At 40.1% G+C, this 71,227-nt stretch overlaps 1 protein-coding gene across 2 annotated transcripts; it reads right to left on the reverse strand.

Moving 5' to 3' along the window:
• Window positions 1–31,454: 31,454 nt before the first annotated feature.
• Window positions 31,455–53,318, reverse strand: Plekhf2 (pleckstrin homology and FYVE domain containing 2). 2 transcript variants are annotated; one of them, XM_047526989.1, is made up of 3 exons: window positions 53,034–53,318; window positions 46,295–46,370; window positions 31,455–34,674 (listed from the first exon to the last, which is right to left on the reverse strand). In XM_047526989.1, exon 3 carries the CDS (start codon window positions 34,658–34,660, stop codon window positions 33,911–33,913), a length of 750 nt encoding a protein of 249 aa, XP_047382945.1. In that variant the 5' UTR covers window positions 34,661–34,674; window positions 46,295–46,370; window positions 53,034–53,318; the 3' UTR covers window positions 31,455–33,910. The 2 variants fall into 2 exon arrangements, with proteins under 2 accessions (XP_047382945.1, XP_047382936.1); XM_047526980.1 differs by lacking the exon at window positions 46,295–46,370 and having other exon boundaries at window positions 53,034–53,316.
• Window positions 53,319–71,227: the final 17,909 nt, after the last annotated feature.

Here is a 71,227-nt window from a genome sequence, read left to right on the forward strand (position 1 = left end):
TGAAAACACTCTTCACATCAAAGTTGAGCCTTCACAGGAAGCCCAGGCTCCAGCCTGTGTGACGCGCACCTGGCTCTGCCTACCTAAACTGGGCATCGACATTGGGCCCTACAGTGCACTTGAGCTGACACCAATTGAAAGGCAGCTTGAAAGGTGCCAGGAGGACCCAGGGGCTTGGTTTACAGGCTGTAGTTTGTTCAGGCTGCCATAGCCAAATATCATAGTCTGAGTAGCTTATAAACAGCGGAGATTCGTTGCTCACAGTTCTTGAGGTTGGAAGTCCAAGATCAAGGCACTGGCAGAGTCCAAGTGCAGTGAGGACTGCTCTCTGGGTCGTAGAGTCCTTCACAGATGGCACCTGCTTGCTGGGTCTTCTCATGGTGGAAAGGTAGGTGAGGGGTTGCTGGAACCTTTTTTTTTTTTTTTTTTTTTTTTTAACCTTGTGAATGCTTTGGTTTTCCTTCTTTCCTTTATTTGTTTATTGTACTAGAGGTTAAACCCAGGGGCACTTTACCACTGAGCTACATCCTCAGCCCTTTTTTAAATTTTTTTATTCTGAGACAGGATCTTGCTAAATTGCCCAGACTAGCCTCAAATTTGTGATCCTCCTGCCTCAGCCTCCCAAGTCTCTGGGATTACAGGTATGCACCATACCCAGCTTGCTGGAACCTCTTTTATAAGGGCATGGACCCTGTTCATGAGGGTTCTGCTCCCAGGATTGCATTACCTCCTAAAGGCCCACTCTCCTCCTACCATCACATCCAGGCTAGGGTCTCGACATATGAATTTGGAGGAAGTGCAGACTTTCAGACCATAGCACTTACCCCAGATGTGGTTGGCTGTGACCAGCTACATTTAGAGGGACATAAGGCCCCCTCCTGATTAAGAGAGCATGGGCACAGACAGGGGGCAGAGCAGCCGTTAAAAGCCCTGTGAGGTACCAGGAAGGCAGCTGCAGAGTTAGTGTTAGCATGAATCCTGGCTGCCCAACCTACAAGCTTGGAGACGCTGGGGGAGTTGCCTAATCTCTGGGCACCCATTTCCGTGCACTGATAAAACTCTCCGATAGGTTGAAAGTTTAATGAAGTGATGTTTACAAACCACCTGGGACCTAGTTGCACCTCAAGAATGTCATTTCCCTTCTTTCTGCTTCTAAGATTTCCACTTCAGTATTCAAGGTACCTATTCTTAGTGTCTATGTGTCCTTGGGTATAGAAACAGGAATGGTCACCATTTGGTCCCTACATCACACTGATGCAAACCCACGTGGAGCTAAAGACGGGCACGATTAAATTAATCACTAGCCCTTCCCAGGTGTAACACAATTCCTCTGGTCTCCTCTCTTGGGTGTGCCTGTCATTTGGTTTTCTGCAGGGACAGGTTTTCAGCTTATAAAGATCAGGTGGTTTTGATGTGAGCCTGTGAGGTCATCTCACCCCCTCCACCCTCCACAGGCACAGGCACGCACTTCCTGGAGGCCGAGGAGAGGGTGCAGGAGCCGGAGCCTGCTGTCCCCTGGACATCTGTACCAAGCATGGTGTCACAGACATCTTTCACCAGGTTCAGAAGAACAGCCGTCCCTTCTCTTCTTAGCGCTGCGTGCTAGACCACACTCCTCTAGTTCATCTTTTCATTACGTCTCACGGCAACCCAGTGAGGTTGGCAGTGCATGATACCGAGCTGGTGCACAGAGCGGTACCAGAGAGTGTCTGCGCCAGGCTCCATCCAGGTATGAGCCCAGGGGGGGCCCATCCCTCTCGGGTGAGCGCTACTCAGCCGTCACCTGACCTGAGGCAAGTTTGTAAAAACGTCAAGCTTGGTACCTCTCCCCTCTGGAAGGTGACCAAGAGCTCAGCTGGGTGCCTTATTCGCTACCTAAACACCCCAAAAAGCAGGAGAAGAGTCCACCACACCAATCTGCTCATCTGACTCAGGCTATAAGTCACGATGTTACCCACTTCATCGGGACAGAGTCCACAGACACAGGCCTTCTTTGGCTTCAGCAGGCTGACAAGACGAGAAGGAATTGGGAGTCGGCTCGCAGGTTCCTCTCTCTGCCCAGGGCGTACACCCCAGGGACTATCTGAGTGTGTGGGCCAGGGCTCCATCTGCCCTCTGCTTTAGAATCTCCAAAGGTCCCACAGGGGCAGGTTGGAGGGATAGAAAGCAAAGGACACAAATGTCCTGTTCTACCACTCTCTGGCTTACAACTACTAGATTTAGCAAATTTAGCCGATCCCAAAGGAACCTCCACAGGGCAGGCTGAACGGCTCCTGCCTTCAGGACAAAATGCTGGCTCCTGACAGGTGTGAGCAGAGCTAGAGGGGCACAGGGACCGCCTTGCAAGCCTGGAGGTGCTGATCCTGGATTCTCTCCTGACCTGGATGTGACCCAGCTCTTTCTCTACCTTTCCCTGGAGGTCCAGGAAGCTCCTGAAAAAGATCAAATGTTCTCCTGGTATTTCTGGTCTAAAAGGAGGCCGGGAACCAGAGTGGCCGCCATGACACCAACAGCTCACACTTGAACAGCCTGACCCATTGAGGGCATTTCATAACATAGGACCATTGCACCTGCCTACAAAGCACACAATTAACACCTTTGTACCAGGTGGTTGAGGGCAGATACTAAAGGGTGGAATGCCTGAATGATACACCAATCACAACCTCAGGGATAATAACAATCACTGTACTGGCAACAGTAACAATACATTATAGGTGCCATGCACTATGATAATTCCTCATCACTTTTTGTAATCCCCAGCACCACCAAAACCCAATAATTTTATTATTACTGATGGTCATCATTTATTGCGCATCACTTACCAGGCCTATAGCGGCACTTTGTAATGATCTCATTTAAAACAAACCATAGTCGTATCGGGTGAGTACCATTATCTGGATTTCAAATGAGCATCAGAGAAGTTAAGAAGTGTGCCAAGATCACACAGCCAAGAGAAATCAAAGCTAGGTCTGTCTTATTCTGAGTCCTGTATACTTTCTGCTGCTCCATTCTGCCTCCGGTGGGATCCCAAAGAGGCTCATGGAGCTCCTACGGAGAGTTTGGTCCTGTAGAAAGAAGGAAGGCAGAACACAGCAAATCAGCTCTCCCACACTTCTCCACCAAGACAAAGGAATCTGTATCAAAATACCCCTTAATCTCTCTCAGGGCTAATCCATCCAGAAGTAAACTTTAAAATAAGCCGGGGTCCCATAAGGCCACTACTGTATAAATCCCCATGGGGCGTGCCCCCGTCTTCCCCATAATTTCTGGCCACTTCCTTATAGAAGCCAGGCTTAGGGCTTAGGGTCTGGAGCCCACCTTCCTACCGAGGCCACTCTGCAGCTCCCTGTCTTAATGAGAAATGCAGGATCCTCCAACTCAGAACAGCTAATGAGTTAATTAATTAAAATTGAAATAAATGAAAACTCTTCCATGTAATTGTTAAAGTATAGTAAAAAATTAAGCAACAAAATATAAGAAAATATTTAAAAGTTTTATATTATATCTGGACAGGGAAAGACTATATAAACATAAAGGCAACAGAAGAAATCACAAAGGAAATGATCGCTTAATTCATACTAAAATTCTCAGATGGCAAACATAACAGTAGTTGAAAGTTTGCACACGTGTGCCATTGTCTCCTTAGGATAGAGTCAGGACACTGCATGGACACCCTCAAACCACATCCAAAGCACAGCAGAGACTAGGGATTCCTTCCTCTGTGGTCTCCCATTTTTTAGGGTTTGACATAAGTAACTCCATTTTGATTCTGACACCTTTCACAACTATTTATATCTTTTGATGATTTTTTAATTGAAAATTTTAGCTTTGCTAAATTAATCTATAAATTTCCTTTAAATGTATTATTAGATATATTAACTCAGTATCATACATATTTACAACATTTTTTTAGTTCATTGTTTATATTCCAAGTTTCTTCATTACTTTTGATAAGCAAAAGGACTTTTTAAAATTATTTTTTGTATTTAAATCTATACAATTTTCCTTGGCTGTTTCTTTTGGTATCATGTCTTCTGAATTTCAAGACTAAAAATATTCACTTGCATTTTAGTATTTATGGTTTCATTTAAGGATGAGGTAAGGATCCAGCTTATAGTGAACAGTTGATCCAGAGATCTGAAATATCACCCTTTTTGTACCTATGTGCTAAATTCTGATATTGCTCACATACTCACTCAGGTGTCCCTGAATTATCTTGTTCTGCTGACCTGTCCGTTCCTGTACTAGGTTCACACATATTTAATTGCTGTAACTTCATTTTTAAATGCAGTGGGGCCAGTACCTCCTTTCTACTTGACTTTTTCAGAATTGTCCCAGCTATTGTCTTTTGGAATCCCATAGGATTTTGATCAATGTGAGAACTGACCTCTTTTTAACACTGGCTCTTCCCATTCAATAACAAGTTTGTCTCTCCATGTATTCAAGTCCTCTTCAAGTCCTCTTCCTCTCGGGACAGTTTCAAAAAGATTTTATTTCATTTTTGGTTTTGGTTTTGGTAATATATAGTGCTAGTCACTTTATTTTACTGATGCTATTGTGACAGACTATTCTTTCCTTCATATTTTCTGACTGGTTATGGTTGATACATAAGAAACTCTTAAATTTTATATATTTATTTTGTACCTTTACACTTTATTCTATTGAACTCTATTCTTTCCAAAAGTTCCTATTTTTGTGATTCCCTTGGTAAGCAATCATATCATCTTTGAATGAAGATGATTTTGTCTCCTTCTCTCCAATATTTAGACATCTGTTTACTAACATGCTCATTGTATGGACTAGCACTTTCAGATGACAGAAATAATGGTGATGCTTATCTTTTTTCAGACTTCTTTGTGACTATGTCTAATTAAATATAATGCAGTTAGTTTGAGCTTTTTAAGTCACACTTATAGATTTTTATGACTTCAGTATCAAAATGATCATGAAGTTTTCATATAAGGTTTATTATATGAAAAGACTTCTAATATTTTTTTGCCTCTGCATTCCCAGAGTGAATTTCACCTGGTGTTATGGTTTGGATGTGAGGTGTCCCCCAAAAGCTCACATGTGAAACAATGCAGGAAGGTTCACAGGAGAAATGATTGGGTTGTAAGAGTCTTAACCCAATCAGTGATTTAATCCCTAATGGAATTAATTGAAGTGGTAGGGTGTGGCTGGAGGGGGTGGGATTTGAGGCGTGGCTATGGGGTATATATTTTGTATCTGGAGAGTGGAGTCTCTCTCTGTCTCTGCTTTCTGATGACATGAGCTGCTTCCCTCTGCCACACTCTTCTGCCGGGATGTTCAGCCTCACCTTGAGCCCAAGAAGTGAAGCCAGCCTTCTATGGACTAAGATCTCTGAAACTGTGAGCCCTCAAATAAACTTTTCCTCCTCTACAATTATTCTGGTCAGATCTTTTAGTCACAGCAGCGAAAAAGCTGACCAAAACACCTGGTCATGGTACATTCTTTAAAGTATATTTCCAAATTTTATTATCAATATTTAATTTGAATTTTTCATCAATGTTTATAAATAGGATCGAGATACAGGCCTGGCATGTGTACTCTGCATGCTTTCTTTTCCATCTGATGCAATTCAAGTATGTGCTGTGTGTTTGGTTTTAGGAAAATGATTGTGCTATAATGCATACAGCAGACCCCCTTATCCACTGCTTTGCTTTTCAAGTTTTCAGTTGCCTATGGTCAGTGAGAAGGGTGATGTTATGGTTGGGATCTGGAATGTTCCTCAAAGTTTTGTGCATTGAAAGCTTGGTCTCCAATGTGGCAATGTTCAGAGGGGAGACTCTCAGGAAGTAATTGAATCATGAAGGCTCTGATCTCATCAATGCTTTAATCCATTGATAGAGTGATAGTTTGATGGCATTATTGGGAGATGCTGGAAACTATAGGCGGTGGGGCCTAGTTGGAAGACGAAGGCCAGTGGAGGCATGCCCTGAAAGAGCATATTGTCCCTGATCCCTTCCCTCCGTGTCTCTCCTGTCTCTCTCTCTCTCTCTCCCTCTCTCAGCTTCCTGACAGCTCTCCTCTACCATGCCCTTCCACCATGATGCTCTGCCTCACCATGGGCCCAGAATGAATGGAGCCAGTCAACCATGAACTGAAACCTCTGAAACTGTGAGCCAAAATAAATCTTCCCTTTTCTACTTTTTTTTTCAGTTATTTTGTCATCAAAAGTAACACAGGTGAGTACAGGACATAAGGTATTTTGAGAGAGCCCACATCCACATAACTTTTTTTACAGTACACTGTTACAGTTCTTCCATTTTATTGTTACTTTTGTTAATCTCTTACTGTGCCTAACTTAGAAATTAAATTTTATCATAGGTATGTGTGTGTAGGAAAGAAATATATATCTAGGGGTTAATACTCGCCACAATTTCAGGCATCTGTTGGGGGTTTTAGAACATATCCCCTGTAGATAAAGGGGGACTAGTATATTCACATTTACCTTTATATATAGGGCAAAAACCCAAAGGACAAATCAGAAGCACTGCTAATCTGAGTGATGGGATTCCTAGGTGTTTTTCCTTTTTTTTTTTTAAATAATAGCCAAATGTTATTTTTATATCAAAGTGTTTTGAATACATGCATTAAAGGAGAACTTGACAGATATTCAGTGGCCGTTGTCACTGGGAAGGGGAAGTGAGACATGAGCTGTACTTTCTTTATCTTCTTGTGAATCTTTTCCACCATCAGCACTTCCCCCTTTCTGTCTCTGCTCCTGCCCTGCTGACCTAAAACTAAAAATACACATGTTTACATAGAATATAATTACTTTTCTCAGTGCTTTAAACTCAAGACTTCTCAAATCACAATAAGCCAGTATAAACAGATGCAAACTATTCTCAGGATACAATGAACAGGAAATGCTGGGGCTACTAGGTGGGGGCAAGATGGTGAAGACAGTCCACTCTGAACATTGTGTTTTGGAAACGAGAGCCAGGTATAAGCCATGCCTCTGCTAACAGGAAAGCTGACAATTTTGGGGGGGAACCTCAGGAAAACTAGGTCTCACTTTTACAGAAAGTTACCATTTTAGATTGAGTGGGACAAGAAAGATTTTAAACAGCCTGTAGCTGCACATAAGGCACCTGGGGCCTCACACAATGCACCAGGATGTGGATATTGGCATCCTTCTTCCAGAGTTTCCTGGAGCTGCACCCATTTGACTAACTTTCTTAAGATGTAAAAGGAAAAAAAAACCTGATGCTGCAAGACATATATATGCATATATATATATATATAATTGCATATGTGTATATGTACATATATAATATATTACATATTATATATATATATATATATATAATACATAGGCATATTTCCTGTCTCTTCTCAGCCTTTTGACTAAGATCATCTACACTGGCATATTTCCTTTATCCAAATGACCCTGTTAGCCTCTCAACCAAAGGCAAGGAGGGCTCTTGGACAGGGAGGGCTCTTGGACTCCTGAAGATGTTTTATCAGCCCTGCTATGGGGCTGCATCAATAGTTTAAAAAAAAAAAAAAGAAAGAAAGAAAGAAAAGCTAATCACTCAGCAAAGGAATCCATTTTTCCTTCATCACTAAAGAATATCAAAGCTTGTCACCTCCTTGCTGTTGGGTCAGTTGCAAAAGTTATAACACAATTTTTTATTTCCAAGGAATTTAGTCTAAGGGAGAAATATTTTTTAAAACAATTGCACTGAGATGAGGACCCACAGAAAATTTGCAAAGGGCTGAGTGCAAGCTCAGAGGAAGGGCCCCTGTCCAGTAGCTTCCAGAGGAGCTGGAGCTCAGGCTGAAGAGACACAACAAGGTGATCAGGCCAGAAAGACCCAATAAGGGGGCCAGGACGCCACCCTTTAAGACATTGTATTTCCTTGATTCAAAGACAGTGGATTGAAAGATCCACCATGAACTCAGTTCTTTAGCTCAACCTTGAGAATGAAGGTCTCCTTACATTGGCATTTTAGGTACCTCATTCCCCTGACCTTGTTTAAATTACATGTTCTTTTAAAAGACTTTACATTCTTAAAGCAGTTTTAGATTCTCAGCAAAATTGGGAGCGGTACAGAGCTTTCCCACATACCCCTGGCCTCCACGCATGCCTGTTATCATCCCTTCCAATCCACCAGAGTGGTGCATTTGTTGCCACTGATAAGTCTACAGTGACACATCATTGTCACTCAAGGTCCTCAGTATACATTCACTCTTGGTATACAGCCTATGGGTTTGGACAAATTTATAATGACATGAATCTACCATTACAGCATCAAACAGAGTAGTCTCACTGCCCTAAAACTCCTCAGTGCTTGGCTGTCCACAGCATATATTTATAGAAGCACTCATACGTCACTTTCTTCCTTGGTATCATAACATTTGAGTATAAGCTTGATTCGCATTCAACATCTGAAGATCCTTGGGAATAATATTTGGCCATCCTCACACAGCTCTGCTAAGACCCTGCAGTGACTCGCTGTTTTCCACAACCAGGACTTGTGAGCCTGAGAAAAATCCTAGGTGTTCCTACCCTTTCTGGTTCCCCTTAAAGTTTCTTTTTCCCTGCTGGGATTCCACATTATAGAAATGAAACGATTTCTGAACGTCAAACAGAAGTTTTGGCAAATTATCCAAGCCTTCCAAATTTTGAAAATTCTGGGATCTATCTTGATAAATTTGGGCATTTCTATTACAATTAATTCCACCTGGTGCCATGTCAAAGCTATCTTCCAAACTTTCATTTTTGGATACCACCCCATTCATTGTGTGACCTTTTTGAAGATATTAAGTAATAATCAAGATTCTAAATTTAAGTTAAAATTTGTCATCTAAGCCAACAATGAGACATTGCCAGGCCAAGTTCTCATATATTCAGAGGCCCAGACCCTCCTGACACACATAACTGATGGCAGGTTTCTGTCAACAGGCCTAAAAGACACAGCCAGGGCTTGATAAACTAGAACAGAAAGGCTGCTCATGAGCCTATAAGCCAAGAATGGTTTTCACATTTTTTTAAATGATTGAACAAAATTTGAAAGAATAATAGTTCATGACATGGAAATTTTATGAAACTCAATTTTCAGGATCTACAAATAAAGTTTTATTTGGACATACATGATAAAGTCTAATTTTAGAAATAGTAAAAGGTGAAGAGTTATAATCTCTTTGAATGGAACTCATAAGAGAATTCAAAATATCCACTCTGTCCGCCCATGGTTAGACGGAAGGGGCCTGGAGAGATGAAATGCAGCTACAGAAGGACAAAAGTCAGGAGGACCTGTGCTGATGTCTTCCTTGTATTTTTAAGTGTGTTTGTAAGAGACAGAAGAGAAAAGGTTAAGTCTACTCAGTTTACACCCAAAAGACTATAGGAGGTTAAATTACTCATGTAAATTCTTACCTTCCCATTTACAGATGAAGGAACAGAGACCTTAAGAAGGTTGAGTACCTCATGCAAATTCACATGACTCATAACAGGCTGAACCAAGTCTTCAGTCTGGGTCAGTATGACTCTAAGCCCATGTTCCTACTGCTAGGTTCCTACCCTCCTGGTTCACAGGTTGATTAACACAGTGCTTCAGCCAGGAATCTCCAGAGAAACAGAATACCAATGGAGTGTATATTATTTCTAAGAAGGAATTTATTAGATTGACTTCCACAATCAGAGGCCACGTAGTCCCACAATAGCCGCGTGCAGGGGACACCAGTAGCTGCTCAGTCCAATAAGCTGGAAGCCTCAGAACATGAGGGACCCATGAGAGTAAAGACCTGGAGACTCCATGGAGAGTCACTGGTGCAAGTCTATGTTCAAAGGAAAAAAGAATTTGGAGACTGATGTTGCAGGTGATAACAGCAGCAAAAAACATAACTACTTAGAAAAATCTAGAATCCCCTGGGGCCAGCTTCCCTCTTCTTCCATCCCTTGTTTTATCCGGACCCTCAGTCCATTGGATGATGCCGCCTATATTCAGGGCAGATATCCTCCCTCAGTTCACTGACCCACATGCCAATTGTCTCAGGAAACACCTTCATACACACATGCACACACCCGTAAGTGTGCTTTACTAGTTTCCTAGGCATCTCTCAATCCAGTCACATTGGCAACCAAGATCAACCATTGCACACAGAAACAGAGAACCTAAGGTCCCCAAGTAAGTGTTGGAGTCAGGAGACTTACCATTCCTAGTCAAAGCTGTTTATACATGATGATGCTCCTCTATGAAAATCTATGTCACTGGGTATACTACTGGGATGTAGTCAGTGGTAGAGTGTTTGATTAGCATGCATGAGGTCGTGCATTCAATACCTGGTACCACACACATGCAAAAAAAGGTACATAAACCTATTTTTATCAACAGTTTTAAAATTTTTTTCCCTGGGAAAGTTGGATATATCAAATATCCTCCACCACTGAACTTGGGTGAGTCAAAGGAAAAGTATAGGACACAGAATTTTTAACCCCAATCGTATCTCCCTCTTCCATGTGATAAAAGAAAAACTGAGACAGAGTGAGACTCAGTGTCTTGTCTGGGGTTATAAATGTGTTAAGAATATCTTCAAATGGCCCAAATAAGTCAAAGGGAAATAGCAGAGACACTAGGGTGCCCCAGAGTTTACACACTGGAGAAACATGGGCCATCACTGTGGCCAGTAAGCCCCAAAGTCTGACACCAAAACAAAGCAGGGTTGTGCCCCGGTTTCTCCCCAGAGGATGATGGTTTGCTTTCCCATCCCCTCCAGCTGGCTGGTGGCAGGTGGCAGGCTGAGTCACATGGAGGGGCTCAGCTGTCTGGGGTTACCACTTCCTCCTCCCCACAACCGAGGCTCTCTGCCAAGTGGATGTGTCTGTAAATGTCTCCACCTACGACTTGCAAAAACCCTAGGTTGTATGTTTGGAATGACTGGCCAAAACTGGAGAGAGCATCTCTTCACTCTGGAAAAAGATTGTGGGGGTGTCCTGGGGAGACAATGGCACTGATATGAAACATGCTAAGTCAGGACGAAAGAGAGGAAGCAATTCAACAGTGACAGATCTTGTGATAATTGCAACTGCACAATAAAATAAGTTCCCACTCACATGGTGTCTCACGCCTCCAGCGAAGGCTGTGACTCCTTTGCAAAGGCAAGTTGGCTTTAGCCACTGAAAGAGAATATCTGACCCCTCGCAGGGCTTTGCACCTGGGAGCCAGGGACGTGGATGGACCATTTGTCTGTGGCATGGGGACTCATCTGCAATCATTTGATCTGTTCCTCTTTCTCTCTCAGCAGGGACCAGAGCAGGATTTTAGAGAGGTCACTAAGGCAGCCCATGGCTGGGGAAGACACAACAGGAGGAATGGGTTCCAGTCAAATTCCTTCCAGTTTTTCTCTTCCACCTCTGAGTGTTGAATACATCAATAGCAAGGCCCAGCAGCAAGCCTAAAATTGTATTTGGTTAAAGAAAGTGGGACTAAGGCATTGCAGAAAATATATCTTGAGTTTCTAGAAAAAGAATAAGCAGCTTTAGCTTCTTTCAGGCAGTAAAACTTACTGGAGGGGAGCCCCCCATACACAGCCCTGCCTCCCTTTAATGACCAGGTGCTGTGGTGGGGCTTGGCTATGTTAGGGACAAGATGCACTCAACCCCCAGCTACATACAGTCATAACTAGTGGAGCTGATAATAAATTCTAATGCCCAGACAATTAAATCAGAATCTCAGGGGTAAGGCCTGGGCGTTGGCTAGTTTTAGAAAAACTCCCTTTTCCCACCCACACCCAGGGCTGAGAACTACTGGCCTAAAAGTTAAAGGAGGAACTTGCCACAAACTGGAATGCCCATAGCAGCCGTTATAACACGCAGGCACAAAATACGTATCAGCATCCCTGAGCTACAGGCCCTGACCGATGAAATAATGTTCCAGGGGTACAGAGGCTTCATGTAGCCTCCTCTCCATCTGCTCCTTACGCTGCTCCCGTGGTCAATGTGCAGAGCTATTTGCTTTTTGGTGACTGCACTTCCATGTTTCTTTAAGGGCAGTCCTACTGGGACTGTCCATCAAGGTCCCTGCATCCTGATTTAGGGACGGGAAAACTAAGCCACTCCAACCCTCCCTCCTGAGAACCTGACTAGCAGAGATTAACAGAGGAGCAGAAAGTGGCTAGAGGTGAATTACACTGGCATCAGCCCAAGAATGACCCAGAATCTTGGAGCTGCCCTGATGTTCGGCCTCTTCTTCAAGTCAGTGAACTGCCCAAGATCCAAAAGGCCCCTCTTTAATTAGCCAAAATTGGCTTCTATGGTTTGCAATCAGAGAACTCTAACTGATGCCTTTATTGATCCAAGGAGGTTGTTTTGCTCTGGTTAACAACCCCAAACCACAATGGCTTAAAATACAAAGGCTGGCTTCTTGTTTATACTTCATGCCATCACAGTCCCCTGGGGCCCAGCTCTGTGTCATCTCCTCATGAGGCCCCAGTCTGATCACCAGTCACTGTGGCAGGAGGAGAGGAGAACCTGGGGGGTCTCACGATGCCCATTAGATGCTCTGTCCCAGGTGGTACACATCCATGCTCTCAACTCACTGGCCAGGACCAACCAGTTTTCCCATGACTCTGTCCAGCTGTTCAGTACATTTGGTCAATAGCACACTGGTCTTCAGCTACTTTAGGATAACAATTCAAGTAAACCAAAGACAATCAGATATATATTATAGTCTCAGTAAGGCTTTGTTGGTTAGCTTGGAAACTGGACCACTATTCAAAACAGTGTTCCCATGAGAAAATATGTGCCAAGTTTCAAGCTGCTGGCTTATAAAATAAGTTGGAATGCAATCTGTTAGTGAGTTGAGGCTTCGTTTACTTAAGAAATTATTTTAGAAACTTGGTCCCAGAATTTGACAGCCTGGATAGATTTATTCCACTGTAGCCACAGAACCTGGGCCAGCTATATGATTTGCAGGGCCCAATGGCAGGTCCTTTGTTCAAAAAGCAGGAGAAAGAACCATCAAAGGCCAGGAATGGTAGCTCAATGGTAGAGTACTGACCTAGCAGCCCAGGGACCTCAGTTCAATCCCCAGCACACTAACAACAACAAAAATCCATTTTAAAAATCTATGGAAAGTACAAAAATATAAAGCCTTTGCCTTCCTTCCACAGTCTCTTTCTGGATTTGCCATGGTGTTTTTTCTTTCCCATTAAATGAGTTGCTGTTGTCAGTAAAGACAAAGTGAATTTTAAAATCATTAGCTTGAGTTTTACTCTTCATTGTACAATGCCAGTTTCAAATGTAAATACAAGAACATTTTATATACTTCTCATTTCAGAGATGCTGCACACATATGTATTTATTTCATTCTTAGTGGAACAGCAGAAATGCTACACCAACTAACCTCACTTGATTTCATGTCACAGTACGAGGCAGAGGACCAACATCCCACTTCAGCTCACTGACCAGTAAGGAAGGACCAAAAGGGAAAGGTGCTATGGTTGCTCTATCTGTCCCTTCCTGTCCACTTCATCATTTTTGGTATAAGTTGTTGGCTCATTCACATAAACAATAGGAATAAGAGAGGACACCACAGGGTTCCTTCCTGTCTTCTTTCTATGTTTAAAGCACATCTGACTTGAATGCAAAGCACAGACTTTCAGGCTTAGAACCCCTGCTTCCCCAGCACAGATGCAGCACCTGTACCTGCTTTTAAGTCTCCTTGAACTCTAAGCATCACGGGTCCACCAGATGTCTGTGTTCCCAGGGCATTGTGAATGACATCTGCACACACAGTGGCAAGGACAGGTGCCAGACTCTCGTATGGCATTCATCTCTCATGGGCGTGCTCTGTCAACTTCACTTCCAAAGCCAAAGTTCATAGAAGAATTAAGAATTTTGAGACCGCAAAGTATTAAACCAAGCACAAGACCCCTCTGAGACTGCACACCATGCACCCATGATGACAACCATATCCCCCACCCTCAACCTGCCACAAAATTAACTCATCCCCCAGTAACATACAAAGAGGTACCAAGTGGGCTCAAGCTATGGGGTCTGCCATGCTTCATTCATTCTCCAGGTAGTCACAGTGTGCCAGACACCGTTTTAAGTCATGAAGGTAAAACAGTTAACAAGCCCTGACCTCACGAAGTTTACTTTCACTTTTTAGCAGAAAGAGGACATGGGGAGAATTAACAGAATTTGTAGATATAATATATAATATGTTTAGATAGTGATAATTGCCAAGGCAATAAAAATAAACCAGGGTAAGAGTAGGAAGGATTGGAGAGAGGCAGAGGGTGAAGCTTTAGATGCTAACATATTAATATTTTTACAGCAATGTGATAGAAGTAGAGAAAATATGGTAGGAAAAAGCTGAGAAAACTGATAGGGAATGTGGAAGGTGCTGGGAGGCAGAGAATGGGAGCAACTGTAACCCCTGGCTGCCCAGGGACCCTCCTGTGCCTTCCAGCCAAGCTGATCTATTTGGTGTAACATGCAATAAAATTCATTTTAAAAGATTCGCTGAATGTAGCAACTGAAGAAACTATCAGTTCTTGTAGCCAGAAAAGTTTAAATTGGCTTTTCAGTCAAACCTTGCAGATTCCTGGTTAAATGAGCCAGTTGATTAAGCACCCTAACTTAAGCCAAAAGTGGTGTGAATTTGTGTGTGTGGTGTGTGTGTGTGTGTGAATGGGTGTGTTTCCCACCATCTTGTAAACCAAATGTCCAATTTACCCAAGGGAAGGAGAGTGGGTGAGGTGTTACCCATCAAGGCCGTTTTATTCTGCCCAGCTCAATCCAGACCAACATCAGACCTGCAAAAACGCCATACAGGTGAGACTTTATAAACACCCCAAGAAATCAATTCAAGTCACTCTCCAAGAAAAGCGCTTATTAACTTCTGTTCCCCTTTTAAAATAAAGTTACAAACTCGAGTGTTTTTTGACAAACACTTGACAAAAGACATGAAGATAGAAACATCTAGAAAAAAAATTAAAAGATTTCTTCTTTATCCCTTGCCTTGAGGTTGTTTTTCTCCCTCTTCTGGTAAATCAGTAGACAAAGATGACGGGGAGGCTCTCCAGGAACTTGTTTTTGAGTCGATTTTACATCCCAAGTTCAAATTCCACTTTTATTAACTTTTAAAATGTCTGGCTGTCAGGGAAGAAGAAAATATATTGCCACTTCTGAAACGAAAAACATCGTGACCTGGTAAAGAAGCAACTGGCAAGGAAGATTCTAACCAGCCAGACACAGGCCATACCCTGTATTTGCCTTGTCCCCTCTTTAATTTGGGTAGAGCTGCGTTTTAACGTTAATGCTTAGCCAAAGCCTCCTGCCCTGTTTTCCACGCTTGTTCCTGGGGAGTGAGGCAAGGACAACTGCAGGTTGGGATGCTTCCCGCCCAGCACGGTTCATCCTGTGCTCTCAGGCAGAATCAGGAGGGCTGCTGGGGACGCTGGTTACTCATTCACACTCCCGCTCCGCCGACCTGGGGTTGAAAGGACGCTGGCGCGATTATTTGCCTGCGGATTCTGCCCACGTCCCTTCGGCGTAAACGCTGGCATCTCTGAAGCTGGCTTTGTCTCCCACCTCATTGTCTGGTTCCGGCTGCATTTCTGCATTTCTAGGCTCTTAAAGAACTTCATGAAGTAGAAGAGACAAGAAAAGGGGCACTCAGACAGGACACACTGGTTGTACTATTCTTACCAGTCCATCCGATTCCAAGGAGCTCCTGCAACGAATAGATAATGAAAGGTTCATGTGCAGCTGCGCCCCATTGACTCGCTACCTCACCCTAACATAAGTTTATGGATAAAAATCAATAAATACAGAGCTAATGCAGGACCATCGAATTTAACAAATGTCCCACTCTGGCGCGGGATACTGGGGGGGAGGAGATGCATTTGGTATGGGAACTCTCTATCATTGGCTCTATTTTGCAGGGAACCTAAAACTGCTCTTAATTAAAGACTTTAAAAAGTAAATGAATAGCTATAAGGAAATCTCCCTATTCAAAATAGTTTTTATAACCCAAGCCCAATTGATCAGATATACCATAATGATGAAATGAAATGAAAACTAACAATAAAAATATTATTTTTTCTTAGGCAGCAGCTATTTGCTGTTCATTTAAGTATTACAAGTATTATATTTTAAAACTGAACATCTTAGTAGTTACCATTAAACATCTGCCTTACCCTGAACTACACACTTTTTTTTTCTGACTTTTTAAAGACATTAATGAGGAAAGTGCTATTGTAATCCCTATTTTATGGCAAGAAAACAGACTTGAATAGGTAAAGTGTATCTAGTCACACAGTCAATAAATGACTAAGCAGAGAAATTAGCATTAATTGAACAGAGAAAAAGTACATGACAGGTGAAATCGTTAAGTACTGTTTTTCCCAAAAGGAAACAAAATAAACAAGCAAAATCTTTTTAAATTAAAAAACAACAACAACAAAGCTTTACCTTTACTTCTAAAGAGTAAACTGTAGTTGACCAGCTTGGAGAAGGGAAGAATAAAAATGTAAATAGAGGGACGTAGAAAATGGGTATCATTTTCCAAGTAATGTACAGTTACTGAGGGTGGGGAGTGTTTAAAAGAATTCTGCTGAATAAAAAATGGAAGCTAAATTTGGAGAAAGAAAATAAATGGGGGGAAAGAATACATAAGAGAGGGAAGTATTTTGATAAGGTGGGACAGTCTCATTTCACATCACTTTCATAGTGGAATTAATTGGCTTTAAAATGAGTCTAGGCATCAAGTATATAAATAAACTTTTAAATTAATTAAAATTTTAATTATCTGATTAAAACTGAAAAATCTTTTTGAAAGTTTTAAATTTTGTTCAGTATTGATGTCACTGCCTACCCTTCTCCCTCTGAGCTTAAATACAGAGTGAGCAGGGATCCAGACAGGAGCCCACTGACCCTTCAGTAACCTTGGACTGTGGCCTCTCATGGGGTGAGCATCTCACTGCTCAGAGCTTAAAGATATGTTTGGGGTGTGCCATGGCCCCTAAATGCAAGCCAGTGACTTCACCTGGTGTTTATGTGAAGAAAGTCATTTGTTGGATGCTAGAGGAGACACTGTTGGTGTTTTTCAATGAGACTAGTTGGATCTCTGCCTTAGAGATTTCCCAGAGGAACCCTAACGTGGCTTGATGTATGGAGGGCACAGGGGACAGGAGGAAGATATCCTTCGACTCCCTACCCAACTACACCCAAACAACTAGAGCCATCAAGACCTGTAAGATAAGCCATTCGGAGAAGTGACACCCACGGAGTCCTCTTGCCTTCTGTTCTCTTCCTCACAAAATCCATTTTAAACAACACATCTTCACTTATGCATTCTGAATCAAAATTATACCAGTGCCTCAATCATCCTGATTAGCAAATGCTCGTAACAAGAAAATAAGGAAATTTGGGTTCTGGTCTGTCTCACTGCCTCTGCACAACCTGGAGCAAGCCAGTAGCCCTGAATCTCAGATTCCTCATCTGTGCACAATCATCTGACCTAAAGTCCCTCCAGCTACAAGCTTCTATTATTGTATTTGCATAATACATCACAGCAAGCAAAAGCTAGAGTTAAAACCAAATCTCACTTTCTGACCTTGGATAGTCCACCCTAGACTGACCAGTTTACACTTAGATACAAGAACACACACACTTACATGTGCACACACACACATGTGCACACACACAAATACACCTGAGAGTCTCTACTTCATATGTCACAGTGTGAGCAAAGGAACTCATACTACACCAATAAGGGGAGAAAAGGAACAATCTCCATTGCTGGACTGAATTCCAGAATGGGAAAAAGCAGTTCCCATCAAGATAAAATGACAAGATGTTTTAAATGATAACAATGAAAAAACAAATTTTCAATCAACTGAAGAATGACTAGATTGGCAGTACTGGTGAAAATCAGGTAAAATAAAGATTCTACTCCAACTCAGAGATAATGCTCATGAGAACATCTTAGAACAAACAAATGATAAGGCGGTCAGCAAAACAATCTGCCCTTTACCTATAGTGACTCTGAACTTCATAATCCATATAGACTCCTGTTGTTTTTAATCACAAAAGAAAGAAGAAATAAGGCAGCAATGGGTTAATATTAATTTTTGAGTGGTCATGGAGAAATTCAGAATAAATTCAGATATTTAAACAACCCAATGGTCAACAATTTTGAGAATGTCCCATCTAACATTCACCCTGTAAATCCATCAAACCCTGTAGTAATTCAGTGTCCCAATCTCTACCTCGAATCCCTTCTTAGACTTGTATTTCTTGTTACCTTTTATTTCTCTAGTCTGTCCTCCTATTTCTGAAAGACCTATCCCTGGGATCTTTCATTAAAGAAGTCACACTACTAATGAATTTCAAATCAAGAATAACAACGTCCCATCGAAGGATTGCCGGGTGCGTGACAGTGATGTGCATACATTTGGCTTCTATGTGATTTGGAATCTTAGATTAATTACAAGAGATTTACTATAGTTGATAATCTCCATTTACAAAAAGAAAAAAGATAATAAACTGAGATTACAGGCGTGCTATATAAAGCCAGGCTTGGTGGCACATGCCTATGTGTGGAGGCTGAGCCAGTTGGATAACAAGTTTGAGACCAGCCTGGGCAATTTAGCAAGACCCTGTCTCAAAATAAAATTTTAAAAGGGTTGGGGGTGTGGCCCAGTGGTGGAATGTTTACCTAGTATGTTGGAGGCCCTGGGTTCAATTCCCCGTAACCCAAGCACAAAAAAGAAAGGATTACAAAAATAGCTAGTACATCCATTTGATTATTTCACATCCAAAAAAGCAAAATGTACAAAAAAAGACCCGTTCCTTTGTGCCTGCGTTGGCATCTAGATGCTCTTACAGCGTAAGCCTGGGCAGAACCCTAATGTTCTAAAATCCCTCACCCTCTCTCCTACTTAGGTGTTACTTCTTTTTTTATTGATTTTTAATTTTTTAGTTGCAGATGGGCACAATACCTTTATTTTACTTATTTATTTTTATGTGGTGCTGAGGATCGAACCCAGTGCCTCACGGGTGCTAGGCAAGCGCTCCACCACCGAGTCACAACCCCAGCTCTGGGAGTTACTTCTGACTCCTCTCTAACCCTGTTCTTCAAAACCCCAGCCAATGCCATGGGCGTCCGTGCTAACCAGACTCCTGTCTGGTCTGCATCCAGCCCACCCCCACCCCCACCGCTCACTGGCATTGCTTTGCTCTGATTGCGTCATTCCTCACCTTAGTCTGAACTCCTGAGAAGTGTCTCAAGGCCCCTTGTGATCTGGCCCCACCTGACACTCGGTCACTCTTCCACAAACAGCATCCCAACTGTATCTAACTACCTGCGAACTCCCTCTTCCCCTTCTCTGTGCCTCTGAATGTGCCCCTGTCTGTAAAACTTCCCTCCCCAGTCCAAGGAAGGCTGCCTCCTTCCAGAAAGCCTTGACTCCTCCTCCTCTGTCCAACTGCAAAAGATTTCTGAATGATTCATTGGGAAAACCTGTGAGGAGAATTCCTCTACCTCCCAGGCCTTCGCTAATCTACCTTCATTCTCCACAGGGCCAATGTCAGATGCTGCCGCTATGCATTCCTCCCCCTCATTCAAGGAGCTTTGAAGCCTGGCCGAGCCTTCCTCTCCACCCCAAGTCCTGCCATTATCCTTTGTAGTTTCAGTATCTCAGTCTTTTAATCTCAAAGGAGTGTCCCCTCAATGCCGTTTAAGACATCCTTCCCTCATCTACACCCTGGACCTTGTCATCACCCAGAATTACTTTCTTCTGAAATCTTTAATTCAGCAGCCTACTGTGATCACAAGCTACCACTTTTCTCTTCAACTACTATGAGCATCTTTGTGTTTTATTTTAGCAAGATCTTCAGGATCTTGACTCCGCTACTTTCCCCTTCTCTGTCCACCCCTTCCTGTTTTGATTTCCTTCCATATTAAGCCCAGACTCCATGGCTCATCTGCCTTATAAATTTCTCCAACCCCACTTCCACATGTCTTTACATGGCACCCACCAGCAAAATCTCCCACCTGGACAACTCCAGCCCCACCCTACCCTGACTTCTCAACCTAGGCTTCAAAGGCTTTCTGCAGAAATGTTCCTCAACCTCATGTTTGGCCCCTCCAAGTTCACGGTGCATGGGTGGCCTCCAGGGCAGTCAAGTGATCCTTCTAGGTTTCCTGATCAGCTTTCCCTACCGTGTCCATGGGAGTCAATTCAAATTTTCTATTCCTCAAACCTCCAATTCCATCACTTTCACCCATACTCTGCTTCATGAGAGTAGTATCACATCCCAGCTTCGCAAGGAAAGAGAAGTCATGGGAAGGGAGCTCTCTGGGTTACCTGCAAGCTCATCTGTGTCTATACCCTGCCCCCTCCATGTGTGCCCTTCCAGGATGACCACCCTTCCTGCCTCCTTGACTCACAGATCCATCAGTTGTCCTCTATCTCAACCCCTCCCTTTCCACAGGCTCCTTCCCATCAGCATTTAAGTAGGTTCAGTGGCTGCCAACTTAAGATAAAAAACCGAGGGGCTCATCTCTAGTACTGGCCAGTACTCTCTTCCTAATCAACCTTGATGACAGGGTCTTCATATTCACACCTCCAAGTCCTCCTCTCTCTGCTCCACTCTGCAATCAGACTTTGGGTACGAATGCTCCATGGAGCAATCCTAAGCCAGGTGACCCATCACCCCCTCTGTTGGACCCTCCTGACTCTCTCAACCATAAAATACCCTTGGCTTCAAGGATGCGTTGAATCTCCCCTGAACCTCCTCCTGGGTCTCTTCTGCCTGACTCTTGAACATCAGTGTTCCTGACTGCTCCCTTCTCTGCCTCTATCAGAATCCTCCTACTCTCTCTGAATAATCTCATTTACTCTTGCTTGGCTATTTCTGGCTTTTCTTTTCTACATAAGAAGCCAAGTTATTTGCTTTTGCAAGGAGACTATATAATTCTATATTTAATTTTTGGAACTAGAGAAATTATCTTGACATAAAAATAGGTATAAAATACTGCCAAAAGAACAAAATTAAATTTGTTCCTGATGGGTGTTTATAGCTTTTTCACAGTGAGATAGTTTCAAAATGATGATAGCCACAATGTTTTGAGAAATTATTGTGTGTCAAGCACAGGCGTTAAGACCTTGGTGGAGTCCCCTGAACCTTTCCAATAGTTCTGCAAGGTGTACTAACCCCAAATTTCAGATTGTATAATCAACCCAAGGCCTTACAGTTAGCCATTGATGGCTGGAATGAACATAAACCTGGTTCTGGCAAAACTAAAGCCCATCTCCTTGACACCCTATTGCTTCTCCAATCTGGGAATTCCTATACTGTTCTAGTTGGATTATAAACTTATTAAAGATGTTAACAGAGAATATTTCTATGACACGTAAACAATATACAGCAATATAAGCAACTCTAATGCACCAGAGATTTCCCTAGAATTGACTTTATTTTTATACTATTTACTTATTTTAAGAAAGGGTCTCCCTACATTGCCCAGGTGGGCCTTGAAGTTGTGATTCCCCTGCCTCAGCTTCCTAAGCAGTTGGGACTACAGGTATCAGTCACTCAGAACTGACTTTAAAAAAGATGACACTCTGTACAGAGATTACTCCTGAACCATATTATTTGAAGTTACCAGCTGATCGCAGTCTAGCTTTGCTGACCTGAAAGCTAGCAGGAAGCATCCGTGAAGAGGCAGCTTTGGGTTCTCATTCCACAGAAAACAGAGTAGTGAGTCTGCTAGATTCACTATGCTCCTGAAGAGAAGCTGGCAGAGGGTTCTTCCTCCTGAGAGGCAGTGGGAAACCAAGGAAGTGGGCCTAAAGCTTAGTGTCCTTAGGTCTGCTTGGGAAAGAGGTGCTGAGGAGTGGAAGGAGCCTTCTCCACCTTGACTAGACCAGCTTCCATCTGTCTTCTCCAAAGTCCACTTTGAAAGAGAAAAATCTGCTGGACCTTCTTTTCTGAATATGCAGAAATCAAGAAAAGGCCTTTGCAAATGAGAGGTGGAGCCGGCAGAGAAGGCAAAGCACGGGCCAGTCAAGTGGCACAGATGTCTTTTCAGAAGAAATTCCCCTCAGTGGGCTGGTCCTGCTGGCACTTGGAACACAAGACTGGGTGAGCCATCCCCCCTGTCACTCCCACGGAGCAGCCCGTGAAGCAGGAGTGGGCGCCTGGCTCCGCTTGGCACTCACTCCACCAACTGTGTGAGCCACGCACAGCCGTGCTTCTCTTAGGCTTCCAGCACCTGCTTAAAGAAGATAACGGACATCTGCGACTCGAAGACTTTTATCTTTCTCCTAAGGGACTATGCTCAAGTGGACACTTTTATCAAATTCAGTTCAGCAAGCAATTATTGAGCACCTACCCTATGTCAAGCACTGTGTGAGGTACAGTGGTAAAAGGAAGGACAAGGAAGCCCCCTTTTCAAGGAGTCCCAAACTAGCCTAAGGAACAAGCATGGGCGGGCATGGTGGCGCATGCCTGCAATCCCAGCTCCTCCGGAGGCTGAGGCAGGAGGATGGACAATTCAAGGTCAGCCTCGGCAAGTTGGCAAGACCCTGTCTCACAATAATTTTAGAATTTTACAAAAGGACGGGAGGTGTAACTCAATTGTGGGGCCCTTGCCCCATGACACCTGGGGCTCAATGCCCTGTACCAGGGAGGGAAACGGGAGAAAGAAATAGACACAGGATAAAACACCTCAATCCATCAGGAGCAGAGCTGGACTAGTGGCGTAAATAGAGTTCCATCAGGGAGGTGGGTATGCAGAAGGCTCTCCAGATCCAGAGCAGTCACATTTGAGCTGGGTGTTCTCCAAACTCCAGTGCCAGGAAGCAAACCCCACTCTTTCCTTTCAAAGTTCCTCAGCCAGAGAACTGGCAAAGGCTTGCAAAGAACTACATTCTTTAGATACATAAAGTCCTAATTAGTGGTTGTCCCCCGAAGCCAAACAAAGCAGCCGGGAAGCAGGCTTCAAAGCCACTCTTCTGATGACAGACTAGGACACGGGATGACTTTAAATGAGAATGAGCCCTGGCTGAGCTACATTTTGGCCAGAATCCCAATTATCACCATTGCCAGCATGCCTAATTTATTCATTCAGAAGTGTCTTTTTCTCTTTGTCACCCTAGAGCAAGATAAATCTTTCTTCAGTAGTCCCTGAAGGGAAATATTAATGAATTCATTAATTAAAAGATGCACGTAAACTTAACCCTGAAAACAATCATTCTGTTTGAATACAGTAAGCGAGTAGGTTCACGAAACCAAGTAAAACATTTCCATCAAGGGCGACCTTGGCCGAGGACTGGACACTGACTTGATTTTTGAACATGGGTTACTTAAATGTTCACCCTTCAGGGTAAAATTATCACATCAGAATTGGTTCTTGTTTAGTACCATAAGCTTAATTGCTACTATAAGCTTTAATTTTGATTCATGCTGGTATTTACGAGACATCTGCTATGTGCACAGTAGGGACTCAGTACTGAGCTTCTTCCACCACTCTCAGTCCCTGGCACTGTACATTTTTCAACATAGCACTTATGCTGCCTGGCATTACATTATATGATACACTAGGACACCGGCTTCATGAAGCAAGAACTTTATACTGTTTTCAACCAATTGCTGTTATTCCAGAGCCTAAGACAGTGCCTGGCAAGAAAGTACTGGCTCAATGAAAACAAAGTGCCCTGCCACTAAGGTGAATGAATGAGCCAGGCATTGTGCTGTGTAGTTGGCATGAAGTTGCAGAATTTAGTAGCAGTTACCTCATTTCCATAAGGAAGGTGTTGATGGGCTAGGATGTGGAAGAAGAAACTTGCCTCGAAGCTGGCTTGCATAGCAAGCACATTGCTTCCACTTACATCATGATCTGGGGTGATTTGGTGAGAATAAAGGAGGCTGCGAGAGCAGTTCAATTCCTGCCACTAACAATATATAGAGTCCCTTCCCCGCCCCCCGCCAAAAAAAAGTCACATTTAGTAGGCAAGACAGACATGTAAACCCAAACATTGTAATAAACATGGTAGATGCAAAACAAGCAAATAAATTGCTCATGAAACTCCAGAAAATCAATAACTAAATAAGGAAGATGGATGAGACCTTTGAGCTGGGCGTACTGTGAGAGTCAGTATCTGCCAGGGTCGCCCATCTGCTCAACGACCTTTAGCAGTTGCCTCAAACACAGACTTTCTGGACTTTGAATAGCCTCTTTAGTTTAGGCACAAAGGCAAGAGCTCTGGAGTCAGACGTCCTGGGTTCACATCCTAAGCCTGCCATTTATTAGCTGTCTGATGTCCCTCCCTGTCTCCCACACTAAGGATAACAATATCCAACCTTTCTCACGAGGCTCACATGAAAATCCAACTGACTTAGTAACTGCAATTAGAATGGGACCTGACAGAGCAAGTGACATTAAGTATTAACTCTTATTATTGTTGTTGTTGTTGTTAATGGAAGCATGCCTAAGTATAAAAAAATAATTACCAACTCTGATTTGAAGGCAGTTTTATTTTCCACTATACACAGTGAGGCCAGCTAAGGCTGCAAATGTGGACCAGTAACAGAAGGAAAGTCAAATTTAACAGTGTAGGTAAATCTTCTCCCTAAACACCAGCGCCGTGTGCGTGTGTGTGTGTGTGTGTGTGTGTGTGTGTGTGTGTGTTTGGTACTGGGGATTGAATACAGAGCCCTACACATGCTAGGCAAGTGCTCTACCACTGAGCTATGCCACCAATCCTTTTTTTTTTTTTTTTTTTTTTTTTCATTTTAGGGCAGGGTCCTGCCCTAAAAATTGCCTGGGCTGGCCTTGAACTTGGGATCCTCCTGCCTCAGCCTCCTGGGTAGCTGGGATTACAAGCATGAGTCACATTGCTTGCTCCAACACAGCTTTTAATGTAAAAGGAAAATCAAACTGAGTCATTCTTAGATCCTCAGCATGGTTTCACAGAAACCAAGGAGGAGGATTGACCAGATGTTTGGCCCTGTGTAAGGAACTCCATAAGGCACAGTAAATAATAATAATAAATATGATCGTTTTTACTTGTTTGTAAGTGTTACAGAGTGTTTTATGTAGACCTGACATGGACTATCACCAACCCATACACTGGAAGAATTCAGTGTTTCTCTTTCAAGATTCTTATGGTTTTATTTATTTACTGTATGTCAAATTGCATGAGAACTTTTAACTTTAGAAAGAAAAATAGATTTTTCTGTCCTAAGAAAACAAATATTTACATATTCAATTTTTATCAAGTAATTTTTATGTACAGGCTGCTGGCTTATAAAATATTTTAATATACCATAGTTGTGTTAAAGGACTGCAGCAAGTACAAAGAGCCCCTACTACGGTGTAATTAGAAGGCAAGGCAGAGTGCGGTGGTCATAGGGATTATCTCAGCTCACATAGGGTTGGAAGGCTCCAAAGAAGTGGTCTCCCAGCAGGGCAAGAAGGCAGCAAATATGTAAGGGTTGGGTGCACAGAAAGCACCACAGTGAGAAGAGACAAGGTGAGCAGGGGTGGAGGTGGGAAGACCTCAGAAGAGCAACTATTCCAGCTTGCCTAAGACCTAGGGGCACGATGAAGGAAAGTGCCATGCAAAATCAGATTCAGGTATAACATCACAGGAACCAAAATACAAGTTTAATGATATAAATCAAACTCTAAAAGTGTTGGCCCCCACTTTTTTTTTAATTTTTAAAAAATTTTTATTTTATTTTAATTTTTATTTTTACAGACTACATTTTGATTCATTGTACACAAATGGGGTACAACTTTTCATTTCTATGGTTGAACACGATATAGATTCATACCATTTGTGTAATCATACATATACATGGGGAAATACTAAGTCTACTATCTTTCCTTCCACCAGCCCCTCCCGCTCCATTTTCCTCTACACCATCCAAAGTTTCCTCCATTCTTCTCCTCCCCCCAAGCCCCACTCCTCTTATGTATCATCATTCAGCTTATCAGAGAAAACATTCGGTCTTTGGTTTGGGGGGCTTGGTTTATTTCACTTAGCATAATATTCTCCAACTCCATCCATTTACTAGCAAATGCCATAATTTTATTCTTCTTTATGACTGAGTAATATTCCATTGTATATATATCCACAGTTTCTTTATCCATCCATCAATTGAAGGGCATCTGGGTTAGTTCTACAATCTGGCTATTGTGAATTAAGCTGCTATAAACATTGATGTGGCTGCATCACTGTAGTATGATGATTTTAAGTCCTTTGGGTATAAACCGAGGAGTGGGATAGCTGGGTCAAATGGTAGGTCCATTCCAAGTTTCTTGAGGAATCTTCATGCTGCTTCACTTTTGCAAACACATATTACTGGTAAGGTGTAATGGTGCACACCTGTAATCCCAGCTACTGAAAGCTGAGACAGGAGGATCACAAGTTCAAGGCTAGCAACCTAACAGCACCCTGTCTCAAAATAAAAATAATTTTAAAGGTCTGGGGATGTATCTTAGTGGCACAGTGCTTGCCTAGCACAGTCCTGGGTTCTATCCCCAGTATCAAAAAAAGAAAAAAATTACCTCTACACACTTCAATGAAGTGTCTTGTGTTAGGTATAAACAGCTAAATTTAAAAAATCACATCTCTACAATGATTATTATAGCCAAAGGGCCTATAGTCAGAAATCAGAAACAGGAGAAAAGATAGAAACGTCTATGAAATCGGAGGTCATTAAACCTCAAAATAAATAATATTATACCAAGTTAAAACTGGTTTTCAAAATAATCAAGAATGCAAAAATATAGAATCTCTTTTAAAATCATCCATAATGATAATTACAACTACTTTTATGAAGTATGTATTTTTTGCTGATAAAATATGAACTTTTCCCTGTCTGCAATATGAAAAATTCACATTCACACATTAAACCTAAGTTTAGATTTGAAACTCTTGTTAAAAGATGAAAGGGCAGGGCTGGGGGTAGCTCAGTTGTGGCTTGCTTGGCATGCATGAAGCTCTGGGTCCAATCCCCAACACCAGAAGAAAGAGAAAGAAAGAAAAAGGGGAGAGGAAGGAAGGGAGGGAGGGAGGGAAAGGAAAGGAAGAGAGGGAAGGAAGGAAGGAAGGAAGGAAGGAAGGAAGGAAGGAAGGAAGGAAGGAAGGAAGGAAGGACGGACGGGAGGGAGGGAGGGAGGGAAAGAGGGAGGGAGGAAGGGAAGGACGGAGGGAGGGAGGGAGGGAAAGGAAGAGAGAGAAGAAAGGAAGAAGGAAGAAAGGAAGGAAATAGAGAAAAAAGGAAGAGAGAGAAAGACTAGCAGTATTACAAAAAAAAAAAAAAAAAAAAAAAACTTTTGAGCAGGGCACAGTGGCATTTGCCTGTAATACCAGTTGCTTGGGAGGCTGAGACAGGAGGATCGAGAGTTCAAAGCCAGCCTCAGCAAGGCAAGGTTCTAAGCAACTCAGTGAGACCCTGTCTCTAAATAAAATACAAAATAGGGCTGGGGGTGTGGTTCAGTGTTTGAATGCCCCTGAGTTCAATCCCCAGAACCCAAAAACAAACAACAAACTTTTGAAATGAATTATTCCTTTTTCTACATTAGAATTGAAATATATTCCTAGCACATTCTGAACTGATCTAACTCAGTGAAGCCTCAGTTCTTCTGCATGAAATTAAAAATTGTAGGAATAGAAGTAAATGCATTTATAAACACACACTTAATATGCTATATACCAACTGCTTTTCAAAATAACCAAGAATTTTAAAAAACGTATCTTTTAAATTCATTTTCTTTGTTCTACAACCTGCTCTGCCTTTTCTATTTCTAAATGACACATTACTCTGTAAATTTATTTTAATTAGCAATATTCCCTTTGAACTCTTACATGTGCATTACAAAATTTCTACTTACAGTTTTACTTTTCTGAAATACACAATAGTTTGTGATACTGGTTCAAACACCAATATAAAATTCTATGCAATAGTGGCCACTTTTTTATCCTATCACAAAGATAAATTTTCAAATAGTTTCTGGAGAATTGAGTACCACAAAGGCATTACTGTTGGTTCCTTCTGCCTTTCATAAAATCCAATGTTCCATTCATGAATTCCTCATCCAAATCGAGGTCCTAAGTCTCTTTACTAAGCCTACTCTACGTTAGGGTCGCACCACTGTTAAAGTGATTTGCTATTTACTTAGAAACTAAACAAAAGCTCTGAAAATAACTTTTCACTTTTGTTTTTCTCTCATTATTAAATATGAACAACTGGAAACCAATGGGGTTACCTCGGGCAGCCTACCACTGGGGCTATGACAAAATGTACCTGACTTGATTTAATGCAGTGGATTTTAAATTCCCTGGGGCCTTGGCAAGGTAAAGTTGCAACAAGCTGAGAGGCTGGCCTGGTTCTTGGCTTTGCAGCCCTTTCCTTAGCCAGAGAAGCCTGAGAGCTCTAGTTTGATCTCTCTTATTTGTACATGCTGCCAGATGAGTCTGTCTTTAAAAGATATTCTCCTTCGCTCCCTCCCTCTCTCCCTCACTCCTTCCTGTCTCTCACTCCCTTCTCTCTATCAGACCTAACACCATGGGTACAATATTATGGGCATAACCTTCCTTTCCCCTTCTTAACAATCCAGTCCTAAAGCTATTAAGTGGGCCACAATGAGGCAAGCATCTGTGCAGAGGGGCCTGGTGTGAGCGGCAGAGCAAGCCCCGCAGAGTTTCAGTAGTGGAGAGAGGTCGGAGGGGCAGCCTGGTGGGTGAAGTTAGAGCCCCCAGAGGGTGAGGTCATCCTGGCAGGGATAGTAAGAGTTCAGTAGAGTGGGGCTGGGAACACCCTCCCACGTGAGCAGCCCAGCATAAAGTTCTAGATCCCAGGCAGGGTGAAGATATCCTCTCGGGGGAAGGCCCGGGGTCTTCTGTCCAAGCTCAAGCAGGATAACCAGATAGGGGGGTAACCCATGAAAAGAACCAGAGACTGGGCTGGGATCATGGCTCAGTGGTAGAGCACTTGCCTGGCACATGTGAGGCACTGGGTTTGATCCTCAGCACCACATAAAATGAATAAATAAAAAGGTATTGTGTCCATCTACAAAAAAAAAAAAAATCAGAGACCACGTGGGGTAAAGTGCCCCTTGTATGAGCTGCCCAGAGTGGGGTGAGAGCTAGGTGTGACAATGAGGGCATCTCCACAGGGTGGTCCAGCGTTGAATGCTGGAGCCCAAGTGAAATGTAGAGGGCAACCACATGAGGGACCCCAGAATGTGTCAGAAACCACACAGGGCAGAAAGGAGGTGCACACAGGGAGAAGACCCGGCACCAGGTGTGGGAGCCCATGTGAGCTAAGGGGGCACATCCATGACAGCAATCTGGCATGAAATATCAAAGCCTGTCCACTTGAGAAAGCCGCAGCCGTGGCGATGAGGGATTGGTTACGTGCAAGGAGATCAAATAATTAAATATCTTAAAGCCAATGAGATTCAACCCCATATTGTTATTAGAATTGAAGAGTACAGTCATGGGTCAATAGATACACTTAGATATAAATTTATATGTACATATGTACATACATACATAGGTTCCCTGGATTTGTCTTGTGAAAGGGCCTGGGAGTAGAACTTTCCTCAGATCTGGACTCTGGTTTTTTTTCCAGAGACACAGACAACAGATTTAAGAAAGTAGGGACACGTTCAAGGGAGGATGGAGGCTATCTTAAGGGAGAGACATCTTTTGGGTTAAGATATACACATTCCCCAGGCATGGTGGTGCAGGCCTGTAATCCCAGCGACTCAAGGAAGCTGAGGCAGGAGGATCGTGCATTCGAAGTCAGCCTCAGCAACTGAGCAAGGCCCTAAGCAACTCATTGAGACCCTGTCTCTAAATACAATATGAAAAAGGGCTGGGGATGTGACTGTGAAAAAGAAAAGAAAGGAAAAAAAGAAATACACATTCAAGTCATTTCCAGAGGGAGAGACGGCCTAGGACCTTGGCTTCTAAGTACTAGTCTTCACTAAGAGACCAGGGCTTCTTGGAAAAATGGTCAATTCCAGGGTTGGGACAGCTTGTCATAGCACAAATGTAAACGATAGGCATATGTCAAAGGGACACAGAAGTCAGCTCGCCATTAGCTTCATTAGAGATAGTATGAGCATCAAAATATTAACAAGCAATCAGAATAGTCTGCAGGCAGCAGAAATACTTCTCACCTGGAAACGTGTTGGAAAATGCACATTCTCAGGTCCCTACAGAATCAAACATGGCCTGGCAATCTGTGTGTAAAAGCCCTCTTCTATAGTTTGGATATTGAATTTCTTCCAAAGGTCCAGATGCCATAAAGGATTGGTCCCCAGGGTAGTGCTATCAGGAGGTGATGTGAACCCTTAGGAGATGGGGCCTACTGGGAGAAAGTCTTTGAGTGTCTTTGAAGGAAACTGTAAGACCCCAGTCTCTTCCTCTTATTTTGCTACCTGGTCACAAGGTGAGCATTCTGGTCTGCCACACAATCCCACCACTGCCATTGCCATTCAGCACCCACACCAGAGACCCCAAGCAATGGTTCTACTCAACCAGGAACGAAAACCTCTAAAACCCTGAGTCAAAATACACCTTTCTTCTTCTAAGTTAATTATCTCAAGGTATTTTGTTATAAAGTTCACCCAAATCTCCAAGGGATTCTCAATTAGGAAACCATGATTTCATGCTAATATTAAAAGATAACAAATTTAAAGTTTGATGAGGAATACAATTTACACAGTCTCAAAAATACCACCTTCCAAAAAACTGTAAAGAGAAAAAAGTAACTTTACAATGAAGACTGGGATACACCACCTTAATCAAGTGATCTAAACAAACATAACAAATAATGAATAATGGGACAAACTGAAATTAAGTACCACCTGATGTATGATAAGAACACATCATAACTTCTGTGATATTCTTGCTACACAGACGATCTGAGTTTACTAAGAAAATATCAAGCAAACTCCAATTAAGAGTCTTTGTACTTTCTGGGCACAGTGGTACACACAGATAATCCCAACTACTTGGGAGGCTGAGGCAGGAGAATGGTAAGCTCAAGGCCAGCTCCAGCAACTTAAAATCCTGTCTCAAAATAAAAAAGGGCTGGATATAACTCAGTGATAGAGCACTTACCTAGCATGTTTGAGGCCCTGGGGCATTGCAAAAAAAAAAAAAAAAAAAAAAAAAAAAAAAAAACTATATATTTATTGATCAAGAAGTTTTCCTTAAGTAGCTCTGGAATTTTGATTTCTTCATTAGGATAGTCCTACAAGAAAGCATGATCTACATAAAAAAACCTAAACATAATTTTACCCTATTTTTGAAATAGTTTAAGTCAGAATAATTTATTGAGTCATTATTTTTTAATTGACAAAAGTTGTATATATTACATACTACATATTTTAAAACAAGTATGAATTATTGAATAATTAAATCAAGTTAATTAACATATGCATTATCTCTCATATTTAAGCTTTTGCTAAAAACAAAATTTTCTCATCAATTTTCAAGAATACATTTACTATACGTTAATGTATTATACAATGTTATATAATAATTTCTTGAACTGATTCCTCCTATCCACTGAAACTTATTGTATCTTTTGACCAACAAAGTCTCCAATGCCATATTACTCCCCTCCCAGCCTCTGATAACTCCCATTCTACTCTCTGCTTCTGTGAGTTCGACTTAACATGCTACCTATAAGTAAGACCACAACTTATTTCACCTAACATGAATGTCCTCCAGGAACATTCATATTGTTACAAATGATGAGATTTCCTTCTTTTTAAAGACTGGGAGGGGAGTAATATGGTATTGGGGACTTTTTTTTTAAGAGCTTTAAAAACTAATGAAAAAATTCTGGAAGAAAACATACCCTGGATTCTACATGCATGCAAACTTCATGAAAAGCAGAGAATATGTGTTCACTGCTCTACCCCTAGGTATCTAAAACAAGTGTTTAGCACATAATAGGCACTCACAACTGTTAAAGAATGAGGCAAATATGAATATCTTTATTAACTTAGCAAAGGAGAAAAATCTTCAAGTCATAATACACAAAAACAGGAAGTTGCAAAATATTTATTGTAAAAACAGTCAATAGAGGTTTACAATGCAAATATTATCTCAGAACATTTCCCCTTGGTTCCTGAATTTGCTAGGTTCCTATTGCCAGCAAGTCTCTATTAACATCTCTCAGGTTTTGTGGTCCTTTCAGATAGCTGATTGATTGTATGGATATATTGCATAGAAACAAAAATGCATCTGATACTAAAAAACAACCAAAAAGTAAAAAAATTAAAACCTCAAAAAAAAAAAATCCTGTTCTGTTGTGCTTTTCTTTCACATTTCCTACAGGGAAACCTGTATATCTCAGATGTTTTCAAAATTTAACAGTAAAGTAAAATTAGTGCCTTAACAAACAGTAAGATACCAAAGAATTCTCCCATCACAAGTTATTGAACCAAACCCCTTACAACATTTGGAGGATATTCAGATTTAAAAGATTTTTTAAAATTTAGAACTTAAAATTCTAGATGCCAATTTTCCATATTTAAAAGACTAGTTATTCGCAGCATACAAATGGAAAGTAGTGCAAAATGCATCAAGTTTTATATGATAAATATATTTTCAACCTCATGGCTGCCTCAAAAGCAAAGAGTGAAAAACTACCACTTCCCAAAAGCAATCTAAAGTTCACAATTTAGAAAAATCAACTGCTACTCTATTTCCATAGACTGCAAAATTATTTCAGAAACAGATTAAACATACAATTGTTTTACAAAAATAGAAGTTGTGTTGGGCTTTACAAAAATTTATAAAATATAACACTTTGTAAATTCAAGAGTTTTATACTGAAATAGACAATACTTTTATACATATGAAGTCTAGTCAAACTTAAGAGTTGTTTGCCTTGATCATTCTTATATATATTATTTCTTCCAAATCTTCAAGCCTAAATGGATCTGTGCTCTCATGGGATTTTGTTTTGTTTTTTGTTTTAAGAGACTGTTTACTTTCAAGGGTTTTGCATTTTAGAAATAATGTCAAAACAGTTGAGTCTAAAACTATGTCTTAACGTAGAAGCAAATGTGATATAACATTTCTAAGTTATTTATAAATTTCAAACCAAATTCCTAAGAATGGCAACCTAGTATTAATTTAAAATATATGTCTGACAATCATAATTTGGTACCTATAAAACATAAAATAGCCACAACTATTTTTTGGAAAAAATATTTATTCATGTAGAATGGAGATAACTCTAAATTTAGTTATTTGTAGTTGTCAAATGAGAAGTATTCCTAATAACAACCATTCATAAACACACATTTTATCACCCCAAAGAGCACCAGTGTATTTTTTAAACCAAAAAGTGAGAAAGTAGGGGCTCATATATCATGTAACAGTGCTACTACCATAAGGCACCACTTGGTATACAAAAAAGCAAAGCAAAGTATTTCCAAATCATGTATTTTTGTCACTGGTGTCTTAACCATTAGATAGGATGGTTTTAAAAAAGACTAACCACATTATTAATCAACTATACTCCTGTTCCAAACATTCTATAGTTTTAGTTTTTCATACAACAGAAGTAAAAACAACAATACATGATCTGTTAAATAAACATCTTTTCCCAACATTCCAAGAAAATAATCTAGAAATAAACAAGAATAAGAAACCCAAACTTTATCTGATATATTCACAACAGTCCATCCCTGTAGAAGAACATGAGGAGGAGAGAAGGCAGGGGATACCTATTTTCTATAGAATATATTGAGGCACATAGGTTAAAAGTTTCTCAGGCAAATTCATGGCTAGAGTAAAATGGAGAGCTCAGAATTTTGTGTTTCCCCCAAAGCTGATTTCTCAGATAGTAATATCCAATTAAATATTTCAAAATGTGTCTTCAGTCACTGCTATCATCATCATCATCATCATCCGATACATCATTTAATGGAGACTTCAATGACTGACTGTAAGAGTCTGATCTAGTAGGCTGGCACGTGGCCATGTCCCCAGTGGAAAGCAGGTCATAGCAGAAGTCACAAATCCGCACAGGCTTAGAGGACTGGCTGGGGAGAAGAAATCTCTTTTCAGAGCAGGGCCCACAAACAACAAAACCACATTTACGGCAATGGTGACGACGATTAACAGGTGTAAATTTTGCTTTCTGACAGCGCATACATACAGTTGCCTCAGAGTCAGGAACCCAAACAGCAGCATGTTCATTACTGGGTGTCTTCCCACTTTTGGAGAGTAAATCAGTAACACATTTATTTATGTGATTCATCCATTCTGATTTCTCAGTGGCAGTGGCAGCATAAACTGCAAATGATTTAGTTGGTGTCTTAATAAGCCATCCATTCCTTAAATCTCCCTCATCTTTGATGGAATCAATAGTGACATTTTCTAGGGGAATAATATGTTGTTTGTTATATTTTTTCTTCTGGATGACAATATTGCCATATACAAGAATATCATTAAACAAGAAAAACTGCCTTGCTTTGGGCTTCTTTCTGCACAATTTAGTCAAGACTCCTTCTCCAATAAGAACTCGTCCAGGTATAGTTAAGGGTTGACCAGCTGCTCCAAAACAGTTTTCCACTATACTTATACGTCTAGTATTTGCTTCACTGTTTGCCAAGCGATCCACCATCTTTTGCTAATCGCCTTTAAAAAAAAAAAAAAGAAAAGTAAATTAGCAGACAAATTATGAATTCCCACAAATGAGTAAGTTATATAACCTAAATTTGATCTAACAAATCGCTGGTTTTCACAAAAGCAAAATAATCTAATATTCCTTCCCTCTAAGATAATCTTTAAGCATACCAAAAGGGTTAACACCTCTAAATTTTTATAATTATCAAAAACACTAAAAACATGTCCACATAGAACTGTATTAGTTAAGTAAGTATTTATAAAAGCATAAACTTCTTACAAACACAAGGGAATGAAGAACTGGACAATTAACAATTACTATAAATTATCTCTGCAAAATAATAAGCACAGTATCATTAAAGTTATTCTTGATGGGATTCTGAACAGAGGACCAAATATTATATAAACTAAGAAAAATGACAACCATTTTCCCAGTAAGCTATTACTATGAGCTAAGGCCATCTCTCACATGGATTACCAGACAGTTTCCCAACATGTCTCCTTGTTTTCTAACCTACCCTCTAAACCAATCTTTAGGAAGTGATCTCTAAAATGCTAATTTGACCCTGAAGTTGCTCAAAATGATTTCCTTTAACCTTTAAAATAAAGATCTTTAATGTGGTATTCAAGGCCTTCATTACCTGAACCTTGCTTAATCTCCCCACCTAACCATCACTCCTCACCTCACAAACTTTATAGTCAAAGAAACTCCTGTTGTATGTACTCCGCTTCACTGTTGTTTCCCTTTACTACTTATTCCAGCTAACTTTCACTCATCCTTCAAGTCTCAGTTTAGATTATCATCCCTCCTCCAAGAAGCCTTCCTTAAATTCTCATATTAGACCAATTCCCTAAATTCCCAGACTAGACCAAAAAACCTTCCTCTGTGCTCACCATATTCTACATATCTTCTAGCTTCACTTTTACCAAAACTGAAATCTGTCTCCTCCATAGAGTGCAAAGGAACCTAAAAAGGCGAAGATCATCTGATATCCATCTTTGAAACTGACATGGTCTGCCATAACAAAGGTACTAAAAAATGTTAACAAGAACACTGTTAAACAATGTGCAAAAGAACCATATTATTAAATGATCCATAGATTCAATATCTGGATCCAATAGTGACTTCACTCAAGTCTTGGAGCAGAGTCCTATTTCAAACCTACTAACCTAATACTATTACACTACAACCAAATCATATTAAAGGAAAACAAGATTTGATATGAGAAATATTTAAAGTTTAAAGACTAACACAGCATGGTCTTCAGCACACAAACTGATGATACTATGACTCTTCCTGGCCTCCATTATAAAGGGTACTCTAATTCTGGTTATTTCTGAGTTCTCTCTCTCTTCCAGTTTGGGTTCCTAAAAAGCCCTCTTATCCTCCACAAGGGTAGACTCTGGCAGGCCAGAAAGATGTTCCCAAGAATTAATATAATAATGCATAGCTCTAAACTTTGAAGAATTCTTTCTTAGGGTGAATCTGTTAGCCAAACACAAGTGTACCATCCTATACAAAAGTATATCACAAAAGAGGAAATAAAACCAGCTAATAAATATGAAAAGATAGTCAACCTCATTCATAATTAAAGAAATAACATTAAAACACTAGGATATTTTTCACTTATCAGATTAAATTTTTTTAATTCCATAAGATGTAATATTTATAAACTACATAAAATATGTATACCCAATAATCTAGGTATCAAATCAAAAGAAATTTCAAGCACATGAAGATATATGCAAGGGCATGATATGCAGTCTTATTTTAACAGGAAAAAAAAAATGTCCAAATGTTCATCAAGAGGAACTGGTTTGGAGCTGGGATTGTGGCTCTGCAGAAGAGTGCTCACCTAGCATGTGTTGGACACTGGGTTTGATCCTCAGCAACACATTATAATAAATGTGTCCACCTACAAAAAAGTTTTTTAAAAAAGGAATCTCATTTTTCCCCCAAATATGGTATATAGTTCATCAAATCTAAGACACTACAGATTTTAAGACATCTTCATTTTATGTGCCACTGATTTTTAAAATGCTGTCAAATAAACCATAGCACATGCTTGATTATAAGACATCCCAATTTCAGAGACATAAAATACAATTTAAAAGGTCATCTTTAGACTTAATATGATACATAGCACAACCAGAAATACTCATAAATACGTAAGCACACAAAGAAAATAAAATTAGAAAACTATATAGCATACCATCAACAACAGTAATTTATTTCTGGGCAGTGAGTCTACAAGCAAGCCTTTCACATTTATATTCAACAAATACTTTTCAGGCATTTGATCTAGGTATATGAAAAACAATAATAAACAATACAGGCAATGACCCTGCTCTTCAAGGCTTACATTCTAATTGGAGAGGGTAAACAAAACAAAATCCAGAACCAAGTAATAACTACTGTCATGATTTTTTAAAAATTGATTTTAAACAGATCAACTGGGAGTCACTCAGACTAGATGGTCAGGAAAGACCTTTCTAAAGTGGTATCCTTTTAGCTGGTAAGATAGACAGACATAAGGCCTGGGGACAGGGTAGAAATTAATGAACAAAAAGAATAATGTAAAGGCCTTAGGGCAGGAAAGAGGATAGTGTTTTTAAACAACTAAAGTATCCACTTATCCTTATCTGAATTCTACCCATTAGCACATACAGTTATTAATCAGTTCCTGTACAATTCCAACAGGTTTCCTATTATTCCTACTACTGGAATTAATATTACCATAAATTTATATCATGCTTTTCAAACTTATTATAATCTGATTTTGTCTCAAACTCTTGTAAAATATCTAAAGAAGGTTTTATTATTCTCCAAAGAAGCATCTAATGATATTGGCTAAAATGTGAGCTGAAAGAGAAACTAAGGCACAGAGATTCAATAATGTAAGGCAAACTCAGCCTAGAATTAAATCTCCTCACGGAGAGTTCAAGCCATGTGCTCAGCAATTTGCATTCATTACCATATTTCTTACTCGTATCAACCTTATAACATACACACTATTAGCTCCATTTTCTGGATGAGTAAACAGCCATAAAGGGATTAAGTAATTTGGCCAAGCCTGTCACAACAGAACAGGGGTCAAATCTCATTTTTCTTTGCTGTTACTAGTATATTAAGGTATACTCACTATTCCTAAAAGCTGCACCAACTCTACAAGAAGTCTGAAAAGCTGTAATTAATCTCTGCATTTACACTACAAACCCTGAAAACAGAAAACCAAGATAAGAGAATACTAACTTGAGCACATCACTTGAAATGTATGGCATCGTTTACCTGGTCAGTCTCCTGATAATGTTTAAGTGCTCAAATGTTGAAATGCACAAGCCTGAATCTTTGTTCATAAATCTTTTCCCTTGTTTAAGGAGGATGCAACTTGAGAAGTTAGGGGCATTATTAATTAGTATTTGGCTAAAGCAAATAGCTTTCAAAGTTTGTGAACTAATACATTTCACACTGTAAGATTACCAACATACACTCATATAATTCTTTCAACAATGAATCATGCATTTTATTATCTTCATTTATTTTAACAGTGGCAGCCCACTTGATTAATTTCAGTAATATGCTGTGACCTATATTTGAAAAACAATGAGCATGAAGAATCTAAGGCTTTGGTTTTATGTGGCCCCTTCCACTGTCCTTCTTGGTCTTAAAATATTTTCTGTATGTGTCTGACATAAAAGTCAATGAACTAGAAAACTCTAGAATACTAAAATTCTGCCATCTACACAAACATGAGAGAAAGAAAGGGAGAGAAGGAGGAAGAGGGGAAGAGGGTAGAAAGGGGCAGCTGAGAGAGGAATGAGGAGCATAGGAAGTTATTAAACGGGAAATCAATATACCACACTCATCTAGGTTGCTGCTACATTACCCCAAAGCAAGTCTCTGGTGAACTACATCAGGACACTACCCTTTAAACAGGGCCTCTCTCTTCCTCCAGAGCTCAGATCCAAAATTACCACCATCACACTGAGGTGTTCCAAGCAGTAAGAATTTTCAGACTTCTGTGAAAGAACTAGGAGATAAGATTACCGGACGTGGCCAATCACTGAGTCCTTCGGGTTCTTGCCTTGGAAGGTTTTTTTTGTTTTTGTTTTTTTGGGGGGTGATGCTGGGAATGGAACCAAAGGCCTTATACATGCTAGGCAAGCCTTCTATTAAGCTACACCTCAAGCACCCTTTGCACATTTTACTCATAAAGGGACATAGAAAGACAAAGCAGAAAAGAACAGTAAAATGTGGCCCAATTTGATTACTGTCTACTTTTCTTGAGATGGAATAGCAGAGAATATAGGAAGAGCCAGGAAGAAAATGCCCCAATGACTTCTTTAGGACAAATTCCAAGAAATAAAATTACTGGGTGAGAAATGTTTATAAGAGTCTTGCTACCTTTAACAAAATTTCCACTCTGGAAGATAACATCACTTTACCAAGTAGCATGATGACTGTATATCTGTACAGTTTTGAGTGTTCCTAGTCAGGGCAATGTTTCTTCCCAAGGTTCAAATCTTTTCTGGCTCAGTAATTTTAATTTTCTCCTCACAAGTGGTTATATTGCTTTCTTTCTTTTCTTTCTCTTCCTCTCTCTTTCTCTCTCTCCTTCCATGGTTACATTTCCTTGTAAGTAGATTGTCAGGTATTTTATACTTTTGTTGCCACTCTGAATCTAATCTCATTTTTACATTGTTTTCTAATTAGTTAATACTGTTGACAGTTCAACTATATTTGTTTCTTTTCATGTTCAGTTACTCTATTATAAAGTTTTCCAAATGATATTCTTGACTTAATTTTTTACTTTGATTTCTTCTTTTCCAACAAATAGTGTCTGGCAGTCTTAATTCATAGTTAAAACGTAAGAACTAGAGCAAAAGCATACTTTTATAAAGTCAGCTTTTTATACATCAATTTAAAATAAGCAAGCAAAGGTCTCAAGCTATCGCCTTCACAAATGCAGACAAGAATTACATTTAAATTGTCCATCCTGGTCTTTTGGTAACATCTTGCTTCTAAAGTAATATATTCTTTGGTGGGGTGCCTACTACCTGTTAAAACCGTAATACCAGAAGAGACAAAAGCTCTTTTTTAAAACAGACAAAGAATCCAATTTACAATTGAGAAGAAACCCAACTGTCACAGACCACTATGTCCCAGTTCTCCCTACTGAAAATCAACGCTTCTTATCTCATCCTTACAGGTGAGTTTAAAACAAAAACTCAGATCTAATTTAATTCTTATACCTATCCATGGTATCTGATATTAGTGAGCTTCAGATTTCAACTGTATAGTGAAAAAACCAATGAACTATGAACCAAAAAACCTGCACTCTCATCTTAGCTCAGATACCAGAGAGGTGATCTCACACAAATTACTTAACTGTTCTTTGTCAAAAAGCAGCCGCAGAAGCAACAGCAAGCAATCTTAAATAATCTCTGTAGTCTTTTCTGTCTTTAAAATAATGAGTCTCTGATAGTAAACCAGCCATATTTCTGATTTACTACAAGCCTTACTTGCCTACAAATTAACTTTTAATCAAACTTTTGACTATGTCTTTACTGCCATCAATCAAAACTTTAAAATGTGTGTTACTGTTAAATTAAGACTGAACAGAAAACTTAAATGGAAAAGACCAACAGGAAAGTAAAATTAAAAGATAAAAACTAATGCTGGTTTGGAAAAATAAGAGACCCAGAAGAGCCAAAGCAATCCTTAGCAAGAAAAGTGAGGCAGGGCATCAGAATACCAGACATCAAACTATACTACAGAACTACAGAAACAAAAACGGCCTGGTATTGGCATCAAAACAGACATGTAGACCAAAGGTACATGTTATGGTTATGGTTTGGATGTGAGGTGTCACCCAACAGTTCACCTGTAAGACAATGCTGGAAGGTTCAGAGGATAAATGATTAGGTTATAAGAGTCGTACTTAACCCAATCAATAAATTAATCCCAATAAGGGATTAACTGAGTGGTAACTGAAGTGGTAGGGTGTGGCTAGAGGAGGTGGGAACTGGGAATTGGGGGAGTGGCTCTGGGGTATATATTTGTATCTGGCAACTGGAGAACTCACTCCCTCTCTCTGCTTCCTGATCATCATGTGAGCTGCTTCCTTTGCCACACTCTTCCGCCACGATGTTCAGCCTCACCTTGAGCTCCAAGGAATGGAGCCTGCCTTCTGTGAACTAATAAGACCTCTGAAACCATGAGCCCCTAAATATACATTTCCTCCCCTAAAATACAGAAGACACAGAGACAGACCCACATAAATACAGTTATATCATACTAGACAAAGGCACCAAAAACATATATAATGGAGAAAAGATAGCTTCTTCAACAGATGATGCTGGGGAAACTGGAAATCCATATGTAGCAAAATGAAATTAAACCCCTATCTCTCACCCTGCAAAAAAACAACTCAAAGTAGATCAAGGACTGGCGCACTGGACCAGAGACTCTGCGCCTAATAGAAAAAAAAGTAGACCCAAACCTACATCATGTTAGCTTAGGAACTGACTTCCTTTAAGACTCCTAAAGCAAAAGAAGTAAAATCAAGAACCAAAAAATTATGGAATCAAACTAAAAAGCTTCTCAGCAAAGGAAACAATCAAGAACGTGAAGAGAGAACCTACAGAATGGAAGAAAATCTTTGCCACCTGCACCTCAGATAGAGCATTAATCTCCAGGATATATAAAGAACTCAAAAAACATAACACCAAAAAAACAAATAACCCAATCGATAAACGGGCAAAGAAACTGAACAGGCATTTCACAGAAGAAATACTACTGATCAACAAATATATGAAAAAATGTTCCAACATCTCTATCAGTAAGAAATGCAAATTAAAACAACACTGAGATTTCATCTCTCTCCAGGCAGAATGGCAATTATCAAGAGTACAAGGATGGGGGGAAAAAGTTCACTCATACACTGCTGGTGGGACTGCAAATTGGTGTAACTACTATGGAAAGCAGTATGGATATTCCTCAGAAAAGTAGGACTGGAACCACAATTTGACCCAGTTGTCCCACTCCTTGGTATGTATCCAAAGGACTTAAAATCAGCATACTACAGTGACACAGCCACACCAATGTTTATAGCACATTAATTCACAATAGCTAAATTATGGAACCAACCCAGGTGAACTTCAACAGATGAATGGATAAAGAAAATGTGATATATACACACAATGGAATATTACTCATTCATAAAGAAAACTGAAATTATGGCAATTTATCAGTTAATAGATGGAACTGGAGAATATCCTGCTAAGCAAAATAAGCCAATCCCAAAAAACCAAAGGCAGAATGTTCTCTCTGATATGCAGATGCTAACTCAAAATAAGGGGTGGGGTGGGGGGTATGGAAAAATAGAAGTTCTCTGGATTAGACAAAGGGGAATGAAGGGAAGGGAGGGGTATTGGGAATAGGAAAGTTAGTAGAATGAATCGGACATTACTTTCCTATGTTCATATATGAATACATGACCAATGTAATTCCACATCATGTATAACCAGAATAAAGGGAAGCTGTACTCCACGTATGTATAATATGCAAAATACATTCTATGTCATGTGCAAAAAAAAAAGAATTAAAAAAAAATGCTATAGTATAACAAGGTCTGGAGTATAGCTGGGCTGGACCCAAAGCAACCACCTCCCTCACGCCCACACACACACACACACAAAAAAAAAGCAACAAACCACCAGAAGGACTCTCCCTGGGCAACAATATAATATTAGAGCAAACTACTCTCTCTCAATGCATCTAAATGAAACCAACGAATATTTGGAATTCCTACCATTTTTAAGGAACTCTAAGATAGTTTTTACTTTTAATATTTCTATAATCTAACAGCACAATAATCAGGGAATTCTAGGTAAAAGTCTAATATAAAATATGATAAAGCAAAGAAGAAATATTTGAAAATCTAGGGAATTAAATTTGGAATTTCAGTAAAATCTTACTTAGTTCATCAACAAAGAGAGACAGTTTTCTGTCTCTTTCCTCTGGTATTTCTGCTACTGTGGCAAACCAATAACACAGATGCACTGCAAAAATCAGTAGTAATAAAGGAAGTAAGTTCATTTTTCAGTTAAGGAAAAAAAAGGAACAAACTTTTATTTTTCATGCTTAGAAACTTATTAAAGCTTAACTGAAAAGAAATGAAATAAAAATTCTGAATCACAAAGAAGCTATAATTATGTTTAAAAATCTCTTCTGGGTGCCAAATATGCCTATAACTGAAAAGCTGACTTATTTTAAAGTCAAGCCAAGAAAGGAAAAAAAAAAACTAACATTTATTCTGCACCACAATATATTCTAGGCACATCCACATTTTATCTTTCATTTAATAATCTGAATTTTGTTAACAGAAATTTACAAAAAAAGTAAATTAGTCTTAAACTAATTGAGCAATTTTTCTATGGTTTCACAGCTATTTTTTTCTTTTCTTTTCTTTCTTTTCCTTTCTCCAGTACTGAGGAATGAACCCTGGGATGGTTTACCACTGAGCTACATCCTCAGTCTCTCTCTTTTTTTTTTTTTGAAATAGTGTGTCGCTAAGTTGCCCAGACTAACTCCAAACTCACAATCATCTTGCCTCAGTTACCTTAGTACCTGGAATTACAGGTGTTCGCCAATATATCAGCTTTTTTTTTTTATTAATTCATGATCTTTTCATTATACCTTGCTACCTTCAGAAATACTTCACTTACAAAGACCTTTATTCTGTATTTGGGAAAACACATTAACAAATTTAGATGGAAAAAACTTTAAACTTAAGATTTTTATGTAAGTATAAAATAAGTTCAAAGTGATTCTTCAAATACTAACAGGAAGCGAAAAGTAAAGCTATGACTAATTTAGGGCTCAGTAAAGGCAGTTTCAAGCAGGTTAGGTTTGACAGAGAAAGTGTAAGAACAACTAAGTCATGGTCGAGGATTTAGAAAATTAATTTTAAAAAACAGAGCACCCACATTGGAGAGTTTTAAAAAAAGGTGTTTAGAGACAAAAGGACAGAAGAAAAGAACATGAACCTCAAATTCTGAATGAGTTCTATAAGGCTTTAATATTTTTAAGTCATTTCACATAAGACAATATTAATATTTTTTATCACTATAATCAGGTAATTATTCAAAAATCAGATACCCAGGCCAGGAAAATTAAGCCCCAAATCCTTAACTTGGTGTTTCAAAGCATTTCACAGTCAAGTCCTGGCCAATTACGGTCTATCTTTCCAGTTTTACTTCTTTCTATACATTTTCTTTGCTACAATCAAACCAGGCTATTATTGCCAGAATACGTTCTGGGATATTCCCTACTTCTAAGCAGTAGACCATCCCTATTTCTAAGCTCACCATGTCTTCCATCTCTTGCTCTTCTCTACTTACTGAAATCTCACCAGTCCTTCAAGATGTACCTTAGTTTAACAGTCTCACAGCCAGATACTATTTCATCTTCAAATCCTCACACTGTTTTTTCTCTACCACTTTATGGCACTTGCATTTTATGATGTTTCATAAAATCCGAATACCTGTTTATTCCAAACAGATGTGGAAACTCCAGAGAAAAGAATATTATTTCCTACAACTTTGAATTTTCAACGGTACCAACAAAAATGCTTCCATACAGTCAATGTACACTAAGCACTGAATATAACCAGCAGGTAGAATTGACAGCTTCTCAATCTGGAGTTTGCTGAAAACGAAACTTCATTTTCCACATCTGTTAATTTTCACAAAAAAACAGGAACTATATCCTACACATCAACTGCTTCACAAGATTTACAGATTTTAAATTTAACAGCAAATATCATCACCTACTTAACTATAATATCTAATTATGAATGCTATTAAGTATTGAGGGTAGACAGATCCCATTTTTTAAAAAAATCTTAATCTCATGATAATATATCTAAATGACTTCTCTCTCCAAAAAGCACAGCTGTTTAGTTAGTAAATAAAAAATGATGATATGTGCATATTTTCATCATCGAAATTCAGACAAAAAAACTGCATCATTTCAAAAAGTATTTGTGTGGGGCAGTTGAACAGTGCTAACAGCTGCAAAGATGGCACAGTATACATTTGAAAAATGAAGCTGGTAAAGATCAACTAAAACACTACTGTGGAACTGGTTATCCCATCATGTCCCTAACAAATTTTCTGTAGTACTGAGGTAGGACAGAGGACATAAGGATAGGTACAAAGGAGGCATATGGGACAAGACTGGCCATGACTTAAAAAGTACAGATTTAAAATCCACTTTCCATGGATTAAATATCCAGATTTAAAGATCACAAACAGCACCATTAAATCAATTATCAGACCTTATCCACCTGTACAAAAATGTTGTACTAAGTAAATCCATGAAGCAAAGTACATCAAAAAAAAAAAAAAAAAAAAAAAGGGCTTGAGGTTGTGGCTCAGTGGTAGAGTGCTTGCCTGGCATATGTGAGGCACTGGGTTTGATCCTCAGCACCACATAAAAATAAATAAATAAAATAAAAGTATTGTGTCCATCTACAACTAAAAAGAAAAGAAAAAAATAACCCCCATCCTGGTTAATGGTCAACATGTCCAGTTATCAACACAATGGAGAACCAAAAACACCCTCTTAGATCATCCCTATACTATTGATCTTACACATATGAATATGACTAGCAAGATATAGCCAGCATGTTCCTCTCCAAAGCCCAAACTCTTCCTTTTCTTTCTCTCAATTCCATCTGTGATTCACTTTGACCCATCCTTAAATTCTTTTCTGCAATGAAACCAAGGACCCCAAGCTGAGGTACACCTCCCTTTTGGGGGAACCTCCCCAGGATACTCCTGGTGACAGTTATTATTCAAAACAGTTGTGATGTGCTCATGACATTTGAGATTTTATGCCTAACAGAAAAAGAATAAACCAGACACTGGGAATTAAGATGTATACCACCATCATATGTTTTCTCTCATATATGGAAGCTAAAGAAGAATAAGAAAAGAAGCGGGGGTGACTCATGAAAATCAAAGGGAGATCAATAGAGCAGAAGAAAGGGACTAGAGGAGGGAATAAAAGAGGGAAAGTGAGGGAAATACTGGGGAATGATGTCGTCCAAATTATATTGTTAAACTATGTGCACGTATAACTATGTAACAACAAATTCCACCATTATGTACAATCATAATGTGCCAATAAAAATGTGGGAAAAGATATAAACCACAAAGATACAGAGCACAATAAGATAAAATACTATAAAGACTATCAACAGAGTAGTAAGGAAGCAAAAACAAGAATAAGTGCATGTCATAGAGTGGCGTTTGCCACATATGAAAGATAAAATGAAATTTCAAAATTAAAAAAAAAAAAAAGGAATTTACTCACCTTTCTATGTCTTAAGTAAAAGCATAAAGCTCTGGAAATAAAAAATGTGTTTAAAAAAAAGAAAAAGTTACAAGTTGGGGATGTGGCTCAGTGGTAGAGCATTTGTTTAGTATGCCTAAAGCCCTGGATTCAATTTCCAGCACTACAAAAAAAAAAAAAAAAAAAAAATTTTAAAGTCACAAGGTACAGCTGCAGCAGAGGATATAGGGAGTCACTTAGCATGAAAAGAGAAAAAGAAAGACAAGATACCTTTTTGATTCCTGAGACTTCTTTCTTAAACTTTAGGAAGCAGTGGCCTGATTTGATCTGGATTTTCTTAAGGTAGCTGAAAACAATGAAAGGCAAACAGAATGGAGAGATTAAAAGCAAGCTCCAGGTGTAAAGTTATTATAAAAGTAGAGGAAGGCCAGATATGGTGGCACTGGCCCAAAATTCCAGCAACCTGGGAGGCTGAGAAAGGAGGATTCCAAGTTCAAGGCCAGTCTGGACAATTTAATGAGACCCTGTTCCAAAAATAATTAAAAGGGGCTGGGGATGTACCTGAATCCCCAGCATGGGGGAAAAAAAAAAGTAGAGAGGAAAGCTGATAAAGAGTCTAAAGCTTACAACAGAAATAGAAAGGTCAGATCCAGGATTACAATAACTAATTGAATATGGAGGAGTAAAGTTAAAATCAATCTCCAGAATTCAGTCTAAGTAGTATGGAAGCAAACCATTAATAAAACCATTAAAAATTTTTAATGAATTCCAAATAGCCAAACATGTACTGACCACTTGCTCTGTGCAAAACAGAATTAAAAGAGGAAAAAAAACCTCATAAGTAAAATCTCTGTGGAAAGATAGCTATATTCTCAAGTTTATATAAACAAGTATATATAATTCAGGTGTGTTTCTATGGAAAGAGAATGATGGAAGTAACTGACAAGGGAAAAAAAAGGCATTTGGTAACCCTGTAATGTAATAAAAATTGAGGACTACAAATACCTCAAATCTGTAGACTCAAAGTATAAAACAGCAGAGGAAAAACAAACCAAGACCATTTAACAGAAAATTAAATTGAATTAAAAAGAACAATGAAGGTCCCAAGGCCAAAGGATTTGATTTGGAGTTGAGCTGTGATATAATTTTGACCAGGTGGAACATCTAGGACAAAATCAAAGCACTATAAATTCAAATTGGGTCTCACAGCAAAGTAGTCAAACAATTTAGCAGGGATTAGGGGTAGATGATTCTCAAAAGTGGAAACATCTGAGTCCAGGCTGGAGGATGCAAGGCGAGAAGTTACAGTGGCAGAACAGGTTGATAAGACAGGAAGGTGACAAACTGCAAAAGAAAGAAAACTTCAAATTGAAGAGTTTAGATTTTAATACACAGGCAATGGAAGACAAAGGTTTTTAATAGGAAAATACTAATCAATGCACAAAAGTAGTTCACAGAATGGGTTAGAAAGAATATGAATAAGTTAGACAGTAAAGAAACCAATCAGAAGAATATTATGATAGCCTCCCATGAGAGAACAAAAGGTAATAAAAGCCTGAACCACAATAATTGGCAGCAGAAACAAAAAGGAGAGAATGGAAGAGAGATTGCTAAGGGACAGCAAGTAAGTGTAGATGATTTGAAAAGCTTAAGTGTAAGCCACTGGGCAGATGCTAGCCTTGTTTCAGGAGGGAGAAGAAATCAGTTCGGGACATATTTATCTTGAAGTCCTTCAGGGTACACACTAGACAACCATCTGTCAGACAGAGATGCTAGGACAAGAGGGAATTCCAAAACAGAGAGAGTTTTGGTAGTCATCCATGTAGAGATGCCGGCTTATGTGTGAAAGAAGGGGCAGAGAACTAAAATTTGGGGTACCACCTAGATTATAAAGCAAGAGTGCTAAGGAAAGCTAGAATGGAAGATAAGAGAACACAAAGCAACTTTTCAATGTGCATTCACATGTTTCACAACTCTCAGAGACTAACTAAATAACCTGACACAAGATTACAATAAGCAATGGAACATGTGGAAAGATTAAGGACTAAAGGCAAAGTATGGTAATAGTTTAGAAAACCTGACCAGTGATCTTGGAATTTTTATTCTTATAAGTTTATCCTGGAGAAATAAAATTAAGGGAGGAGGAAAAGAGGGTGTTGTATATAAAAAGTTTTCCCTCTGGCTAACAGTGAAAAATGAAACCTAATTTTCTAGTCATAGAGGAATAAACATAGTAGGAAAAAGTCAACAATCATAAAGGAAAACCTTTACTACATAAAAACTTTAAATTTCAACATTGGGAGAAAAATGTATTAAAAGTTAAAAAAAAACTATTTGCAAAATATGGCAAAGGGTCAACATTCTTAACACACAAAGGACTCCTATAAATCCATATGAAAAAGAAAAAAAACAGGAGAAAAATGACACAAATGGCAATTTCAAAAAAACAAATACAATGACCAGTAGATTGGAAAATGCTGGCTCCTTCATAAATCAAAGACATAAAAATTAAAATGATACATTACTCACCTTTCTAAGATGTGGAGAAAATGGGCATACATATTCTGGACAGAATACACTGAAACAACTTTTCTAATTGCCACCTTGGCAATATAAATGCTTTCGAAAACATATAATCGACAGCCAAGAATACACACAAAAAATAATTAGATCAGTGTACAAAGCTATTTGTATAAAATTCACTGTAGCTCTGTCTATAAAACTAAAAAGCCAAAAACAACCTAAATATGCAACAAGAGAAAACTAATTTAAAAAACCATGGTATATCCATGGATTTTCAGGCAGATTTTGAAAGAATATAGATTAATACTTAATGTGTAAAATTAGTAAATAAGGTATTTTATTCAATAAAGCTTTTTAAACATAAAGTATAAACCTCTTTGTTTTCCAGAATATTAGAAAGATACACACTGAAAACTTAATACTGTCTCTTAAGCACTGGAGTGACAATATTTTGATACTGCATACAAAAAACCTTTTAAATCTAAGAACAAAATATGTAGAAAAATATAAGTATAAAAAGTAAAATACAGATACTTATACAATTAATAAAAATATGAATACAAAATGTATTAGCATAAAGGCAGTTTCACTTCCAAAATTGGCAAGGAAAAAAAAAAAGATGAAAATGATGATTCAAAGAAGAAAACAGAAAATCCACATCATAATTTTGTGGGGGGAGTACTAGAGAAGGAACCCAGGACCTTGAGCATGCTAGGCAAGCATTCTACCACTGAGCTACAACCACAGTCCTATAAAATCTTCATCACCATAGAGGGAAGCAAGGTTGTCTACTCAAGAGTTGAAAAAAAAAAAAAAAGAATTGACCAGTTATATTCAGCAAAGATCGAAGTTCAAATCTGAACTGAAGAGTTCAAGGTTGGAAAGAAGGAAGACTAATGGCTCATGAGCTGCTTCACCAGGTATGATGAAAAAAGAGAAACAGAAAGCTGGCCTTTGCAACACCATCTGGCCACAGGGTTACAACTTCAGGTAGAGTAGTGCCAAATAATGATAAGGTGAACTAACAGGGTCATATGTGTGAATTGCTCATATAAGGGGAGGTGAAGATCACTGGGGTTAGTGAACCTAGTTCCAAATACACTGCCTATCTGGCCAGAAATAATGAAACTGTTTACTTAACTTCTATGTACTTCATTTTTTTCTCAGTTGCAAATACATCCGTTCTAGCCTAATAGGAAACTTGGTTGATACTTAACCTTTATATTTCACTTAAAGGTTCTCAATCCTGACTGTATATTAAAATCAAAAGTGTTCTAAAGGGGGGGGGGGAGCACGCAGGGCATAAAACTACCTAAACCTGTCCCCAAACCTATAATCCTATTCATTCTAGGGTGAAATTCAGGCATAAGGATTTTTAAGATGGTCTTGGTGATTCTATTGCATAGTCAAGGTTGATAATTGAACTAGGTATTTCTAAAGACTGCTAACCTTTTAAATTTCAAATTCTGAGATTCACTGCTACTCTGTTTATTTGTTAAAATAATAATATCATGTGCCAGTCACTTCCACAAATTCTCACTGAATCTTCACAACAACCCTGTGAGGCAAATATTTCTATGTCCATTTCATAAATGACTCCACTGAAGCTTAGAGAAGTGTGATCTGTTCAAGAGTCACAAGCTAGCAAGGAACAGTAGCAAGCACTCAGTTTGATTTTTCCTGTTTACCCTATATGAAATTTACTTTCTATTACCCTCATACCAATTGTTTGAATGCCTTCTATTCTCTTTCCTAGGACCTCCTCAAATTGTACACACTAGTTTGTGGTTTACAGATTTGCTGGGGAGAAAGTTATGTTGGGTGGAGGCAGGAAATTAACCCCAAATTCTACAGTCATTACAGAATTACAGAAAACCTTAATCTAGAGATATTCTGAAACTTACATTAGCACCATAAAAGTGTATCTTTATTAAGTATTTTTTTATTCAGTAAAGCCAGCATGCAAGTAGCAGGCAGTAAATGTACAAAGCTGGTTCTCAAAGATAAACTTATCAATAGAAAAGCAATTTTTTGTTTTCCATTAAGAAGGGGATTTTATTTAATTATTTATTTATTTTGATTGTAGATGGACACGATACCTTTATTTTATTTATTTTTATGTGGTGCTGAGGATTGAACCCAGTGCCTCACACATGCCAGGCAAGCATCCTACCACTAAGCCACGATCGCAGCCCAAAAAGGGGATTTTAATATAAAATTCAAAGACATTTCTGAAAAAAAATTGCTATATTAAACAGTCTAAATGTACAAACATGACCTTCAAATTTTTGAGGCATTAACCACATTTTCTTCAAGTGTAAAGTCAATCCCACTTTAAAATTATGAAGATTATAATCTTTGTTGATCCATGGCTTCTCTTCATTCATCAGTGATTACATTCTAGTCCATTATCTTCTTGGAAATTTCATGAACATTCAAGTTCTATACCCCAGGCCATAATTCACTGAGTTACCAAGATAAATTCTCACCAGAGAGAGAGAGAGAGATCGCTCTCAACCTGTGAATTTAATGTTGTCCATGGCATGTACTAAGGAAAATACCACAGAGATTTAACAACTATAACCATGGAAATTACAATTTAATAAGAAACTCATGAAGTATATTTACAAAAAACAAACGTGGACTTATCTATTCAAACCTTTCCTGAGCATCTGCCATATTCTCAGCTTGCTGAAAATCAAACCCAAAGTGATGCCTGCTGTCAAGGAGGAGCCATTACAGATCCATGCAATACTGATGGATACTATGGGAGAAGTGAACTGATTTCCTGGGGACAGAAAGCAGGTGGGAGAACAGGGTAAAAAGTCTTCAAAGAATATAGGTTTAAGTATTTTTAAGAGGAAAAACTTCAGTACAAGAGTTCTTTTAAATCAGTTCTCTAGGAAATTAGTATTTATACTTAAGAACTAAATTCAAATCAGAAAGAGCAGTGATAACAAAAGAGCAAACAAGGTGAACAGACAGGAATGAGATATATATATCCTATAATTACTCTATAGGAAAATGAAGACTTTAGTTAAAAATCAGCTTAGCTTCTAGATATGAGAAATTAGTTGTCAACTCATTTCTAAATGACACTTGGTCCACAAAAATAAATATGTACAATGGCATTAACAATGGGAGAAAATCAAAGCAGAAGGTACATTTTTACCTATCAAGGAGTAAAAAGAGAAATTCTCCAAGACATGGTTCAGGGTTTATAGCACTTGTGGTTAAGAGCCTTTTCAGTTCATTTTGCAGAATTTTAAAGCTGTCTTTATATTTAAAAAATAATTTATATTCATTTGCTGGAATAATTCATGCTGAATTTTTACTTTTGATGCCTTCATCAGTACACCAGTTCTTTTTTTGAGGCGATTACATGTGCTTTCCAAAAAAGTAACTTAATACCATTCACCTCTCAATGCTGTCATGACCCGAAGAGATTAAAAATAGAAGCCTTTGTTAATACTGAATTAACCTGAGGACCCCAGGAGCTACTAGGGTTGAGAAAGAGGTAAATGCTCAAAATAGGAAGGAATGCACCTTCAAAGAACCAATGGGAGGGGAAAACTCCAAAACGTCAAGATCACTTATTCTTAAAAGAACAACACATGCCTTTACTGTGTCTAAATCTTTCTTTAATGAGTTTCCTCAGCAAAGCAATAAAACTATAAAGAGGGCATTTATCAATCTAAGGTACTTTTTGCGTGCATAAATTACGAGAAGGACTCAGGTTAACCTTAACAGTCCTCATTTCCATTGCGCACCCACACAAGTTATTGCTGTAATGTTCTAGGAGCACAGAAGGCTGGTCAAGCAACATGAGGAGCGAGCTCTCGGTCTTCAAGAACATTTTTAAAAAGAAAGAAAAATTCGGCCAAAGACCACAAAGCTTTAAAAAACTCCAAATAAAGAGTGTAGAAGCCATCACTTCTATCACAGCAAATCCTGTGTGCCATTTTTCACCCCAAAGTCCTATAAAATATGCTGTTCAAGTTACAACGTGCACCGTGATGCCCAGACCCTGAAAACTTTTGGGCAGAAAGATGCTGGGGCCCCGAGACGCCACTGGCCACGTCTGGGACCCTAGTCCCGGGGCCCCCCAACTTCTCGCCGGAGCTCGGGGCCCCTCCGAAGCCGCGTCCTCCGGCCCCAACCGCGCAGACCCGCCGACCGGACCCTCCCGGCGGCCCCCAGCGGCGGCGGCGTCCTGCGGGCGGGCGCGGCTCGCCACAGCGCTGCGGGCGCGGTGGGACGGCGGCGGCGTCCAGCCCGAGGGCCGGCCCCAGCGCGAGGGGAGCGGCCCGGGAGAGCCCCGTTTCTCAGACCCCAACATGGCGTCGGCCGCCGTCGCCGCCCGCGACGACGACACCTCCCGGCGCCGCGGACGGCCCTGGGACCGCGGAGGAGCACCCGGAAAGTTTCGCTTCTCCACTCACAGTCCGCCAGAAGCTCGAGGACCACCAACCCCAGCTGCACCTACCCGGCCGGGCGCGGACAGCGGCGGCAGCGCGAAGGTCCGACTCCTCGTCGCAGACGCCGGGCGCGGACTCTGCCCGTTCCGCAGCCCGACCTCTCTGGGTGTGTGCGGCCTGCGGGCCCGCGCAGCCGGCGCGATCCGGACGCGGCGGGCAGCCGGCCGGCGCGGCGGCTTGCAGGTGACTCCCCCGCCCCACCAGTCGAACCCAACTACCGCCGCCCGGGCCGGCCTCTCCCCTGCGCGGGCACGGCGCGCCCCCGCCCACACGCCAAGGGCGAACGCGCGGGCACGAGCACACCCAACCCGCTCGCTCCCCGCCCTTTCTTCCCGGTTCCCTTGCCCCGCCCCTCCCGACCGCGCGACGCGCTTGAGGGGCGGGCCTATCTGTGGAGGCCACGCCCACCCAGTCAGCCCTCGGCCACAACAGGAGGTTAGGTGGGTTCCTCGGCTTTATTGCGGCGAGGCGTGCGGGGTAGACGTTTGGGTTCGTGGGGCAACTTACCGGACTTTCCTGGCTTGCCTCTCCAGCTGTGTACGAAATTCTCACGGAGATCAGAATGGAAGGAAACCCCGGCTCGGCTACCAGCCCTCTACACGCTTCCCCAGGGAACTGAAGAATGCGAGAGAAAGGCTTTGGATTTAGACGCCAGAGGCTTCAGTGCAGTTGTTTGCTGGTCTAGCTCGACTGCTGCCCGTCTCTAAGGCTCCTACTTCCTGAAACGAGGGAATTAAAGCTACCACGCACATACCCCACATGCTTGGCATAGCCCGTTCCTTTAAGTGCATACTTAAAACTCCGGTCTTCCCAAAACTTTTCTCTGGCGCCACGAAACCTCAGCTACCTACTTCACATACCTAGAAACTGTAATGATAGGATAGTATATACGGTTAAACGTGCCCTGATTCATTTATACCGCAGCCCCTGTTTGCTAAGCGTCTGGTGGGCGTCCATGGAGAGGCATCAAGGATAGCTGGGATAGACAAGGAATGAGGGCAGGGTCGGGGAGACCGGCATGGTCATTTAAACACTGAGAAGAAAACAGGCTTGGAATCTGCCATTTTGTCACCAGTTTTTCAGTCTGAAATTCTGCCTTTCTTTCCTATTTCAATATCTGAAACAATTTCTTTTTAATAGTAGCTAGAACAAAAAGAACAAAGATGAAGGTTTCAATAGGAAAAGTTATAGGGTCACGAGCACACAATCTTTTCATGTGTTGGTTCTAGTTGTCCCTCTAGACAGGATCACATGTGGCCCGGACTCCTGGCTTACCCATCACCCAATCCCATCTTTACTTGGCCGCATCCTCCGCTAAGTGCACAACAATATCTATCAGTGGAGGTAGGGTTGGACTAAATAATCTCTAAAATCCCTTTAAATTTTGAAATTAGGAATTGCTGTATCTGGTTGTCCAAGGTCTAATCAAAACCTTAATCACCATTTTTGGTCACTCACCTCCATTAGTAAAAATGTTGCCCTCCCCCCAATACACTTACTGAGCTTACAGTAAGATACATAAATACAAGGCAGAATGACTACTCAAAATCTTGGCCTTGCCACCAACTACCTTTGTCCTTGGGCATATCCAAGGACATATTTCCTTAGTTTCTTCATTTTGTAAAATGAAACTACCTCACAAAGTCATTATGAAGATTAAATGAATATTTGTAAAGCATATTCCTGGAACATGGTAAATGCTATATAAGTGTAAAATAAAAGATGTTCTTAAACATAAATTTAGTGTATATGTACATACACACCCATCTATTACAATTTGCCTAATTGTTGGGTATTTTATTTAAAAACAAAGATTTAAACGTATATAGAGTTTTGTTTTGTTTTGCTTTTCTTTCTTTCTACATTCTGCATATTCTGTGCTCTCCCTGGAATGTGTGCTACCCATTTGGAGACCATTTACTTAGAACTGTGCTGACAAATGTGGTAACCACTAGTCATATGTCTTAATTAAATTAAAATTTATTTAAATTAAAAATTCAGTCCTTCAGTCACACTCACCAAGTGACAATCAGAGAGTGCAGATATAAAATATTCACATCATTGCAGAAAGTTTATTTGATGGCACAGACCAAGCTGAACAAAGGCACTCAGAGCACTGAAAGGCAGTTGGATCAACTCCTGACCCATACCTGTAATTGTGGTACCCTGTTCAAATCAAGTGATAAGATCTGATCCTCAAATCATATCTATAACATGGATATAAAAATAACTACAGATCTGGGGATGTAGCTCAGTGGCAGAGCATTTGATTAGCATGCACGAAATCCTAGGTTCGATCCCCAATACCATAAAAACAAAACAAAAAAATAGGAACTACTTCATAGGCTGCTGAGTGAAGGAAATGAGATGAGGTGTGTAAAGTCTCTGGCAGAGTGCCCAGCACACAGAGGAACTTGAAATGTTAGTACAATTTGAGTTTAAATCAACTCAACTCTATAAGCCTGAAAGTCAAAGAAGACCTTTGAATCAAACATGTTTTTCAAGAGACGTTCGGTTAACTGTTAGTTGAAAACAGAGCTCTTCAAGAGGAAATGAAAAATATCTGGGTTTTAATTACTCCTTAATTTCTTCATCCTTTGACCATCATAGTAAAATGGCACTGCCATCCACAAACTTAATGAGTCATCATCCTTTCATCCTCTTTCCCATTTCCTTAATCCAGTCTCTTTGCTTCATCTGATCTCGTCTCCTCCTTACAGGGACTGCATGGGATTGCGTCACCCCACTGCAGAAACCCTTCAGTGTCTCATCACCGAGGCCACCATATGTAACTGTATAGGCTGCAGCAGAACAACCCGATGGGGGAGTACTTTTCACATTGGAGGCACTGTTACATTTATATTTATTATAAATCTTTTCTGGCAGATTTCAGTGAAATGCCTTGTTCTAACAAAAGTATATTACAACAATTTTCCAGCTGCCCCAGATTTTTCTGATTTGCCAAATGTGCCATATGGGGTAAGAACATTTCTCTTTCACTTAGAACAAAATGCCAACTTTTCCCAGGTCTTGAAAGGTCCAGCACAATCAGTTCTTGCTGTCCTCTCCATCTTAAAATGACACTCAGCTCCACCAAATTCCAGTCACATTGACCTTCTTTCATTTCCCAAAACACATCAAGCTCCTTTTTGCTGCAGGACTCCCTGCCTTGGCCACTTCTCTGCCTAAGCAGTCAGAGAGAACTCTGCTGTTCTCTGCCTTTCACATAAGTGTGGCTCCTTGTTATCCTGCAGGCCTCAAGAGGGGCCTTCGCTCCTACTGTTTCCAAGATATTCTCTGCGACAGGCTTCTATTTTCCTCACAGTACTTTCAGTTCTCCCTAGAGACTAGAAACTCTATGAGGGCCTTGCTGCATGTTTGTCAATAGTTCACGTGGCATTATGGCCACCCATTTCTACATTCTCCTCTGCGCTACAGGGAGCCCTTGAACTCTAATTTTCCAGAGTACTTTTCCTGAATGATTCCAGGTTAAATTCTGCCAGTGGACACACATATGAGATTAAACAGCAAGAAGAAAAGGAGAAACTACTACTCTCCAATTGCTATGGTCTGAATCCGTGTCCCTTCAAAATTCATGTGTTGAAATCTAATCCCCAAAGTGTTGATCTTAAGAAGTAGAAGGCTGGGAGTGGAAGAGTGCTTGCCTAGGATGCATGAGGTCCGGGTTCAATCTCTAAAACCACTGCAAAAGAGGGGATAAAAAAGGTGGGGCCCTTGAGAGGTGACTAGATAATGAGGAGTTTCAAGAGTGGGATTAGTGCCAGGTGCAGTGGCGCATGCCTATAATCCCAGCAGTTTGGGAGGCTGAGGCAGGAGGATGGAGACTTCAAAGTCAGCCTCAGCAACTTAGCAAGGCCCTGAGCAAATTAGAGAGACCCTGTCTCAAAATAAAATACAAAAACAGACTGAGGATGTGGCCCAATGACTTGGTGGTTAAGTGCCCCTGAGTTTAATCCCCAGTACAAAAAAATAAAAAGAGTAAGAATGGGATTCGTGCCCTTTAAAAGCAGTCTCAGGGAAGATTTTTTTTTTCCCTTCTACCAAGTGAGGAGATATAGAAAGCACCGAAGAGGCATGGGACCCCACCAGATACCAAATCTGCTAGTGCCCTAATTTTGAATTCCCAGCCTCCCAAAGTTTGAGCAACACATTTCTATTATTTATCTAAATTGCCCAGTCTTAGATATTTTGATATAGCAGCCCAAACGGACTAAGACACCTATATAATTTTGAACAGGTAGCTCGGATCATAGGGAACAATATATTTCTCTAGATTTCTGGAACAATCTCAGACAAACACACACACACACAAAAATTAATATTCTAGTTTTTAAAGGGAAGGGCTGTATTCTAAAATAAAAGGCAGTGGAAATGCTCCAGATTAAAAGAGATAAAAGAAATATGATAACTAAACACAATACTTGACCCTACACTGGACCTGTACTAGAAGGGAAGAATGCTATAAAAGGACATTATTGGCTCAATTGACCAAACTGGAATGTGAATGGAAAATGATACAAAAGTGTTACATCAGAGTTAAACTTACTGTCCTAGTTCAATAAGAAAATATTTCTATTCTTAGGATATACACAATTTAGGGGTAAAGAGTCATGATGTACATAATTTACCCTCAAATGATTCAGAAAAAAAATTCACTTATAATATAATTTATATTCATAAAGAGAGGCACCACATATATAAAAGATAAAGCAAATAAAGCAAAATGTTAACAAGTGAACCTGGGTAAATGATAAATGAATGATCTTTGTACTATTTCTATCCTTGCAACCTATCTGTAAGTTTAGAATTATTTCCTCAAAAAACAAGAAAAGGGACCAGGGGTATAACTCAGTGATAGAGCATGTACTTAGCATGTGTCAGGAGCTGGGTTCAAACTCTAGCATCGAAAGAAGAAAAACAAAAATGGAATAATGTAATACAAATTAGGATAGTTGTCTAAAATATCTGATTTCAGAATAGGCCCAGATTGACAGCTACATGACTTAAAAACGATACTTTTTGTGCTGCTTCCCAATTTCCCAGTGAACAAAAAGTGAATTTACTCTTCTTACAGAAAACAAGATGTTCCCTGGCTATGAAAAAATAACTCAGCATACTCAGAGCATTTTTATAAACAATTAAATATGGATGGACATTTGTGACTTTGACCTACAAACCAGTTTGGCACACTCACATTTGCTGCAGATCACGGACTGCATGTAGTGAGAACACATTTTCCTTATAAAAATTCATCGTGAAAAGAGAATAATCCAAATTATAACCACAAGGGTCGGGGTGTAGCTCAGGGGTAGAGTATGTACTTAGTGAACGGAAGGCGCTAGGTTGAATCTTCAGCACCCTCCTCCAAAAATTAACAATTATAAATCATAAACATATTACCAAAGCATTACATGTTTTTTTGTTTTGAGACAGGAAGGCCTCTGGCATAGAAATACAGTTCTATGCCATCTTATCAGAGGTCTTTACAGTCAGTTTTCACAAAAAGCATTTAGGAAAGTTTCCCAGTTAAATGACATAGAAGTTTCCCTTATAGATATTGCCAGGCAGTAAAAAGATCAGTGGTTGTCAGGTGTTAGCAGGAAGGGAGGAATGAACAGGTGGGGCACAGAAGACTTTTTAGGTCTGTGAAAACATGTATGAATATTATAATGGTGACTATGTGTTCCTTTTAATTTGTACAAACACATAGATCACACAACATCGAGAGTGAACCCACACCCAGGTGTGGTGGCACAGGCCTATAATCCCAGCGACTTGAGAGTCTGAGGCAGGAGAATCATAAGTTCAAAGGCAGCCTCAGCAATTTAGGGAGGCACTAAGCAACTTAAGGAGAACTTGTCTCAAAATAAAATAAAAAATAAAAAGGGCTGGGATTTGGTTCCATGGTTAAATGCTCCTAGGTTCAATCCCCAGTACCGAAAAAAAAAAAAAAAAAAGTGAACCCACAACCAGGTGTGGTGGCACACACCTGAAATCCCAACTACTCTGGAAGCTAAGGCACGAGAATAACAAGTTCAAAGCCAGCCTGGACAACTTAGCAAGATCCTGTCTCAAAAGCAACAACAAAATAGTGAACTCTCATGCAAACCATGGCCTTTGGATAATATTGACATACAGATGTAAATTCATCTATTTCTTTTCTTTTTTTTAGTTGCAGATGGATACAATACCTTCATTTTGTTTATTTATTTTTGCGTGGTGCTGAGGATTGAGCCAGTGCCTCACATGTGCTAGGCAATTGCTCTACCACTGAGATACAAACCCAGCCCCAAATTCATCTATTTCAATAGACATAACCACTCTGGTGCAGGCTATTGATGGGGGAGGTTTTGGAAAGCGGGGCAGAATGGGTATGGGGACTCTGTACGTTTCATTCAATGTTGCTGTGAATCTAAAACTGCTTTTAAAAAATAAAATCTATTCGAAAAGAAAATATTGCATATGTCTTTAGGAGAAGTTGGAATATAAGCTTGGGGAGTTGAGAAACTTTTTGGCAGGCATTGAAATGTATTTCTTCAAAGATTTATTGTAAATTGTATTTCTCAGACTACTGCACTTTTTACCATCTGTCAAACTATCTCACCTTACAATCAAAAAATGACATTCAATTTGAACAGAGGCACTTATTCATATTTTTTAAATTAAATTTTCTTGGCAGAAATTTGTTCAGAGTTTTAACATATAAAGCTAGCATATGTCAAGAGATATGTGACTTTTTCCCAGTGATGGATATAAACTGATAAGGGATTCACCCTAGTCCACTTTAAGTTTATATTTTTCTAACAGGGATATCATTTACTTGTCACATTGGAAATTAAAGAACTAGGTTTATGCTTACCTTCGTCTTAGCAGAAACATAAGGCACCCTACACTAAAATAAATCCCATGTAGATTAGTGAATTACATATAAAAATGTACCCTTTAGTATAAAGAAGACACTTAAAATACAGTTCTCTGTCATTTTTTTATCTTTGGTAGGATTATGAATGAATCTGTTTTTCTTTTTATATTTCATCTATTTTCTAGAATAACAATGTCTTATTTTATTTTAAAAAACAAGGCATAATCATGGGTAAGTTTGCAATGAAGTATAAATCCTAATCCAATACTCATATGAGAAAAGACACAATGGTTGCTTTCTTCTGTGGAAAATTCCTAAATTATTTGCACATTACCTTCTTCGCTAGTACAGGGAAATTATACAGCAAATGCTTTATTTCTCAACACTAACTCCTATAAATGACGCCAGGCATGGTGGTACATGCCTGTAAACCCCCCTGAGGCAGGGAGATTGCAAGTTCAAGGCTAGCCTCAGCACTAAAGGAGCCCTAAGCAACTTAGCAAGACCTGTCTCAAAATTAAAAAACAAAAAGGGCTGGGGATGTGGCTCAGTGGTGAAGCACTCTGGGTTCAATCCCTAGTGCCAAAAAAAAAAAAAAAAAAGTTTATTGAATAAACTTACATCCTATGAAACTAGCTCAGAATAAGTATACAACATATAAAGTTAGAACACTGTGTTGTTTCTAAAACTTGCTGCCAGATTAAATAAAATTCAACAAACTCTCAATTCAAATATTGCCAAGAGCATATATTTAAAAAGCAATATATTTTCTAGAATACTGACATAAATATTTCATTGATACTCTCAAGAGAATTTAAGCATAATTTCATTTAAAAACTCCTTTTCAAATGAAAACTTGAACTTTTATACTTTGAAGTCATATGACCTGATTCTGCAACTTATTAGCTATGTAACACTGTGTAAGTAGCTTAACTGCTCTACACCTATATTTCTGTATTATAAAATTTGTAAGACGAGGAAAAAAATCTATAGCCCCTAGGATTATAAAGATAAGGGATAGTGTAAATTAAGCATAAAGCACTGCACCTGGGAAATGATAGGTGCTCAATAAACAGATGTAGTGGCAATATTTGTAGTGGTAAATGTTGTTGCTATTAAAATTACTACTAGAATATAAATTCTTACCATTTATGTGAAAAGGCAGAAAATAGTATATTAAACCTTGACGTGTGATTCACAAATCACTGGCTGAATCTTGCAAAGGTCTTTGTGCCTTTCCAAAGACTCTTCATGCATGTCAAATTGAGAATACTCAGGGCTGTTCACAAGCAGGACAAACTGTTATGTAAACAAGTCATTCTTTAGTCTCAACCAATCACTCCCATGCCTCACCTGGCCTCCCTCTGAGTCTGTGAAGAGCAACACTCCCCAACTCAAATCTACACACAAATTTCTTTCTTTTTTTCCCTTCTTCCTCATTTTCTTCTTTTCTTCCTTCCTTTAACACTAGGGATTGAACCCAGGGCCTCACATAATACTAGGCAAGCACTCTGCTACTGAACTACATCTCGAGTTCTTCTTATTTTTTACTTAGAGACAGTATCTCACTAAGTTGCCCATGTTGAACTTGAACTGGAGATCTTCCTCTGTCAGTTGCCCAAGTAAATGGGATTACAGCTGTGTGCCAGCAGGACCAGCACAAGTTTCTTAACTTTTAGCTCAGAAAGCTCAGAAAAAAAGACCCAGTGGGCACCAGAACAGGTAGATATCCCCAGATGGAACAGGGCACCTGCTAGAAAAGGGGCAAGGTGATTGGACCAGAAGAAGGGACCCAGAGTAGGGACCCATACTCCCTGCAGAACAGTATCCCTACTCCACTTCAGCACGTCCCATTACTCTGTGTTGCATTATGACTCACACATAAGGCAAGTCAGCTTTTAGGACAGGAAACCAAAATTTGGAAATGAAACTAAATGGTAAAGCAACCAAGAAACAGGGAACGAGGAATGAGGCATAGGCCCATAGCCACAGGCCATAGGACTTGGAGCAGAGGATGGTTTCCAAAACTGGGGTCAACATTCTTAAGGTTTGGAAAGGAAGTCTTGATTTGGAAAACACTAACTCGTTTTTTAAGAGTGAGGCAAAGTTATGAATGGCCTTTTCCCCCCATGCAACCCCTCCTTCCCACTTTCTCCACTTACCAAACTTTCCTCTTGCTGATTCTCTTGCATATCATCACCAGCATATCTTCATCTATTTCTCCCAGTCTCTGATTTCCTGCAAGAATAACCCTGATATACACTTGACTTTCCCAGAAATGGAGTATCACATATGCGTGTAGAAATATGTATATATATCACAGGTTTGAAGTCCAAGAAAATCCATGGAACTCTTCTACTTGGAGATAAATAGAGGTGAAAATAAAACAGTAAATTCATTTTATTTATTTATATTTCAATTTATGCATTTATTTTTGGTGGCAGGAGCCCAGTAGTAGAGCACATGCTTACCGTGTTTGAAACCCTTGGTTCAATTCCCAGTACCTCCAAAAAATAAAAAAATTTAAAAATTTAAAAATATATGCATACATATGTGTGTATACATATGCATATATATGTGTGTGTGTGTGTGTGTGTGTGTGTGTGTGTGTGTATGTATATTGATTGATAAGAGCCAGGTAATGTTCTTAGAGTTGAGTAAGTCATGGAGTAGGATACATAGGGAAGATAGACAGGGTCCTTGCTCTCATGAAGTCTACATTCTAGCAAGAGGAGAAAAGACAGGTAATAAACAAGATGTTTATGTCCTTTTATTGTGGAGAGTGCAATAAAAGGACATAAACAAGGGTTTGATGATGTCACCTAGGATTGTTTTGCGGGGGGAGTATTTCTATCCCCATAAAATTCATCCATGCCACCATGACCATTACTCTTCTTTAAGAAGGATAACTGATAGTTTCTCTGTCCTATGTAAATTGCCATGCAAATGCATCATCAGGTCAAGTTTCCTAGCCAAAAGTCATATCCTGCCCCTCTTGCTGTCACACTCTCAATCAGGTTATTGCCATTAAGCTACTCTTCTATAAAAGTTCTGAAATCATTGCAGAGTATTTAATGGAAAGTGACCAGCAATTCTAGACAGGATGGTTCATACAATTTTTCTAAGGCAATTACATTTGAACCAAAAGATGAGACAGAGATAACCCTAGAAGAGCTAAGGAAATATGTTCCCAACCAAAAGAGGTGCGCGTACAAAGAACCCCAGAAAAAAAGAGCTTATCATGAATTCAGACTAGAAAGAAGGCCACTACTTGGGACCCAAAGTAGTAATATCAAGTCTAGAGCAAAGGAGAGATCAAGACTGAAAATATAAATTTGGGCAATGCCCATAAAGGAATAGGAAATGAGAGTAGAATTAGTAGTCCCCACAAGAAATTTTATAAAAGAAAACCTTTCAAGACCAAGAATCCAAAGATGAAGGAATATAATCTATCTGATATGAACTGAATGGGTGTATCATCCCCAAATTCATCTGCTGAGATTCTAATCCACAAAGTGATATTAGAACATGAGGCCCAAGGTAACCAGGTCATAAGAGTAGAATCCTTATGAATAGGATTGATGCCCTTATGTAAAGGACTCCATAGTGTCCCTTACCCTCTTTCTGCCAGGCAAGGATACAAGAAGTCAAGAGCCTACAACCTAGAAAAGTGCCTTCAGCAGAACCCAACCACTCTGGCACCTGACTTCAGACTTCCTGCCCCCAGAAGTATAAGAAATAAATTCCTCTTGTTAATAAGCCACCCAATTTATGATGTTTGATTGTAGCGACCCAAACTGACTCAGACATTGCATAAAAACGTTTACTACAGTATTGTTTATAATATCATGTAAATAGGGAAACTAAACATCTATTTGGGAGCAATTGAGCATGTTGTCACAATGAAAATTATTCAATAATTAACAGGTTTTACTAGGACTTCAAGGTAGGTGCTGGTGGCACACACCTGTAATCCCAGTGACTAGAGAGGCTAGGCAGGAGGATCACAAGTTTGACGCCAGCAATTTACTGAGACCCTCAGCAACTTAGCAAGACAGAAAAGAAAAATGTCTCAGAATAGAAAATAAAAAGGGCTGGAGATGGAGCTCAGTGGTAAAGTGCTTCTGGGTTCAATCCCCAGGACCAAAACCAAACTCTAAGCTAAAAAACTTCTGGATAGGAAAGGGTATGTTGATATTATAATACTAAGTGGTTATAAAATACTATAAACTTGTTCATAAAACATGATAATTATATAAAAATACGCACATTGAAGGACAGGAAAAAGTACATGAAAGGTTAACGATTGTCATTCTTTTTTTTTTTTTTCAGTCTTTTCCATGTTTTCTACAATTCCCATTCTGCTCAACCTGCTTAGGTTAGGCTCATACTGAGGTAATAAACAACCCCAAATATCTCAATGGCTTAACACAAAATTTATTTGTCATCCACACAAAGTCCATTGTAATTCAGGTGTAGTAGATAACATAAGACGACTCAGCAATTCTTTCCTTCTCTGTATCACATACTATTCACTACAACAAGAATAGGAGTTTGGCAGGCACAGTGACGCACGTCTATGATCCCAGGGACTCAGGAGGCTGAGGCAGAAGGATTGCAAATTCAAGGCCAGCCTCAGAAATTCAGTGAGACCCTAAGCAACTTAGTGAAACCCTGTATTAAAACAAAAAATAAAAAGGACTGAAGATGTAGCTCAGTGGTTAGAGCACCTCTGGGTTCAATTCCCAGTATAAAAACAAAACAAAACTAAAACTTCAGAGGATGTCACGATCAGAATCCTTAACAAAACCCTCCCTATCACACTTCAGCCCACCTTTCCAGATAGCTTACAATTTTCCTACTGATACACTCAACCAAGGGTATTGGTTATTTTTGCCTCCTTGCATCTATTTACACTTCTTTTGGTAAAACAATATCCCAGTTTTTCTCAGCATAACCATTCCTACCCAACTCTCAGCAAAAACAATCCGGGTAGCATTAACTCTTCACCAGCTCCAAACACGAGTGGTTTATGCCCAGCAGGGTCACACATTCTCCTAGATATAGTTATTTGTCCCATCATTCTGAAGCCAAGAAACATTTTTTGACAACTAAGCGGAGTGATGTTCTCTGTCCTGCTGACACGACCAAGGAATTCTGCAACCCCAGGGCTCCTGCATGCCTTGGAACCAGGAAGGAAGTTGCCCTAGGATGTATCTCTGTACAGTGGAAGCCATGAACAGAGAGAGGAAAAGATGCAAGACTCTCAAGACATCAAGCCTTATCTGCAGCCTAAACCATTTCTGGAATTTTTAGGTGACCAGATGAATTCCCTTTATTATTTAAGTCAGTGTGAGTTGGGTTTTCTGTTAATTTCAACCAAAAGACTCCTAATTAATGGAGCACAATGATCCTGCCACACTGAGTCACTTTCAGATATCTTAAACACATGTACTTTCACTTTAAAGTATGGTTACTCTGAATGCTAAGTGTATGGAACACTGCTACCATAAATAAGCAGGATCCAGGTCCTTATTATTATGACTAAACAACAGAATCCCCATCTGCAGCATCTGGGAAAATCTTTAAAACTTGAGAACATTCCAGATTTCCAGTTGTCAAAGAGTGCCATTCCTTAGGCATTGACCTGTAGCCATCCGTCATCTTAAGGCATGTGCCTGGACAAATGGGTGCCTCTCATACTCTGAGGTCCAAGCTTCTTAACATAATTTGTGAGCCCCCACGTTGGACACAATTGAGAGGCAGAATTGGAGCAGTGTGAAGACCTCTTTGGAAGTCCAACAGTGTGCTTGCGTGGCACATGTGGACAGAAAAGTCCCTGTCGAGTCAAAGTTATGTTTCTTACTTTCCGGTGTGGTTCTATGAATGGGGAAGTGTGTGTTCCTCCAGACATGTTCAGCTCAGCTCCGACCAGCGTGGCCGAGTCAACTGGAGAATGTTTCAAAGATAACAAAAAGAGGAGAAAAGATTTTCAATCAGAGAAGCAAGACTCTCTCTCCCGCCCCCACTTCTTAGAAAAAATTCTCTCATCTTCTCACCACATTTGAACAGCTAGAAAAACCTCTAAGAAATGATGGTATGACAAAATTTCAAAGTTGCCAAGGAATACCTTCCAAAAACAGTGTCATGAATGGAACATGTAGTTCCGAGTCATCTCAGCCATACAAATCCACCTTGTAGTTTTTTTCCCCTCTAACTTTTCTAAATTAGGCCTTTTAGCCCTCTAGGTGTTGACAAATATTGAGGGGTTCAATGCAAACTTTTGGACCTCGGTAGCAATGATGGATAAAACAGATCCATTTACCATAAAGAAGAATTTTTGAAGAGTTGGCCTTTTGCAAGGCAGACACATGATTTGACAGGCCCTTCAAAAAACAAGGCTACCGCAATGTGTGCTTTTACTTATTGCAAATCTGAGAAAAGCATTTTCATTAGCTAGGTTGAAACACAGTATCAAGGCTAGCCTTATAAATCTCCATGAAATAGTCAAGAAAACCCTATCTGCCTTTTTGTTGTTGTTTTTGCTATTTCAATCTCACAGAAAAAAAAAATGTATGGGAAGGAAATAATTACCACCTGTATAACCTGAATGAAAGAATGAAATAGAATAGTAGCAGAAAATATATGCAGAAAGTTAGCAAGATGACTCATAAGTACAGTCACTGAAATAGCTCAGCTTTTGTATGTGGCGTGACAGATCTGCCAACAACTAACTCATATAATAGGATAATCACTTGCGACTAGAGTTATTTAAGAGTTCCCGTAAAGCACACCTACCTCTGCAGAACCAGAAAATGCCACTGACTTTTTGGGAATGTGACAACCAGCACAGGAGAGGAACAACAGGGAAGTAACTTCCTGGTGAATTCCAGGGCAGCAGGTGCTGCTTTTGCTGACATGTGGCCCCTCACTTTCTCCTTCACCTGCCCCGTTGGTGACCACCCGGGGCTACACCTCTGGCTGAGGCTGAGTCGGCCTCCCTGGTTCTCCTCTCTTCTTCTGTGCAAGCCGGCTCCTTAGGGCCTTTCCCTCTTTAAAGCCATCACCTCCCATTTTACTTGTGGCTTCGCTTCTCCTCTCTAAACTGGAGATACAGGTTTGCAAGTTTAACCCGGTCTTTACTACTCCCTAATAAAAGCTTTTACGTCCTCTTCATTCTAAGGTTTCCTTACTGATCGCCTCACCTCAGGGAAACAGGAAGGGAAAGAACAGCCACTGTGGGACGCCTGGGGGCTCAAGAAAATTACCAAGTTGTCACCTCTGGGACCTGGCTCTTGGCTCTCCAGAAGTCCCTAGACTCAGTGCACTTGGTTATATCATGAGGGTTTTTCTTTGTTTGGGGTCCTGGGGATTGAACCCGGGGGTGCTCCTCCACTGAGCTACACCCCCAGTCCTTTTTATTTTGAGATAGATTCTCCCTAAGTTGCTTAAGGCCTCACTGAGTTGCTGAGGCTGGTCTCAAGCTCACAATCCTCCTACCTCCCCAGTCGTTGGGATTACAGGCGTGCACCACCAAGTGTAGCTGTATCATAAACCTGGACTTCACCTCTCCCTGGAGTGAGGGCAGGCCCAGCAACCCACTCACCTGCCTGCTTTCCTATGAGGCCTCCTTCCCAGCACCTTGGTGGGCTATTCCAATGAGGCTATTCCAATTATTTTTCTGAAGCAAATAATTTCTACTTCTGAGGGCCTACCAGACTGAACGCCATTTCTTTCTGAATATTCTCTACTCCATAGAGAAGTGCTTATATCTGATAACGGAGATAAGATCATACCTGAGGTAAGATCTTACCAAAAATTGCATTGTGTTCTAGGCTTTTGTGTCTTTATTTATTTATTTTGGTAACAGGTATGGAACCCAGGGATGCTTTACCATGGAGCCACATCCCCAGCCCTTTTATTATTTTATTTATTTATTTATTTATTTATTTATTTATTTATTTATTTTTCTATTTTGAGACAGGATTTTGCTAAGTTGTTTAGGGCCTCACCTAGCTGCTGAGACTGGCCTCAAACTTGTGATCCTCCTACCTCAGTCTCCCAAGCCACTGGGATGATAGGCATAAGGCACAACACCTGACTTGGCTCTTGTGTCTTTTTGCATGAGAGAATTTGAAGCAAGACACAAGACTTAGTAAAAGTATAGAAAAGTTTATTACAAGAGAAAGAAGAGGGGAGAACTCACCCTCATGGGAGAAAGCGGGTCCTCTCAGAGAAGAGAGTGACAACTTCCTTCTTTGTGTCCCAGTTGTTAATGGAGTAGGAAGGAGATTGGCAGGCTACTTAGCTAACAACCGAAGGGCAGCTCTTGGTCATCTTGGCCTGGTTGCCGGGTCCTAATTAGAACTGGTTTACAGAATTTATGGTTAGAGGGCTCTAGTCTTCATCATCTGCTTTTCCTGGTCAGGGAACCTCTGGTCTGTGTTGTTTGTGTAGGGTCTTGCTTAAGATGCCTTAGCACCTGGGCCGTTCTGAGTAAACATACCCTTGTCCTCCCCTGAATTTATCTATCTTCCTCCTGTAAGAGGGATCCTTCACTGGGCTGAGATCATGCAAAGCTCTTGCAATAGCTCTTGCCAGACCTCGTGGCACCTCTGAGGCAGAGCTGTTGATTAACTGACTTGCTCTGTGCTGAGTATTTTCTTAAACTCCTGCCCCCCTGCTCAGGTCTAACTGCTAACATCTCCAGATATTTCCTCACGTGCCCCACCATAGACCATAGACTCCAGTGTCAGGCCACCAGATTCCTAGCCCTTACCTTGCCACTCAGTTGCCTCCCGTGTGACCTTGGGCATATGGTTGAGCCTCTCTAAGCCTCAATTTCCTCACCCATAGGGCTGTGGTGACGTCTTAAGAGATAGTCTACTTAGCACAGATACAGGTACACAGTAAGAACTGACATCAATAGTCTTACCTATATCTGGTTCCTACATACTGTCCCTAAGGGACAACACACAGCCCCACAGGGGGCCTCCTGGACTTTGCTCTATTGTGGCTGCTGGTGTCTATTTAGACTGGTCAGCAACCATGCCAACTTGGTTGCTAAACATTTTTATCTTAATGCTGTTTGAACTATGTAGGCTAAAAGCAAAGCACACAGATGAATTATCAAGGCAGAGGCGAGGAGAAAGAGGACTCGCAAGCCAAGTTTGGTGGGATAGGAGGGAACAGGATGGTGAGGTGTCTTTAGTCCCCAACATGGTCAGCAAACAGGATTTTAATGGCTTACAGGAGGAAGCAGCATAGGGAGGACCTTTGTATGAGTTCCTGTTGCTGCCAGAACAGATTACCACAAACAGGGGCTCGAAAACAACAGAACTTTTTCTCTCTCACAATTTTGGAATCCAGAAGCTCTGTGCTTTCTCTGGAGGCTCCGGGAGATCCTTCCTTCCTCTTCCAGCTGCTGGTGGCTCTAGAAGGTCCTTGGTTTGTGGCTGCTTAATTTGGATCTCTACCTTTATCTCCACATGGCTTGTCTCCCAAATCCATGCCTCAAATCTCCCTCTGCCTTTCTTTTATAAGGACAACTCAGGGGATTTGGGCCTGCCCTAAATCCAGGATGATCTTATCTTGAGATCCTTAATGTCATCTATAAAGCCTCTTTTTCCAAAAAAGATCACATTCGCAGATTCTAGGGGCTGAGGTATGTTAAATTCACTACAATTACATTCAAAAGCAGGTCTTTGCACATGAAGGCACTTAATAAATTTTGTGGTTTGTGTGTGTCCACCTTGCACTTGGTGATTTTTAGAAGACTCTAAATCCATGACAGTGAAGTGGGCCTCAGTGTGAAGAGTTCCTCAGCACCATTCCAGTACCCTGGCTCTCGAGTAGAACGTCTATTTCCTGTCTCCTCCAGCTCTACAAGCCACTGGAATCCTCATGGCCCCATATCATTCCATCTCTTGTTCCACCACATATTCCTTCTCTGACTCTGGCCCTGCTCTCTCCTCTTATGAGGACAGTTGTGATTATATGGGGCCACTTTGATAATCCAGGGCAATTTTCCCATATCACTGTTTGTCGTTATGCTGGGGGAATCCAATCCTCCTACCTTAGTCTATTGACTTCCTGGGATTACAGGTGTGTGCCACCATGTCTGGCCTCATGATTCTTAATTTAATCACACCTTCTGTTATGGTTCGAATATGTGGTCTCTCCCAAAGCTCCTCTGTTAATCAGGAATGTTCGGAGGTAAAATGATAGGATTGTGAGAGCTATAACCTAATCAGTTATCCTGGTTTGAATGGACTGACTGGGAGGTAACTGTAGGCAAGTGGAGCTTGGCCAGAGGAGGTAGGTCAGTGGAGATGTGCCCTAGAAGGGTTCGTTTTCCCTGTGACCCTTCCTTGCTGACATGAGGGGAGAAGTTTCCCTCCACATTGTCCTCATCCCATGATGTTCTTCATAAACTTCTAAGTTGTTCTTTTTGGTTGTTTTGGTCACAAGGACATGAAACCTGTCTAAAACACCTGCAAAGCCACCACAAACATAATCAGGTTACAAAGTTTAGGATGTGGACATCTTTGGGGGATTAATATGCTGTGGACCACTGTGGGGAACTGGAATGTCATTCTAAGAACAGTAAAAATCAACGGAGGTTTTTAAGCAGGGTGTGAAATGAGCAGAATCCAGATGACAAAAGCAGGAATCATACTAGACACAGAGACAATCACTTTAGCCATGGCAGGAGGATTTGAACGTTAACCTAGAAATACACTATAAAGTATTTTTCAACTTATGGACTATATAGTAGTGTGTAGGATAAGTGGTAAATAATGTTTCTCTTCCTAGGTATTCTGGTTTGGTCTTTCTCAATTAATTCTTTAAGGTTTTTACAAGGCCCTGAGTTCCAAGATCCCTTGATTATTGTAGGGGAACAGCTGGATAAGTTGGATGCCAGATATGGATTTTGGTCAAGATCATGGTGCCCTTGATGAGCAGGCCAGGTACATGTAAGTCTGTTGGAAAGCCACGTGGCAGGTAGGCTTTCACACACCTCACCAAAGCACACCTAGCAGAGAAAGGTATAAGAACCATCTTAGGGTAGGAAATGGCTGAACAACAACAGAAAGAAATGTTATTAGAAATCCAAGAATGTGGGCCATGCCAATTCCTGGAAAAGCTTTTCTAACGTGAAGGAAAGAAAGTGAACAGAGTTGCTCATACAGATTATACACCTAAACAGGGAGCAGTGGCGCCTGCCTGTGATCCCAGTGACTCAGGAGGCTAAGGCAGGAGGATCACAAGTTCAAGGTCAGCCTGAGCAAGTTAGGAAGGCCTTAAGCAACCTAGTGA

The sequence above is a fragment of the Sciurus carolinensis genome, chromosome 1, assembly GCF_902686445.1.
Source record: "Sciurus carolinensis chromosome 1, mSciCar1.2, whole genome shotgun sequence".
Lineage (NCBI taxonomy): Eukaryota > Metazoa > Chordata > Mammalia > Rodentia > Sciuridae > Sciurus > Sciurus carolinensis.

Bases quoted from the DNA above. Each gene is read 5' to 3' on its own strand.
- Plekhf2 (XM_047526989.1), bottom strand. From the start codon at position 34,660: ATGGTGGATCGCTTGGCAAACAGTGAAGCAAATACTAGACGTATAAGT.